This window comes from Triturus cristatus, chromosome 5_1 (assembly GCF_964204655.1).
Source record: "Triturus cristatus chromosome 5_1, aTriCri1.1, whole genome shotgun sequence".
In the NCBI taxonomy this organism is placed as follows: domain Eukaryota; kingdom Metazoa; phylum Chordata; class Amphibia; order Caudata; family Salamandridae; genus Triturus; species Triturus cristatus.
Window position 1 is genome coordinate 977,860,115 of NC_140587.1, and position 72,089 is coordinate 977,932,203.

The window sequence follows — 72,089 nt, forward strand, 5'->3', positions numbered from 1 at the left end:
AACCACTGGGCGGGCAGCAGGCGCAACAGAAGCCAAGGCCGCAGCCCAGCACACGCAAGCAAGAAGCCGCCAGGCAGCAAGCACCAAGGGGATAGGCCAATGGGAGACTCACAGGGACCAACCCCCAGCCCAGGCGCCGAGCAAGCGAAAAACCAAAAGGCTAGGGAACACGCAACCCACAGAGGAAGCCCCGAAGGACCCCGCCCCCTCAGGCAGAACCCCCCAAAAAAGGAAGCAACCCAGTGGAAACCATGGCCCAAGACAGGACAGCGAAGGCACGGAAGCCAACGCCGCAGGCAGCAGAAGAAGCCGAAGGACCGCCAGGACCCCGGGAGCAGGGGGCACAGGAGGCAGAGAACCAGACTGGATACACCAAGGGCCCCGGACTGAGACAGCAAGCAGACCCACACCACACGCAACCAGCAAAGCACAGAGGGCCAGCACGCAGGAACAGGTGCCAGCAAAGACAGGAATCCACCAGCACTGGAAGAGACCCGAGGACGACTGGATCCAACAGCACCCGAAAGACAGCAAGAAATCCAGACGGAAAGGCCCAGGGAGACCAGCGGAGGCTAGTGCAAAGAAAGAGGGGGCAAGAAACGCAAGCAGGAGGCCCCGGGTTCAAACCCCGGCACCACCCAGAGGCCCAGGCGTACAGTGCGGCAGCGACCAGAAGGCCAAGCAGGCAGCAACCCAAACACCCTAAGAGGGCATGGGGAAGAGACACCACCCAGGGCTGCAAGTGAATCCAACGGAAAGCAGAAGCCAACCGAACCCAGAAAACCCAAGCGAAAATGAACAGAGATGCAGCAGCAGGTAGCGAAACCACAAGCACGTGCAACAAAGTCACAGGAACATAGGCTACAGTGCAGTCCCTGTCAAACAGCGCAGGCCCCGAACCTGCCAAACCACAAACAGTAGCACTCATCACCGCAATTGAAGCCACTGCAAAGGGACACGCATCTCAGCTTAATATGACATATATTCAAACAACACAAACATGAGGTACAGTACACATGGGATCATGTTCGGAAGCACAGGATGTGGAGTGGATGCCAAGCGCAAACCTGCAGGCACAGGCACGGAAGTCGGTAGCCCCAGCCTCACGCCACAACCTTGCCCACTGACAAGAACAGGGGCACATGGGAAGGACGGCCAGAGGAGACGCAGGAGAGTGCAGAAGCGAGGAAGCAGCCCAGCGTAAGAGCACCTGCACCGCATGCATGGGGCCCCGGGCACAAACCCCCGCATCTCCAGGAGTCCCAACCCCCAATCCAAGCAGCACCCAGAAGGAGAGCCAGCCAACAGATCCCCAAAACAACAAGGAGAAAAAAAGGGGCGCACCACAAGCCCAAGGGGGCAAAAAGGGCGCACCACAAGCCCAATGCCCCCTAATAGCCAACCCAGGTGTGCACCAGGAAACCAGCGCCGGGCGGAGAAGTCTGCCGAAAACGGCCTCCGAGGCCACAGCAAGGCCCGCCCCTGCACCGACCCAACCGAGCAGCAGGGGCAACAGGAAGAAGAGGAGGCCGGCAGGATAACAAACGCCAGGCAGGGGACCCAGGAGCATCGCCCAGCAGAGCCCCAGGACCCACCTAACAGCCGCAGCACCGGCCAAGCCACAGGGAGACGCGCACTGCAACTCGGAAGAGACCGGGAGGAACAGCACCCCAGCCGCAAAGGGCCGGTCAGCAGACAACGCGGCTCCTGGCAAGCCCGGCAGGCCAGGAGAACACGGAAGAGGACGGCGAGGACAGCCCAGAAGCCCCGACGAGACGTCCAGTGAAGAATCCATCAGGTAAGTCCAAACACGTCCCAATCTGTCGGAAGACAGAAAAAAAGAACAGTCTGGGATGGTACCGCTTATGTACTCCCAGTGGGAGGGAGTGGGTTGGGTATCCCAGCATGCTCCATTTCTTTTTTTCTGTGGTGGAGATGGTCATCTCCCCTTTGTAGGAATGGGACGAGGACAGGAGGGACCTGGGGGTAATGACACATATATCAAGTGTGCAACTGAATTCTACACCAGAAGAATGGGGCACTGCCAGGAAATATGTGAAGGGATAGGAATTAGAAAATACTAAGAGTATGGCCTGGATTAGTGTACTGTAGCAATGGAACAATGGCACAATATGCAAGGAGTGTGAATGTTACACACAGAGAGTGTGCACAAAGGAAGTGCACTAGAGGACTGGGATACCCTAATGTTAAGAGGGAATGGCCTGACATGGCACATCCTTCAAACTTGCAATTCAATGTTGCTTAATAAATAGCAACAACTCTCTATTACTGAAGTGCAAGAGCTAATAAAAAGAACAAGGCGTTAGGTTGCTAATTGGACAAATGCTCAAGAACATAACTTAAACCCATTAAGGAAACCTTAGCAACAATTAATGTTAAATAAGTTTAATGAGAAGGTTTATTAGATTATGAAACAATTATAGCAGTGTCCAATGTGATGTATCAAACAGTATAATAAGTACAGTAAGATAAGCAATAATAGTACAATAATTTACGTTTATAAACAAAGTATGAGAGTAAAGAGAGAAAGAGAAGCAGAGACAATATTGCATACAAAATATTATATACAACAAATGAGAGGAATTATTTAATCATGAAAAGTAACATTGTAGAGTAAATTAATGATGTACTGATTTAGGGCCATATGTAGGAAGACTAATACCGGTCGGTAACGGCCGATTTTCGGGAAATATCCCGTTACCGACCGGTATTTAGGCTTTTGCTATGTAGGGGGCACATTTCAGGATTCGGTAATTTACCGAATCGGTAAAATTACCGAATCGTAATTTTACCGATTCGGTAAATACCGAATCCTGAAATGATATGTAGGTGACACTCAAATGAGTGATGTGTAGGGAAAATAATTCGGTATTTAGCACCAAATATATGTTGGTGCTAAATACCGATTACATTGCAAAAAGCAATATTTTGCTGGACTAACAGTGCCATGTGGCAGACATACATGCTCTTAGGGCATGTATGTGCGCCACATGTGCACACATGCAGGAATCAGGGGTGCAACAGGGTGTCACTGTGACACCCTGCCACCCTTGATTGTGCTCCCCCCATTACCGAATCGGTATTTACCGATTCGGTAATGGTAACTGGCTTCCCATTGATTCCTATGGGCCTCCTGGCCCATAGGAATCAATGGGAAGGTATGCATCATTACCGAATCGGTAAATACCGATTCTAAATTACCGACCCATTCCGAATCGGTAAATATTACCGATAGATTACCTACATATCATTTACCGATTCATAAATACCGAATCGGTAAAATTCGGTATTTATGAATCGGTAAATGTTAGGCTACCTACATATGGCCCTAAGTAAGATAAGCAAATGATGGATACAATATGTAAGCATTAAACAAGTGATTCAAGGAGATGTAGCAACCTCTTCCTTTGAGGATTGATGTAGGCTAGCTTTAAAAGCACAGGAATCAAGAAAATTGTCCCCAGGGAACAGAGATTGTTTCGGTTGATATGTAAAGACAGTGGGTTGGTATGTGATCTATCTAGTCTAAGATTACAGCATACACCATTCCACCATGCTTGAAAAGAGTTTTCCAATTTTTTGTTATTTGCTAGATGCCAATTGCAATAAATAAATCAAGAATGTGTGTATGAAAACAATAATCTGACCAATCATCAGAGAGACTACCTTAAAACAAATCTGCAAAATAGAAAGAGGTATGCATATCAAAAATAGAATTAATTTGTGACCAAACTTTTAATAAAAATTGATATATGGTGCGACAATGAAAGAACATATGTTTTAGATCTGAGGGGGGCAGCACATTTCCTGCAGGATGAAGGAATGTTAGGGTTGTATGTGTGTAATGTAGGTGGAGTACCCATAGAGTTTTGGTTGTGTTGGTGACACGTGCAGTTTTACGTATTTTGAGCAAATTTTGTTCCATAGGGAAGGGGAGAAAGAGGTCTGTAAGTCAGATTCCCGTTGTATCTCCAATTCTGTTTTCTGTCTAATAGTTGGGGATGCAGTGATAATATTATAAATGTGGGAGGCTGTGGAAAAGGTGGGTAGTAAAGGTTGCAGGGGGGAAGTAGCAAAAGAGGTAGTAGAAGGAGGAGTGTAGAGTGAACAAAGAGTGAACAAAGAGATGCATAAGACTCAGAAATGGTTGAGATCAAGGAAATACATTTGTTTTCATATGAGGAAGAATACTTAAAAAGGGTTTGAGCCTGTGAGAAGGAAATACAGTATTGATCTCAAATTTGATGGGTCCATAATAAACCTTTATCTATCCAAGATTTCCAATGGATAGTTCTGTTATTAGTTTTATTAAGTTTATTGTACCAAATTGAATAATGAAGAAATTGATCTATACTGGGGGGAAAGAAATATAGATTGGGAGTAACAATGTGCAAGCATTTTTAACAATGGGAAGGGACATTGAAAAAGGACATTGATCAAAGAATTAGAATTCTGAAAAGTAGAAAGGGTGAATAAAAAACAGCTCTAAAGCTGTCCATAAGGGGGGATACTATATATGTTGATCTTTTTGATAATATGCTGAATGGAGCTTCTGCAGGCTGCACATGAAATCCTGTGCAATCCGCTCGCATCTGGAGTCTGAATCCACCTAAACCTGCAATGTGGAATAGGCTGGTGTGGAATAGCCTGAAGCGGGGGTGCCCCTGCTTGGTGTATGTTGAGGCAAAAACACTGCTGCTGTCACCATAGAGTGCTGGGGCCTGCACCGTGTGACCTGAGGCCTGCTGAGTGAGAGTGGAGAGTGGAGTGATATTGCCGAGAATGGATGGCTTGCAAGATCAAATCCAGTGCGTGGACCCTGTCGGTCCATCGAAAGTGGCAGGTGAGGAGGCCCCTGTAGCACCGGGACAGTGAGGACCGTGCACTAGCCTACCCCTGATAAGCAGAAGGGGTGCGGAGGTTGGGCTGGTGCCTGCATATTCCCAAACAGGCTACGGGTACTGGAGCGTGTCCTGACAATAACAAGGGGGCTTGCGCTGAAGTGCTGAAGTGACGCCCCGCTCAGTGACTCGAAGTGGCAAAACTGTACTATCCCAGGCTACGGATGGCCAAGAGAGCTTGAGGTGGGTGCAGAGGCCTGAGGTGTGCTGGAGTGGGGCTAAATTTGACCCTGCAATTACGATTGGATGTCTTGCCTGATTGTCAGCCCGAGGCCTGTGAGGGCCTAAAGGATAGTGCGCAATGGGCCCTGGGGCTAAACAGCTGATGAAGAGGCAGCTTGAGAGGAGGCTGTGGAATGCACCCTTCTCCAACAGAACCTGGGCCTGGCTGTGGTGTCTGCTGGGAGTGCCTGACCCTCGCAGATGCAGGTGGGCACTCTGATTGTGGTGATTGGGGCTCCAAGAGATCTGCCCTGTGGGTAGCTGGCGTTGATCACAGCTGTGTGCAGCATCACGCAAGCGAGGAGGATACCGGGAGAGGCCTTACGGGTAGTGCGGAAGGGCATTCAGAGGCCGAGCAGCTGTGAGGAGGGGCCCAGCATATATGGGAAAATACGCCGGTGGGAAAATACGCCGCCCCACATCCCAACTAGAGGCACCGGGGGTAGGTCAAGGTGAGGAGGTGTCCAGTCCATGTGCAAGTGTCTCGTCTGTGCACAGGGGTTGAACACAGAGATTTGAACAGAGTGGCTGGCGCCACAGTACTAGGACAGTGCTAGGGACCTGAGCTGACCCATCATGGGGAAGAACAAGGTGACGCGACCGGGCCAGGATAATAAAATAGTTAATTTTACATTTTCTGTCCCGCTGGAAGAGAAAACTGGAGAGAGACCAATGAAAGACTCAGGAGATCAGACTGGGGAGCAGCATGCCCTCAACCCATTGCTGTCAGACTTACTGGATGTCATTAAGGGTTCCTGGATGGAGTTGGCCATCAAGATAGATTGGGTGGCCATTAAGGTTAACCTCTTCAGAGTGGTTCTCCGGAATGTCACGGAAAGTGTAGCGACCACAGAAGGAAATGTAGGAAAATTATAGCGGGAGGCTGCCACCCTCCAGGAAACAGTGTCCTCCTTGCAGACGTGGATGGTGAGACTTGAGGAGTGGATCAAAGATTCCAAAGAGAGTTCTAGAAGGATTAACCTGTGTTTTGTAGGATTTCCAGCGAAGGCAGAAGGCCAGTCTGCCGAACTCTTCCTAGAGGAGTGGATCACCAAAATTATGCACCTACGGAAGTTGTTAAAATTCTTTACTATTGAAAAGGCCCATTGGGCGCTGGTCCCTCAACTACAACCTGGTCCCCTCATCATCCGTCTCTTCAATTTTAGAGACCACAACACAATTCTGCAGCATGTGTGCATAAAGGGTCCTCCGGACTTTGAGGGGCTGCAAATATCGATCTTCCTTGACTATACCCAAAAGGTCCCGAACCAGCACAAAGCATATCTGGATGTGAAGAAAATATTGAGAGACCTTAATCTATAATACAGGCTCATGTTTCCATGAAGCTTCAAGTTGTTGTTCTTTTTTACAGCTGACGAGGCAAGTGACTGGGCGGATGCGCTTGCTGGAGGCCCTCATCCAAGACCGTCACAAACTGGAACGACTTCCCCGCCCGTCTACAGACAGTCAGCCCGCTTGCAGAAGCGGAATAGGGGGGGAAGACCCTTGGGTGCCCCGGGCCTATCAGGACGCATAGTGGTGTGCTCAGATGGCACCCTCAGGGACTCAGAGGTAGTTCCAGACTCACAAGAATCCTTTCAAGGCCAGTGGCGCAATCCTTTGGGCAGCAGGGAGAGCAGAGATGGGGCACAAGCCTGATGCCTGGTCAGTGCACCGTGAGTAAGGCTATTTTGATGTGAGTGTGCAAAAGATTACTGGAAAATGGGGCGCCTGCTGGGTTTCAGATGCTCTTGAACACTCCATGACTGATAACCTGGGGACTTTACCTGGGGAGGTGGACATCGGGCCTTGTTTATTTGACTGTCCGCTATTTCTATTTCTGCCACAGGTCCATAAATTTAACGAAAAATGGGGAGGGGGGGACAGATGGGATGCTTGATTGCTTGTACATGCTGTTTTACACATTGGACTGGCAGGAGCAGGAGGGATGAAGGGAAACAGGCACTGGGAGAGCTTATTGGGAGCTATGACCTAGCCACTCTTGCAGCGTACTGACCTCTAGCAAAGCATATAGTTGTTTATTTGAAATCTTGATTTAATAGTTTTCAAAACCACTGGAAATGGGTTGGGAAATGCTATTTCATGCACAGCCTAGTATTAGACAGGAAGAGTTTGCTTTACTGACCATTGGGTGGGGGCTGTTGGAAAGGGGTGATGTTTTGATCGTTTCACAGTTTAAGAGGAACACGAGGCGCTCATGTGGATGTAAGCTCTGGTGCTTGGTGCCAATGGGCCCTGAGGATCTGTTATGTGATAATGTAGCTTTGTGGACTGGTCTCAGTATGGTTCTGATGTGGGAAAATGATGGCAGATGAGGTTTTTAAAGTCATGACATGGAATGTCAGAGGTTTGGCCCAGTTGGAGAAACTATCTAAAGTGATATATTGTGTCTGTGTTGCATACCTACAGGAATCTCATGTGTGTATGGACTCTATCCCTAATCTCCATAAGAGGTGGAGGGGGCAGTTGTATGTGACATCATACTGTGGGTATGCCCGTGGTGCTATGATATGGGTGGCTCCTGGTATACCCTTCCATCACAGGGAGCATGCTCTAGATCAAAAAGGGCACTTAGATGGGCATGAGGTATGCCTGCTAAATGTATACACCTCTAATAATGACTGTGAGAACTTCAAAAGAAGAGTGGCACCAGCGGCCGCGCCATACCTGATCGCAGATATAGTGCTAGTGGGAGACTGCAATTGTGTCTGTGATGGGGTGCTTAATCGTGAACTACGGCATACAAACAAAAACCATACATAAGGAGGCAATTGAGGGATCTGATGCAGGGCTTGAATTTGCTATGTCTGTGGAGAGAGGGACGCCCAGACTCTGAAGTGTACTCTTGCTACACACCAGCCACGGGGTTGTATAGCCAACTAGATTATTGTTTTGTTTCACTTGGTTGGAAGCAGGGGGTGAAGGAAGTACATATTTGGTGCACCATTTATCAGATCATCCTCTGCTGCTGATGTGCCTGAGAAAGGGGTGTACATGCCCATGGTTACACTGTGGCGCCTGCATGCAGAGGCACTCGCGGACCCACCGTTTGCTGCTATGGTGCGGGAGGAATTCTCTCACTATTTTCATGAAAACTGGGGCAGCTCAGGCAGTAAGTCTCATCACTGGGACATGATGAAAGTAATGAAAAGAGGGTTCTGCTTCAAAACCTCATACAATGTCAGACAACAGCTGGAACGAGACCTAGCCTGACAAGAGTCTAGGTTGCTTAAAATGAAAATGGAGCTCCCTGCTCAGTCACAGAATCTCGGGGAATGGCAACAAACTTGTAAAGACCTATTAGATGACTGGCACAGGCTTGAGAAACATACTTACATGGCCTACCACCAGATGTTGCATACAGAGGGAGACAAAAAAGGGGCACTGATGGCACTTTGGCGAGACAGCAGGAGTACCGGGATCTGGTGTTGGTGCTGCAGGACATGAATGGGACACTAGTCAACACCCAGCTTGCGATTAATGAGGTATTTTAAGCTTACCTCTGCAAGACATATACAGAGTGTAATGAAGGACCTGGCAATCAGTGGGCAGCCTTTCTTGATGATATAGCTCTCTCTAGGCTTGGGGTGATGGTAGGGCAGCCTACATGAGGCGATTATGAGGGAGGAACTCCTGGCGGCACTGCGGGACAGGAAACTGCACTTGCTTCTATACGTGGATGTCAAAAAAGTTATACACCTAAGCCAGGCAGAACCCACCACTCTGGTCAGGGAAAGGGAGTTACACACCCAAGATAACCCCTGCTCACCCCCTTGGTAGCCTGGCAGAGCAGTGAGGCTTCTCCCAGAGGCAATGTGTAAAGCGTTTGGGTCCCCCACCTAAACTTTGTGAAGTGCAGCTGCCCGTAATGCATGGGGCAGCTGCTACCTGCCAGAGAATGCGGGACTCACGAGAAAATATGCCACTCCAGTCAAGGGGCCATTTGTGCCCCCCTAGTAGGTCCCAACTCTCCGGAACTGCCAGGGAGATGCCCCAAAAAGCTACATTGCCGTGCCGATATTCCTCTGTGGCCTGGGCAGTAAAGCGGGGCTGGCTGTACTGGAATCACCACGTTACTTCTTTTCTACCGGCACCATTCCTCGGAAGCTGTGCCCCACCCACTGTGAGGTCCATGCTGCGAGGGAGGAGGGGAACCCTCTAACCTGGATTCCTTCCTGCTTTCTGCCACTGCCACAACCGCTCACAGCCCGGGGCCAAGTAACCAGACCCCGGCCAGAGAGCAGTGTGGGACAAGTCGCCCGGGGAATGGAGAGTGCTCCTCACGCCTCAGCTCCCCTCTCCCTTTACTATGCAGCAGGTGCAGCGCAGCACGCGCTGCGACCGACAAGAGAAAAACGCTCCTTCATGGCAGGAGAAGCTCTCCGCATTGGCTTCACATATATACTAAGCCCACACCTCGGGCTCAGACAGAGAAATTTACAACACGCTCTCTGCGTGCTTTAACAGTGGGTACACAGGCGCACCAGCTGTCAGGGGCAAGAGCACTTCCTCAATCACAAGCTCTCGCCTCCTGCTCCTCCACACGCAAGGCCCCACCACAGTGCTCTCAAGTTGATAATAGCAGAATAAAGTGCTCATCACGCGCTAGGTAATTACTTAAGCACTCTTTCAGCTGTGAATCAAAAATCCAGGATTTGCCCAGGCTTCATTGGAAGGAAAAGAAGAGGGTGAAGTACAGTCCAGTCCTTCTGCAAATCTTTTGTATCCGTGAGACTAGTAAAAGGAGGTCAGCACACACAGGCCCTTGGAGATTCTTCACAAGCAGGATACTACAGCAGGGCAAAAGAGTCAGTCAATTTCCTCCACCACAGACAGATGCAGCAACTGCAGGCCAACCCACTCTTCACTCAGAAAAGGCACACAGTCCTTCGCTCTTCTTCTTGGCAGGGTCCTCTTGTTTCTTGAAGTAATCTAAGGTCCTGAGGTTTTAGGTCTAATACTTATACCCCAAAATATCTTTGTTCTCTTTGTGGCAAGGGTCTCTGAACCAAGTCCAAAACAGTTCTGCCTTCACTGGTTCAGTATGACCACAGGGGGCAGAGACAGCATTCAGGTGTAAGTAACACTCCTCCTACCACTCTAAATGCAGACTAGGCATATTCAGCCCTGCGCTTACTCACCCAGGCAAGGCAGAGCACACCTAAATCCCCCTCGGTGGCTGCCTAGAGTGAATGGACATCTCAGCTCCTGTCACCCACACACCAGATGCTGAATCCACAAACAGCCAGAGGCACACAGAATGGTGAAGTAAGACAATGCTCACTTTCTACAAGTGGCATTTTCAAACTCAGGATACCAAAAGGTGTGCTAATAAATTCTGAGTTCAGAGAGTCCAAACATCATTTTCCTACCTTGTCCCTATGGAAAGTTATGCATGTAAACATGGCACAGTGCAGCCCAAGTTATAATGCTATGGGACAGATAGCCTTTCAACAGTGAAAAATTAAACATAGTGTATTTCACTAACAGGACATTTCACACACATTAGCACATGTCCGACCTTTGACATACACTGCACCCTAACCATGAGGGTACCTTGAGCCTACCTAAGGGGTGCTTACATGTACGGAAAGGGAAGGTTTGGCCCTGGCAAGTGGGTGCACTTGCCAGGACAACGTGGCAGTTACAAACTGCATGTGCATAAACCACAGTGGTAGGTCTGAGATACATTTGCAGGGCTACTTACTTGGGTGGCACAACCAGTGCTATAAGCTCACTAGTAGCATTTGATTTACAGGCCCTGCCGCCCACAGTGCACTTTACTAGGGACTTACCAGTAAATCAAATATGCCATTCATGGATAATCAATCATTGTTACAATTTATACAGAGAGCATATGCATTTTAGCGCTGATCAGCAGTGGTAAAGTGCCCAGAATCGTATAGCCAACAAAAACAGGGTCAGAAAAATAGGAGGCAAAAAGCTAAAGGTTTTGGGGTAAAACCTGTTAAAAGGGCCAGGTCTAACAGACCCAGTGCTCTGACATTCCTGGATATCGATCACCCAATACCCAATCACTCAGTACCCAGGTGCCAGGGTGCGACAGCCAGTATGGTGTCTGCACTCTTCCAGTTATATTTGGGCACACAACAGGGTTGTCCCTTATTACCCTTACTGTTTGCCTTGGCCATGGATTCCATGGCAGTACTGCTGAATCGCACGCAGAGGTCCTGGGGGATCCTGGTGGGGGAACCCATGCATCTGGTGTCCTTGTATGCAGATGACACCTTGATATACATGCATAGCCCAGAGGACTCAGTCTCTGTGCTCCTGTGCATTTTGTAGGCCTTTGGGGAAGTGTCAGCTCTCTTTGTCAACATTCACACAAATCGCAGCTGTTGGAGATAGGTGGCCTGGCCGGAGTACAGCTTGAGGTCCTCCCAGTGGCTGGGCTCCTGTGGGGGGTGGAGGGGATTCGCTATTTGTGGGTCAAGATCACCCATTCGAAACAACGATTTCTAGACCTCTTCATAAGCAGCGTTCTGGAGGACTTGAGAGCATCGACTTGATTCTGGAGGGATCTCCCTTTGTCACTGATGGGTAGGGCATCAATCGTGAAAATGGTAGTGCTCCCCAGGTGTTTATACACCCTGCAAAGTATGTTATATGAGATCCCTCAGAAGTATTTTACTGAGTTAGCTAGCCTGATCGTAGACCTGCTATTAGCCAATAAAAGGAATTGTATAGGGTTACCCATGCTTATGCAGCCTTGGGAGCGGGGAGGGATTGAGCTCCCCAATATAGTACTCTACTATCTTGCAGCTCACCTGCAGCATGCGATCTACTGGCTAGATGCAGGGGACAATTAGGAAAAGAGTCTCCAGAAGTGATTCCATGGAAACCTAGCACTCCCTGAGCTGCATATGTGTAGCACACAGGTACTCCTGATACATCATGTTTGCTGAGTATGGGAGCGAGCGGTCATGAGAGTAATACATTGCGTGCCATATGCACCGGATATGCTCCCATGGGCACTGAAGCTGTGAGAATAGCGAAAGTGATGTCCGTACAGAAGTGGAAGGACGCAGGCTGTGAGTTCCTGGGAGATCTATATCTATGAGGGCAATTTATTACGCATGAAGGCGCAATAGAATCATTACCAATGTGTACTGGGCATTATCTGCAGTATGCTATGGTATCGCAAATGGCACAAGAAATATGGTCTTGTTTTCTTGAGGAGCCAGTACCCTCACAGACACTAACAATACTACCCATGATGACAGGAGGTCGCTGACTGATATCACGCTTATACCGTGCACTGAGGGTAGATTTGCCAAGGATAGTGCCCAAGGTGCATGAGAAATGGTTGGAGCTCTAGGTTAGACCCCGCCCACCCGGGATTGGTAGAAGGTTCATGTGGGAGTGTGCGCTGTGAGCTCTAACACAGGCTATAAGTGAATACAATACAAGTACCAGGTGTATCTCTCACCCAAGACTTAACACAGCATATATACCATATACTGCAGACTTTCTGGATGTGTTGTGGTAGTGCTTCTTGATATCACCATTTTGAAGTGAAGTGTTGGAAAATCTAAGGAAGGCAACCATACAGGCAGTGTTGTTGGGGCTGATCCCAGCTCCGGTGAAAAAGAAACTTAGCCTTAGGTTCATGTTGCTGGATTTGCTGCTTGCAAAGCGGCGTATTGCTATTAGATGGATGGGTGCGCAGGCTTGCTGACTGGCTCCGAGATATGTATGAAAAGGCAGTGGTGGAAGAAGTCAGGATGAAAAATGTGAGGAGGGTCGAGCATCTGTGGGTGGCATGGCTACATGGACATTGATGCTGACTGAATTGTGCTATACAGCGGGCACAGATGTGGAAGTGGGGGAATAGGGGAAGATGAAATGTTTGATAACAGGATGTTTCTGGAAATTTTGGTGCAGATTATTCTGGAAGCCAGGCTAACCACCAGAATAGGCCAGTGACTGGCTATATGGACCGCTGGCACTGCAACTGGTAACTGTACCAATTGCTTCCATGAAGGACAAATGCACGCAGTAGTGATGTATTTGCTGTAAAGTATGAGCAGCATTGGGAGTTGGGGGTGGAGTTGAGGAAAATGTTCATATGCCATGTACTATTGTAATTATAGTGCTGCATAAGTGTTACCACACTGGAGTTCTGATGCTGATCCTATGAAAATCAATAAAGAATATTTTTTTTTTAAAGGGAGTAGGATTTAAGGGAGACTGTGTCCTTCACTGAATTTGTAAACCAAATACCCAAATATGTAATTTTAACTGGATTACAGAGATAATTTGATGGTAAAAAAATCATGTTTAAAACAACATTTATTTAAGGGAAAAATCTTGCATTTATTAATTATTTACATTCTTTAATATTCCTTAACCCCAAAGATAACAAAGATCACAGATTATTCACAAATGTAACACCTATATCTCTTGCTAATTCAGACTGTAAGGTCTTTGGTAAAATTCTTGCCTTACGTTTAGACCCTTGTCTACCAAATTTAATTGGCAGAGAACAGACTGGTTTCGTAAAAGTCAGACACCTTTCCAACAACACTAGACTTTTTTGAGACATCCTCAGTAAATCCAACATGTATAAAAACTCATTAGCAGCTATTAGTGTAGATGAAGATAAAGCATTTGATCTCATGCAGTGAATTTTATCTTTTGAACCCTTCTTTGGTTTGGATTTGGACAAAAACTCATTATTCTAGTATCCCTTCTATACTCAATCCTAAACCTTCTTTCTTTGTCAATGGCTTAATCTCTCCTACGTTTTCTCTTTATAGAGGGATTCGGGAACAATGTACCTTAATCTCCTTTACTTTTTATTCTTGCTCTTGAACCCTTTTTATCCTCCACCCGACAACATGATAGCATAAAAGGCCACAAATATGATCCCAGCCAAATTAAATTCTCAGTACCTACCGATGATATTCTTTTATATATTTCCTCTTCCAATTCTTCTCTACATTCATTTCTAGACACAGCCTCTGCTTTCGCCTACCTCTCTGGTTATAAGAAACCCACTTTAGATACTACAGAACCCATCCATTTTATACCAAGCTCCCTAATCCCGTATCCATCAAAACCTTTTAATAAAGCAGTTACAACACACCTATTACAGTTATGAAAAGGCCAAATCTGTTAGACACTTCAAATTGAGAATACGCAGAATTATATGTTATGGGCCAGTTTCTTGCAGTTCTACCATATGCCAGTTCAAAAGGTTTAAAATCTAGGTGTATTGCTTGATCCAGAACTCTCTTTAGATACCAATATATAGCCTAGATCAGCAAACCCTGTTCTTACCTTGTGAAAATTATCTGCTGCATCCTCCCTTTTTAAACTTTTTCACAAATGATCCTTGAAATCAATGTACATCTCCACTCTAAATGTATCTTTGGAAACACCATTTTTCATGCATTTTAACCCAAAAACTTGATTGTCTTCAACACATAAAAGAAACAGCAGCCTCCTGAGGCTGAAGAAATTGCTTGCTATGGTACAGATCCAAAGTTTATTTAACAAGAACTCACCAAATATTAAGCAAGGGAAACCCTTAGCTCCTAAAAGATAATGCAAATCTCAACCTCAAATTTTAAGATATTGAAATGGGCCAGCAAAACTTTCAATGTGGTCACAGTCCAGACTTGGAAAATCCCTCTGAGAATTCAGGCTCCCGTCTCCCTTCTGATCTTAGGAAAAAAGTCAAGACTTGACTTTTCAATATTCAATAATTAACCACTCAGCATATATTAGGATAGAGAAGTATTAAAGAGTTCCAAGATTCTCTTTGAGAGTAAATCCTGTGCTGTGTAATTAACCTAAATAAAATAAAAAAGAGCTCCTCAGAGTATGGAGAAGTCCATTTAACTGTTCTGTTGAAGATTTAATTTCAGGCGTACGCCTCTGGACATCTGCAAAGACTATTGTTCCATTGCTTGCCCTTTGCTTTAAATGTAGGCTGGCATGCAGTGACAGAGGAAGTTTAATTTCTATGACACTGTAGCATTTCATTAATAGAGTTTCACACACCAACCTTGGACTTGATGATCTTGGCTTTATCCTCGCAAAGAATGTATGCACTTAGCACACCATTGATGACACAGTGGAACACCTAATCACTCTAATATTCCCTTTCAAATAGGAATACTACAACACAAACAGCATATTTGTGCAGGCACTGCAGTCCAACATATCACATTCTAAACAAATCCCAGAATGTGCTGGATGGTGTGGGTCTGCATATGTGCCTTTGACATATTTCATAGCAGCTCTGTGCTGGCTGGATAAACCAGCAAACTTTATCTGAAAACTGACCACAGTCAAGTATATGAAGTGGCTACAAAAGGGCTAATACAAATGCATACGTTATGTGCTAGCATGCAGAACATCATAAGTTGACAAGAACCAGTGGATTGGTTGCTCCTCAACTGACTTGAGTCAATCCTCCTTTGCTTATGTTTCACTCAAAGCATGTGATGCACTGCAGAACTTTACAGTCACTGGTGGATCATCTGGACTATATTTTAAGCACCACAGGCCTGACTCTATCGTCCATATTAGAATGACTCGTTTAGGGTCTTGAGTTTATTTATTTTTATTTTTTTAAATGGTGCATTGTGTTTTTTGTAGGGTTGGGACACAAACTTTAACCAGCAGAATATATCACTTGATATTAATGACATGTTTGTAATTGGGGTGTTTTCAAGAATTTCATGGTGCATACTGCTCCATATGTCCAACATAGCTTGGTGAGTCAGTCAATGTGAATGGCTATAAATCTCTTGTGACCTTCTTTATATACTAAACTTGAAGCATTTCTGAAAATGCCAAAAACCGTCTTGCAACCAATCAAATGAGCTGAATGTCATTGCTGCCCTTCTAGACTTCAGGTTTAAGGGGAATCCCATGTTTATCTAAGGTACCCTTCTTCCATGCCCTCCTGGGAACTCCGACTTCAGCAGAAATCCATTAGGGTATGAGAGAATTTAGTCTGCTTTCAACTGCTCTCCGAGAGGAGCATCTCATATCTGTTTCACTCAAGCTGGTATGATTATACAGGCCAGTCTGAGATTTACAGCTGAAAGCAGAATGAAACCAATATCATTTCACCACAAATGTTTCTGCGAAATGATCCTAGTAGCTAAAGGCTCAGCATTACGGAACACATCGTCTCAAAACTGATTCTACAACAAAGCCAATCAATCAAGTTGTAATTGTATAGCGTGGCTTATCACCTGAGAGGGTATCCAGGTGCTATGCTGCAGGTATCAGTCAAAAAGTCAGGAATTGAGTTCCTTTCTGAAGTGGGTCCGCAAGGGTGCAGTCTGTAGGTGTAGGGGAAGTGCGTTCCTCCAGACTTTGGCAGCAAGGTGGGAAAAGGAGCGGCAGCTGCAGATAGATGGTGTCTCTGTCAGGGCTAAGTGTACGGAGTAGAGTTTACTGTTAGGTCGGTGGAAATGCAGGCATTGGTTCATATAGGTGGGCCCTTGGTCATGGAGGGCTTTGTAGGCGTGGGCCAGAAGCATGAAATGGCATCTCTTTTGGACGGAGAGCCAGCAGAAGTCATTCAGGTGTTGGGTGATGTGGGTTTTCTTGGTCAAGTTGAGGGTCAGTCTGGCAGCTGCGTTCTTGATCGTCTGGAGTCATTGCATGAGTTTGGCGGTGGCGCTGCAATAGTCTAGTCTGCTGGTGATGAGAGCCTGCGTCACCGTTTTCCTGGTGTTGATGGAAAGCTACTTGAAGACTTTGCGGTGGGTGTGGAAGCACGTTGAGGAAATGGCATTGACCTGATGTTTCATTGAGAGTTTGCTGTTCAGAATGATGCAGCGGTTGTGGCATGGTCTTTCGGCATGGGGGTGGGTGTGAGCTCCACTGGCCACCAGGAGTCATTTCAGAGGCGGTGTGTCTTCTGAAGATCAGGGCTTCAGTTTTGTCTGTGGTGAGGTTCAGGCAGTTGTCCTTCTTCCAGGCTGAGACGTTGTTAAAACAGTAGTGGAAATTGGCCTTCATCCTCGACCCTTCTCAATCCAGATTCCCCAGCAACCACAGCATCGAGACCACCCTACTCGCCGCCACAGACTACATCTGCACCCTCCTTGACCAAGGCCACACTGCAGCCCTGATTCTACTAGACCTGTCAGTGGCATTCGACATCCGTCTCCCATCACACACTCGCCGCCAGACTACACGACGCTGGCAATCAAGGATTCAATCGTTTCTCACCAGCAGAAGCCAAAGGATCAGACTGTCACCCTTCCTCTCTGCACCCACAGAAATCAACTGCGGAGTCCCACAGGGTTCATCGCTCAGTCCAACTCTCTTCAACATCTACATGGCTCCCCTCGCCGCCATCGTTTGACAGCACGGCCTCAGCATAGTATCCTATGCTGACGACACCCAGCTCACCAGCTCATCCTCTCCCTCAACGAGCACCCCACCACCACCAGACGCAACTTCCAGGAAGGAATGCAGGGCGTCGCAGCCTGGATGTGCAACAGCTGCCTTGAGCTCAACTCGGAGAAGACTGAAGTCCTCGTCTTCAGAACCACCCCATCGGCATGGAACAACACCTGGTGGCACACTGCTCTTGGCAGCCCCCGTCCCCCACTGACCATGCAAGAAACCTCGGCATCGTACTCAACTCTGCCCTCTCCATGAACTAACAGGTCAACACCGTCGCTTCCAGCTGCTTCAACACCCTCCGCATCCTCCGTAAGACTTTCAAATGGATCCCCCTGAATAAAGGAAAACAGTCACCCACGCACTCATTACCAGCAGTTTGGACTACGGAAACACCCTCTACGCCGGCATAAACAACTCTCTTACTCTGCAAGCTCCAGACAATACAGAACACCGCGGCCAGACTCGTCCTTGGTATCCCTTGACACGAGCACATCAGCCAACACCTACGGAAGCTCCACTGGCTCCCCTTCGAGAAGAGAATAATTTTCAAGATACTCACCCATGCCTACAAATGCCTACACAACACCGGACCGCAATACCTCAACGATAGAATCACCCTCCACATACCCAAAAGAAACCTCCAATCTGCCAACCTCATCCTTACCAAAACCCCATGCATCCGCAGAGCCAAAGCAGGGGGAAGATATTTCTCCTACATCACGGCCAAGACCTGGAACAAGCTTCCGATCAAAATCAGACGTGCCCCCTCCCTGAACACCTTCAGGAAGGCTCTCAAGACCTGACTCTTCGGCTGAACGAAACTGCTGACCCATACCCCCCCAACCCCAGCGCCTTGGGACCCTCACAGGTGAGCAGCGTGCTTAAAATTCCCTGATTGATTGATTCATCAAGGTGGGGTCTACTGAGACCGAGAGGACGAGCTGGGTATCTTCAGCGTAGGAGATGATGTTGATGTTGTGCAATATCACAATGTCTGCGAGTGGTGTCATGTAGATGTTGAAGAGGGTTGGACTGAGGGATGAGCCTTGGGGTACGCCGCAGGTGGTGTACTTGGGTTGTGAGGTGAAGGGAGGGAGGTGGACTCTCTGGGTACACCCCATGACAAAAGATGCAATCCAGCTGGGTGCATCACCTGTGATCCCGATCTGGTATAGTTGATCCATGAGTGAGTCATGGGAGATGGTGTTGAATGCTGCGGAGAGGTCCAGCAGGATCAGGGTGACTGATTCTCCTAAATCGAGTAGGGTGTGAATGTCATCTGTTGCAGCAATCAGGGCTGTCTCTGTGCTGTGGCTGGCTCTGAAACCTCATTGGAAACGGTCCAGTAGGCTGTTTCTCTCCAGGTAATCAGTGAGTTGGAGGTTGATGGCCTTCTACAGGACTTTGGCAGGGAATGGGAGCAGGGAGATGGGACGGTAGTTCTGGAGCTCGCTGGGGTCTGTCAAAGGTTTTATGGGGAGGGGTCTAAACTCCAAGGTATCGGGGAAGGTAGCTGTGGTTATGAGGTGTTGAGGATGGTGGTGATCTGGTGGTTGACCTTGTCTCTTCCGAGTTTGAAGAATCGTTGGGGCATGGGTTGGTGGCTGCTCATGAGTGGATCGAGTTCATAAGAGTGGTTGTGTTCAGTGTGTTGAGCTGTTCCCATGCTGTGAGCAGGTGGGTGGCAGTGGTGGTCGATGGAGTGCTGAGAACGTTGGAGGTTTGGGGATTGAAGATTCTGTAGATGGTCTTTATCTTGTTGTGGAATTAGTCGGTGAGGGTGTCGCAGAGTTTCCTGTGAGGAGTGAGTTTAGGTAGTTGACGGGCAGGTGAACTCTCTGATGGTGGTACAGAGTTCCTTGTTTTGGCTGGCACTGGTCTCAATCCGTGGAGTCAGGGCCTTCTTTTTTGTGACTGAGCTGGCGGTGGTAGTCGTTGAGGGCTGATTTGAAGGTGGCTCGGTGAGTGTGGTTCCTGGTGGTGCACCATCATTTTTCCAATTGTTTGAACCTGTGCTTCAGAGTGGTGAGTCCCGAAGTGTACCAGCTGGCTCATTTGGTAGGTCTGTGCATTTTGGCTGGCTTTGTGGGAGCGACTCAGTTGGGTGCACTGGTGATCCAGGTATCGAAGTCCTCCTCTGTCTGGTCCAAGTTGGTGGTGACGTTGGGCTGTGTGATGCTGAGGGTGTCAATCCATTGTTGCTGATTGACATTGACCCAGCGGTGGTAAGGGGCACTGTAGCATTCGGGGGTGGGGCAGAGAGGTCCAGCGAGAGTAAAGTGTACGATGGTGTGGTCTGATCAGATGATTTCTGAGGTGTGGCTGTATCTGATTCTGTTGCTGGATGTTAAAATTGGGTCCAGCGTGTGTCCTGCTTTGTGCATGGGGTCGGTGAATACATGCTTGAGGCCGATGTTGTCCAATCTTTCCAAGAGGTCAGTGGAGTTTATGTCAGTGGAGTCATCCAGGTGGATGTTGAGGTCTCCGAGGAAGAGGCAGTGTTCGGATCCATCGGCGAGCTGGGTGATGAATTCAGCTATGGCATCGCTGAGGCTGGTTTGTGGTCCTGGCGGTCTGTATGCGCAGGAGCCTTTGATGGAGGTTTTACCTTCGGTGGGGAGCTGGCAGTTCATGCGCTCCATGATTGCCGTGGTTTCGTCATCGGTGATGGTGCAGGTGATCGATTCCTTGTGTACGAGGGAGATGCCACCTCCGTCTGTTTGTGTGGTCGAGGTATTTCATCTTGTAGCCACTGGGTGTTGCCGTGGCGATGTCTGGGGCTGATGTGGAGGTGAGCCAGGTCTCAGTAATGAAGGTCAGATGGGGGTGAAGTAGTTCTGGGAGGTCTGAGGGGCTGTCTGGGAGGTGTGTAGGCAGCAAAAACAGAAAAGCACAATATCAATAAATCAGTAGGGGGTAACGAAATACTGTAGAGCAGTTATGTGGGTACAACAAATGCCGGCACAACAATTAAATTAGAATGCAATTACAAAACTGAATAGACAATACCAATCCTACAGGAGAGCCCATACCTTGAACAGCAGTTTGTGGAGCACATGAGAACCAAGACAGTGCCTCTGGTATACGAGGAGCGGCAGGTGGGGGCCACGTGCAGGACCTAGAAGGTCGAGGGCTACAAAGTCACCAGTAAATTAAAGGAGCTGAAAACCACAGCCATCCAAATATCATTTGTGAACTTGAAAGGGGTGGGGGTAACTGTGATTGTAAACTAGCATATTTACTGTCTGTGATGATGAGGAAAAAAAGCACTGTCAGTGCGCCCAGGTGTAAGCGGATGTATCGGTACTTTTTGAGGTTATGCTCCTTTCTGTTCCATAAACCTATTTTTCACATCTTCGTTTTCTGATAGAAGCATGAGTACCGCACATGGGGGCATATGTATCAAAGGATTTTGTATTCGCAAACGCTGCGAATCGCAAAAAAACAGCGTTTGCAAATACAAAATCGCAAAAGGAGATGTATGAGGCATTTCAGCCTCGCAATCTTAAGGAATCGCTAAATTTGCGATTTCTTAAGTTTGCAAAAGCATTTAAGAAATCATAAATTGCGATTTCTTAAATGCAGTGTAACACGCACCCAAGCTGTGCGATTTCTCCTTAAGAAATCGCAAATTACCTCCAATTTCAAGTTGGTGGTAAGTTGCGATTTCTTTGAAATATGCACTTTTTTGCATATTTCAAAGTGCCATGTGGTGCACATACATGCCCTTAGGGCATGTATGTGCGCCATATGTGCACACATGCTGATTTCAGGGGTGCATCAGGGTGTCATCATGACACCCTTGCACCTTTGAAAATATTCTCAATTTGCGATTAGCAAATAGCGATTCGCAAATTGAGAAGGACTTCCCATTCATTGCTATGGGCCTCCTGGCCCATAGGAATGAATGGGAAGGTATTCCTTAATTGCGATTTCGCAATTTGCTAATCGCAATTAAGGAATTTTAAGAAATCGCAAACTTTGTGCGATTTTTTAAATACATCCCGTTTTGCAATTCTCAAATAGCGATTCTCAAAAAATCGTTATTTGAGAATCGCAAATGGAGATGATGATACATATGCCCCATGGAACCTACAAAATTCGCAATACCTAAATAAATATATATTTTTTATTTATTTCAATATGATACTAAGTCAGACCTGCACACTTTTATATCTGAACACATAAATGATGAAATATAGTTTTTCATTTCTCTAGTTTCTTCAATACTTTCATGGCATGAGTCTTGAGAACATGTAATCTGTGCTTTCCTTTGCATAGAAAACCTATTAATATTGCACTGGGAAACTCGGACGAGCATGGTTTAAAATTATATCACATCTTTTTACACAATGCTATTACAGAAAGTCTGAAGATACACACATGCAAATAGGAAACTGGCTTTCAGGAAACAAGTAATTTATCATGACACTATCACCTTGACAGAAGACATTGAAAATTAATAACGCTAGAAGGACGGGAACCAGAAAATGGTTTCTCTTTATTCACTAGGCTGCAATTATTGTTTCAAACGGAAATCGTTCACGTTGTGTGCTGGACCATGTCTGGCGCATCATTTCATAGCTAAACAATAATCCCAGATGATCAAGTCGGTAAAATGCAGCTGCTCCCCAACAGAGCAACAGAGTGCAGGACAGGAGCACAAACAAAAACATGATACAAAACAAATCTTATTTTATTGGAAACAGGAAACTTAAAATCACTATCAGCAGTGAAAGGTTAATTTTTTATTTTTTATTTTTTACAATGTTGAAGCAACATTTTTACAAATGTTTTATCTATCCATGTGCCTATGTCAGGGGAATTAAATGGGAACTCATGCTTTCCCAATACCTCCAAAATAATCGAGGCAACCTAGAATTTCCGAAATGCATGTGGATAAACATTTTAAAACGGTTAGAAAGGTTGACACTTTATGAATTCATACACCCTTGGCAGGAGAAGGTGCGGGAACGGAAAGACAGAGGTTCCCACCCCTTCATGTTTTTGACTTAATCTAGTAAACAACAAACACTGATCTCTTTGTAATTGTACTGTAGACCTAGTTGTGGTTCAGAATTTGGCTGTGAAGTTCCATTTGTCATGACAGGTTGGAATAAGTGACAATGTGTAACTGCACAAGACGCTTCACCCAATTACCGCACATTTTAGTGTTTATGCAGTTACATTTTTGATGCAAAGCAAATATGTTTTGGTGCAGTTTTATCACGCGAGTTAAGAGATGAAAGGGTCACAACACTGAAAAAAAAACCTTTCTCATTAAACTAGCAAAAAGAGGGCACTAATTGTTTAGGAAGTGGTGCACGAAAATACGTTATTCCGTTTTCCTCAGTAAAACGCTCCTGCTATGGGACATTTCCTTCTGATTTAATGTGCCGCAGACTGCCACTTTATGCTGTCTTCTGGCAACAGTCCAGTAAGCAGCCCAAATAACAGCTTAGCATCACTGAGGTCAAGCATGTGACTTTTAATATGGATTTTAGAATTAAATGGTAATCTTTGAAGCAAAACTGGTAGTGCTTACCCAATCCGAAAAATGATATTTTTTCGAATTGAAAATATTTTTCAATAAATGCGTAACCTATATTAAGAGTGCAGTCAGGTTATAACTCATACAGCGAAACACTGACTACTGCATATCATAATTTACCAAATGTCAAATGGCCTGATATATAATTTGCCAAAAATCTTTAAAAACATTTTCAGAAGGTTGACACTTTTGAATGTATTACCACGTATATCCGAGTAAATAGAGAAATTCACTAAAAGGATACCTAATATGAGTGGAAGCCTTTGAAAATTACAATCATGTGATGCTCTTGAATATATATAATTTCAGCTTTTGTGACCTATGCAATTTCAAGGAAAGTGTGTGACTCCCACAGAACTTTTTTGGTGGAAACACAGGCACATCACAGTTCATCGTTTTGCTAAATTAAAGCTTATGACAACATAAAGTTTTAATGACAACAATAAAGCTTATAACCAACAAGTCACCCAATGCAAAGAAACGCAGGAAGACAACTTGCTGTGCTGAGTTGCATGACAGGGAGAGGGCAGGAATGCCCCATATCTTCTAAGATATGGTGTGTTCCTGCTCAATACCGTGTGCTGGTGCAGCCTCGTGTCAACACAGGCACCCTTGCACCTTGAGGTGCAGGGTGCCTGCATTACAGCCAGGATTGCTTTTGTGGAGAAATGGACACCTTCCTGCACAAAACAACCCTCCAATGCTTTTTCCTCTTTCTATGTATGCTGAAGAGTGCAGCGCACATAGAAAGAGGAAAGAACTACAAGCACATTTCTCCTCGTTATGCCTCATCTGGGAAATACATACCATTTTGACACATTCCCATGTTCACTAGTCTTAGTAAATCTTGAACTGTGCTAAAATCCATAGGTGGATGCATGGTAACACTCACACTCCACTCATGGAGCGCCTTTCCTGGGCAGAGCAAGACAATTTACTCCAGATTTACTTAGCCATGCAGAGCCCAGCACTGTGGCTTTGCATGGCTTAGTAAATCTCACTGAAGAACTTACAATGCCTTGACCCAATGGCAATGCAAGGGCTTCATGAATCTGGTACCTGATTTTTCGAAAATTTATAAGCCAGGATACTAGCTCAAGAGAAGAATGCAATGACACAGTGCCAAAAGCTGAAAGGTGACCTATTCTTGTTCTGTTCTAGTAAAGTGGAAGCGATCAAGCAGAATTGTAAGTTAACAAGTGTCAACTGTGGTTAAAGAGACACTGTTTCCACCTTCTATACTAGCATTCACAATATCCATACTAAGGTCAATTGGAGAAATTACCAAACCTGTAGGGTATATCAAAGGCCCATTACCTCCTTCAGACTTCCAACTAACACACTGGAACTGTGGGTCACATGATATCATCTCCCTTCACATTGTCACCCAGTGAGGAGCCAGTTTCATATGGTGGGCACACAATTAGCTGGAAAGCCCTACACACAACAAGATTCTAGTTAATTCAGTCAGTCAGTCATATTAGCTTTATTCGACAATATTAGTCATCAAAGCAGATGTACATAAGTAAAAGAACACATGATCGGAAATGCTTTAAAATTGGTTTACACTAAGAGATAAAAACTGTTAAAAACTTTTTTGAGAATAAAAACTGAATTATTAAAAGTTCAATACATTATATATTTTTGCTACATATTGTACGAGACACAGTTCATTAGTATCAACCATTATACCATGCCACGCTATTCATATAAACCACTGTTATCTAAGCAAATGGACTACGGAAGTCAAAGAAAGTCAATCAAAGATTTAGAGGCGTTTGGGAAACAGTACACAAGCACAAAATATACCCGCTACCCAACTGAAGTTATATGGGATCTAATAGACCATGCCCAGCCTAGGAACTTTGCCAAAGCGATGACAATAGGTGTCGTTGTATCTGAGTGAAGTAGCCTAAGCGCCACTTCATTGCTTCCAGTTCCCAGTGAACTACAGATCAGGGTCAACCACTTGCAGCGCGGGCCGTGCACGCTAGGCAGGCAAAGAGTAAGTGGGCCAAAGATTCTGGGTGGGCGGGGCATACTGGACAGAAGACTCTGAGTTGCATGTTCCATTTTGCAAAAATGATATTACTGGCAAAGCGCCAACTCTGAATTGAAAGTAAAGCTTCCTGTCATGTGGTTTTGTGATTATATCCCAGTAAGGTTCCAGCCACACTCCCTGTTGCCTCCCACATTTATGACTATGGGCCCGATTCCGATGTCATTTAGAAGGCCTCCGAATTGGATTTGGCTTTCCCGGATCCGATTCGTAGCCTTTGTTTCCTACAGAATCGTACACAGGTCTGAATGACCAAGTACAATGCGGAGATCATGTATGCGTGGACCGAACCTTTTCGGGGCCCGAATCTGTCCGTATGACTTGTTCGTAGCCGAATCGTGCCGCGCAATGGAGCCAAATTCCGACCGAGTGAGTACGATGCACGAATCGAACAGCCATTTCGCCTAGGTCTCGGCGAGACGAAACATCTGTCGGAATCATATGTTGGGCGGCTGTAGCAGGCCCCATTTCCCCCAGGGCCCTCCGAATCTGTCACAGGATGGGCTTATGGGTCCCCCCGATCCAGGCATGCACAGTGTGGTGGGCACCAGGGGGTGCCGGCCACAGGGTGTACGCTTTTCCCCACCCACCCCTTTTTGCTATGGGAGCCAGTGTATGCGTCTGTACACAGGCTCCTATAGAGTTCAGTAGGAGTCCGAGCGAACCGAATCCCTAAGCATACGGCTGCATCGTACTCGCTTGTTCGCACTCCAGGAGTACGTTTCGCTCAGAAAGGCCTCCGATCCGAGTCGTATGGAGGGCTTTCCTAGCGAGATCGGAATAGGGCCCTAAGTAGTATAATTACATGTTGAGGAGCTCCCCACCGAAAAGATAGGAGAGTGCTCTGAATTGCTGCCAGCAACATGGGAAAAATGTTGCTGGCAGTCATTGCAGGACAGGGGACTTAGGGCCACATGTACAAAAGGATTCAGTGGTCACAAATGGAGAATCGGGCCGTTTGCAACCGCTAAATAGCCTTTTGACATGTACTAACCCTATTAGTTGAGTCGGTGTCATATTACTGACTCGCAAAATAGGGTTTGCGAGTCGGTAATAGGAGGGGGCTTGTTAAGGGCGTCTTTTCCTAATAGTGACTTGCAAGGTAGATGTATGAATGTTATGCAACTTGAATGCGGTCGCAAAACATATGCAGTTTACCACCTAATTCAAGTAGGTGGTAAGCTCATCGTAAACTGCAAACTGTGAATGGTTTTGAAAATGTTTTTAAGGGCAGGCAGTGTTCCTATGGACCACTGCCTACTCTTAAAAAATGAAAATGAAACATTTAATTTTTCTTTTTGAAATGCATCTCATTTTCCTTTAAGTAAAACGGTCTACATTAAAATAAAGTTGCTTTATTTGCTTTATTTAATAGCAAATGCAGCAATGGTGTTCTGCTGCTCTCAGCAGGCCACCATCCCTGTGTTTTTAGCGATTCCCAATGGGTCGCACATTGCGACCTACCTCATGAATATTGATGAGGTAGGTCAATTGCAACCCCATTGGGAATCCCTAGATGTGTTTGAGACACATTAGTACATCGCATTTTGTGACTTCCTAATTGAGAGGCACAAAAGTTGCAATTAGGAAGTCACAAAATGAAGCTGTCGTACATGTGACCCCAAGTCCCTGTCCTGAAGTTGTAGAAAACACAGATATATGGGGCAGGATAGGGATACCCTGATCCCCTAGGCCCCATGGGGGAAACCCAGAGTGACCACCTCAGGGTCAAAATAAAAAAAATGGCAAGAAATGCAACAGCTACGCGAGATTGAAAAAAATGGTGGACGGGCTGCATTTCTACATTATAAGCAACTAGGAGTCTGCCCCCAAGGCAACAAATGATTCATTTTGAGAGGGGGTTGTGCAGCCCCCTCCCAAAGTCATTAGAGGCTCCAGGAAGCCCATCCTTGGGACCAATGTTTTTAATTGGGCGGGGCCGTGTGCCCCCACTGACGAGCCTCTATGGGCCACAGGAAGCCCACCCACAGAGCCGACATGTACTATTTGAGGGAGGGGGCCATGCAGCTCCTCGCACCCTGAGCCTAAAAAGGCCGTGGGGAGCCCATCATAGGGAAATTCTTTTAGGGAGGGGGAGTGCGCCCCCCCCCCCTGCTTGAGCCACTAATGGCCAAGGGAAGCCCACTCTCGAGGTCGGCTCATAGGCCATGACCTGGGGTGCCCACCCCTGGGACATAGCAGTTTCCCTGCTCACACTGGTGGGGGCAGGGTAAATTGTGTTTGCTCTTGCTTGGTGGGAGCGATTTCAAATCTGCCACTAAGCGAGGAGAGCAAACACAAAGTCCGCTCCCAGCTGGCGGGAGCTTTAAAAATGCTCGCTCCAACAGGAATTGGATTTCAGATCTGTTTCCCTACCTGCAGTCATGCTCCAGCGATCGTGCCCTGGGGGATAGGGTCCCTGAGCCTGTAAATGGACCAGGGGTTGTGCCATGTGCCCCCTCCCCAATTAAATAGGTACCGACCCTTGTTGATAGAGGCCTCAGGACAAAAAGGGACCAGAGGGGGGCTGCATGCCCTTATCACTCTTCTGTACTTTACCAGGCCCTGGGGTTAGGGATCCCCGGGACCGAATCAACCCAGGGAGGGGGCCACATGTCCCTTCACCCATTAGAATTGGGTTGGGCGCTGAGGGATGGGGTACTCTGGGCTGAAATTGGCCTGGGGAAGGGGTAGCAGCATGCCCCACTCCCCTTTCAATACAGTGCGGGGCTCCAGGGGATTAGGTCACTGAGACCTAAATTGCCCAAACCCGGTGGACCACGTGCCCCAATTCGCATTTAATATAGTGCTGGGCACATGGAGATGGGGTCCCCAGGGTCAAAATTTGCCCAGGGAGGGGGGCTGCATGCCCCCATCCCTTAATTTTAATGAGTGGCCCTGGGTGATGGGGTACCTAAAGCTGTGAGCAGTGGTGGGATGGCTATATGGTGAATGTAGCCTGCAGGGACTGGTCAAAGGCTGTGCACCGCAGGAGGTTGCTTTTACGTGTGGCAATTAGTTATTACTTTACATTTAAAAAACAAAGGCTAGGTGGTCATGATGGCGGCGAGATAGGACACGAGTCTCTATCCCTCCGGCACCTCGGTTTCTTAGCCTTGCATAATCCCCCCTTCTAGCGCCCATCTGTGCTCACCGGAGGGTGCTTGGCTGGCTGTGACTTCTTCATGGCTGGTGGCGGCTCCCGTTCCAGTCCTTGGTGCCGAGGTTACTCCTGTGCGGTGCATCCCTCCTGCCCCGGTATTGCTGCGGCCCGGAGGGGAGTGAGCGGTGCACCCGATGTCGGGGGCACGTGGTGGCGGAGAGCCCATACCACTGATTGGAGCCCTCCTGGGGTGAAAGTGGAGCCGAAGTGAGGTTGGCGCGGCGGCGCCTGGGAGTGCTTTGTGGCGGGCGCCATCTCTCCTGCTGCAGTGACGGCCTGGCTGGGGCTGCGAAAATGGCGGCCGATGCTCGGGCCTCTGACGGAGCTTGAGGAAGCCCGAGGCTGTGCACCCTGCTTGGGCCTTGAAGCTGGTGTGGGGTCTTCTGGTGATGGCGGTGGTCCCGGGAAGCAGGAGGTGAGGAGGATCGGCTAGGTGCGGGGCGCGCTGCCGGCGCGTGACGGCATCGGTCCGCAGATCGGCGGACGGAGCTTTGCTCAGCGGGGACGACCGCGGATGAGGGAGTGACGCGAGGACCAGATGGAGTGCTGGTGGGGCAAGTCTGGTGAGTGGCAGCTGTGGAGTGACTGACCTCAGCGCTGGGTCCAATGAGAGGGAGGAGACAAGTGGAGGCCTGTGCTGTGAGCTGAAGGTGGGGCCTACCTCGCAGTGACTGCAGGGCCTTGCTTGCTGAGGCCTGTCAGCTTGAGCCATCGTGCAGTGGTGGTTGGGTCTGAGGATGCCTGCATGTCTGGTACTGCCCTGACAGACAGCGTGTTGATGTCTGGCAGGGTCTGTGGGCAGAGTCTCTTCCCCGAGCAAACGGAGGTGAGGCAGGCTGCGGAGAAGTGTTGTTGGGCCTGCTGTGTTCTGGAGTCCTACTGGTGCTGGTCTTGTCGGTCGGCTGGAGGGAGGTGGCTGTGCCTGGCTTTTCCAAGGCCTATTCATCTGCGTGTGCCCTAGACTTGGCTGCCCTGTTGGTGGAGGTTGAAGTCGGCGGTGAGCCTCACTTGATCTGTAGGTGGAGTTACGGCTGCTGGGGTGTGACGGCGGGAGCGGCTGGCGCGGTTCTCCCTTTGTCCCAGCGGAGTATTGGCCTGCACGCTCTGTCCCGGCTGTCCGGCCCCAGTGTTGTTGGTGAGCAGGCGCTTGGCTCCAGTTGGGTACCAGCTGTGGGGGCTGCAGAGCATATCGGAGCTAAGATGTCGACGTCCAGAGGGCGGAGGGAGAAGTCTCTGAAAGACCTTTGCAGAAACCAACGGGCTCGTCGGCCTTGCAGCCTGCGGTCGGGGCTCCAGTGGTGGATGAGGAGGATGTGCCAGCGACTAAGGCCTTTATGCTCGAACTCTTCTCGGCTATTAAGGAGGACATCTAGGATCATCGGTCACAGCTCTCTGCTGACCTGCGTGAGGTGCGGCAGGACGTCGATGGCATTGGGGAGCAGGTGGCGGCGCTGGAGGAGCATGATCTCAGCAGGGAGGACGATCTCCATCAGCTCCACCAGGAAATGTTGCGTCTGAGGGGATAGAATGTGGAGCTCCAGGCGCACGTGGAAGATTTGGAGAACCGCTCCAGACGTAACAACATTCGGATTCGTGCGGTCCCTTTGAAGGGTGAGGGCGACGACCTGCGGGCCTACGTCAGTGTTTTGTTTCTACAGATTCTCGGGGATGAGGAGTTAACGGAGATTCGGATGGACCGGGTTCATCGGGTGGGTCTGCCGCGTGGTGCCAAAGCTCCCTTCCTGATATACTTGTTTGCGTCCACGACTTTCAATTGAAGGAGCGTATCCTGCGTAGAGTGCGGGATCTGAATCCGGTGCAGTTCCGTGGTCACCAACCCATGCTTTTCCAAGATCTGGCCGCCTCCACTCTGAGCAAGCGCAGAGACTTTAAGCCAATTACTAACCACCTTCGCGCTCAACAAATACCTTACTCCTGGGGTCACCCGTTTCGTCTCATCTTCAAGTACAACTGCGCTTTGCACCAGCTCTGCTCTTTGGATGAAGCGTATGACTTATTGTGCATTGAGAAGCCCGCCGATGGGGCGGGAGCTAAGGGGTCGCCCCCTCGCAGGCGCTGTCGCTCCTCGGGGTGATGGCGAGTGGGGGCAGAGCGAGTGAGCCCCGCCCCTGACATGGCGGCTAGCAGACTGGAGCGGGAGGCAGCGCTCTCTTCCGTATCGCAAGCCACGGATAGCCCAGCGACACCTTGAGTCATTCATCATGGCGACCACTTGGGTGTTTTATCTGGCGCCGGAGGGAGGAAAAGTTTTTGTCTGTGGGTGGTTGTCATGTTTTTTGGCTTGCTCATTGTTTTGTATTTTTCAGGGGTTTTCTTTGGCAGTTGTACAGGGTATTTTTGGGTTTTAATTTCGGACTCCGCATCAGCTCACGGGTTTCCAAGGCAGAACACTGGTTTGAGTCAGCTGGTCCTCACTACCTATGGGGTGGGTGGTCTAGAGCGGATAACTAGCCCTGCGTCCCTGTTACTGTGATGGGTAGGGACCTGAAAATCGTTAGTTTAAATGTACGGGGGCTGAATAATCCTGTAAAGCGAGCCGCAATCATCTCCCTCTTAGAAAATGCTGGGGGCGATGTCTGTTTACTTCAGGAAACCCACCTGCTAGCTATAGACACTAAACGCATGTGGGAGAGGCCGTTCCCGCAGCAGTTCTGGTCCTCGGGACCGTCTAAGAAAAGCGGGGTGGTGATCCTTCTTAGTGCAAAGTCACAATGTGAAGTGGTTTCCACGGTGGCTGACATACGAGGGCGGCTGCTGGCTGTCCGGATGCATTGGGGGGGATGCATGTTTGACAGTGGGGTCGTTATATGCCCCGAAAGAGCGTCAGGAGCCATTTTTGCGCCGGGCCTTGTCCGAGGTGCTTGCCTCACCTGATTCAGCGCTCTTGATTGGAGGGGATCTTACTGTGGTAATGGACCCTATATTAGATAGGCCAGAACAGAGGTCTACTCAGGCTGGAGCGCTGTCGCAGTCTGGGAAGCAGTGGTTTACAGACTGCGGGTTGTGTGATGTGTGGCGAGTGCAGCATCCTACTGTGCGTGATTACACTTACTTCTCAGCGGCACAAAAAACATATGCGCGCCTTGACCACTTTTTAGCCTCTTCGTCTCTTCTCCCTATTTTGCAAGCGGTGGATATTACCCCCCGCTCCCTCTCGGATCATGCTCTTATTTCGGTCCTCCTTCCTGCGCGCTGCGTGCGGTCAACACCTCCAGGCTGGCGTCTTCGCGATTCCCTTCTTCACTCGGAGGATGTCGCTAAGCGCATCCGGGATACTATTGTGCATTACCTCTCTGAGAATGAGCAGGAAGGTACGCCCTTAGCATCGGTGTGGGAAGCTTTGAAGCTAGTAGCGCGAGGTGAATTCATTGCGATTGCTGCGTCGTATGTAACACTGCGCAAAGAGAAGCGCGCAGAGTTGGAGCGGGAAGAGGGGGAGCTGGAGGCAATCCATAGGCGGACCGGTGTGCCGAGAGTGTGGAGAGAGTTAGAGAAGCAGCGGCATATGCTAAAGCATTTGAATTTGGATAGGGCTGAGCATGCTCTCCTGCATCTGCGTCACAAATTCTATCTCAGTGGAGATCGATGTGGACGGATGCTTGCTCATAGGCTGCGGGCGCAAACGCAGAAGTCGGCAATCCACTCCATTTGCGACCAGAACGCGGTTGAGCATTCCACAGATGCCCTTATTGTTGAGATCTTTATTCGGTTTTATCAGCGCCTTTATGCGAAAGATGATGCTCCCATGATGCGGGATCCAAGGGCCTACCTGCGGTCTTGTGATATCACTCCTTTAATTGCATCGTCAGTAGCCAAGCTTGACTCCACCATCCGTGTCGAAGAGGTAGTCTCGGCGATCTCGCGCTTAAAAACTGCTAAGTCCCCGGGCCCGGATGGCTTCATGGCTTTGTTTTATAAAACGTTTTGTGTGGAGCTGGCTCCCCTTTTAATGAGGCATTTTAACTCCTTCCTAGACTCCGGGACGGTGACACCCTCCATGTCTGAGGTGGCGGTTTCGGTAATTCTCAAACCTGGAAAGGATCCTGTGGAGTGTGGGTCGTACAGACCAATTTCGCTCCTTAATATTGATGCGAAGCTTTTCGCAGGAGTTTTGGCCACTCGACTTAGCCCGCTTATGGATGATATTATCGAGCCGGATCAGTCCGGTTTTATTCCGACGCGACAGGGGGGGATAACACGAAACGCATTCTGCACCTCCTCGATCTTGTCCACCGATCGCGCATGCAGGCCTTCCTTCTCTCGATTGATGTGGAGAAGGCATTTGACCGCGTTGACTGGGAGTATCTATTTGAGGTGTTGCGCATCTTCGGGTTTGGGGATCACTTTATTCGATGAGTCAGTTGCTTATATACCTCCCCCACGGCGGCGGTGAGGGTGAATGGCTGTAAGTCGGCGCTTTTCCCCATTGCTCGGGGCACGAGGCAACGCTGTCCCCTATCCCCACTCCTGTTTGCGCTATATATGGAGCCTTTTGCCCAGTGTATTCGGTCTAATCATGACATTGTGGGCCTTAAATTTGGGGCTGATATGCACAAAATCACCATGTATGCCGATGATGTCATTCTTTCGCTCACACAGCCCCAGTCAACGCTCCGGTATCTGACCAAGGAGTTGACTGCCTTTGGGGAGGTGGCGGGGTTTAAAATCAATTTTACAAAGTCACAAATCCTGAATATTTCCGTACCGGCAGCTGAGGTGTCGGATCTGCAGCAGGACTTTGCTTTCCAGTGGGTGCATTCGGATATCCTGTACCTTGGCGTTCACCTGACGGTGTCCATAAATATAACAGCTGCTCTTAATTACGCCTCGTTAATGGAGCAGACAGCCAAGGTGCTGGAAGCCTGGTCCCGGCTCAAGTTGTCGTGGTACGGACAGATGGCGGCGGTCAAGATGACGGTGCTTCCTCGCATCTTGTATATCTTCCAAATGCTCCCCTTGAGTCCTCCGCCAGGCGTGCTTCGGAAACTGCAGGGACTTCTGAATAGGTTTTTGTGGGATAATAAGAAGCCACGTCTCGCGCTGGCGCTTGTATCCTCCCCAAAAGTGCAGGGAGGGTTGGGCTTTCCATTGGTGGGCGCTTACTACCAGGTGACGTGCCTCCGCTACATCGTAAAATGGAACCGACCTGTCTCCAGCAAGCATTGAAATTTCATGGATCAAACAGTGGCCGGTCGAAATATATGACGAGAACTGTGGCTTCAGCGCAGACATAGAGCGTGGGGGCTGTATTCCTCGCCGATCACCTCCCCGACCCTCAGAGTGTGGGATCGACTATTGGGTCCGAGGGGTTGGACCACGTTTCCTTCCCCTATGACGCCCATTGTGGATAATCCTGATTTCCAATCGGGCTGTGCATCCCCAATTTTTCAGCGTTGGAGGGAGGAGGGTTGTGAACGTGTCGGCTCTCTTTTTGATCTTGAGGGTGTCATTCCCTTTACCCAGCTGCGCAAATATTTTGACATACCGGCTTCGGATGCCTTCCACTACTCGCAGGTTGCACATTGGGTTATGCATGCGGAGAATTTTGCTCTTATGTCCCGGCCCCTCACGACCTTTGAGAAGTGGCTGGTGTGCAAAAAAGGGTACCGTAAGCTCATCTCTGAACTTTATTCCATGATTACCTTGCACTCGCCGACACATCGCACGAGAGCGCAACGTAAGAGATGGGAAACGGAGCTGGGGCAGCCCTTGACGCATAAAGAGTGGGAACACATTTTTTATCGGGCGCATCACACTGCTTCTAACACCACAGGGGCAGAATCTGCCTACAAAGTGGTTATTTATTGGAATCATACCCCTGTGCGCATTAAGAGTTGGGATAGATCCAGATCAGACCTCTGCTGGCGGGGGTGTGGTCTGCCTGGTACCCTGGTTCACTTGCTATGGCGCTGCCCGAAGCTGGTGCATTATTGGACAGCAATTCTTGATGATATAGATGAGGTTTTTCAGATCAAATTGCCACGCACTCCTGAATACACGCTGTTGGGCCTTCCCCATCCTAAGTTTTTCCCTCTGAAATCATTGCAGGGTAAACAGATAGCCATGGCATTGTTGGCGGCTAGACAGGTGCTTTTAGCGCATTGGGGGTCCCTGGTATCCCCGGATCCCCGTGATTGGATCCTCAGACTGTGGCAGCAGTTGGCTATGGAGCGTCTGTCGCTTAGTGCAGATGGGAAAGGCAGGGAATTTGCTAAACTGTGGGCTCCGTTCTTGCAGATTCTCACTAGAGACATGAGGGAGGTAACCTGTCCGAAATTTTTGCAAATCTTGCATCTCATTCCCTTAGAGCCACCTGGAGTATCCAGTGCTGGAGTAGCTAGATGATGGTCCATTGCTTGGAGGCTGTGGAGTAGGTGATCATGCCCGAGCTGATGCGGAGAGAGGGTGGGTGAGGGGTGGTTTCTGTTGTTTAAGTGCTTCTCAAAGTGGTTTCTTCGCTAGATGCCTCCACGTTTTACTTTGCTTGAATTGAACGCCGGGTCGTCCTTCGGGATGTAGACCTACACGGTGTGTCATTTTCAGTTCTTTTCGCTCTGCCGGCAACCTGATGTAGGCAGCTAAGTTGTGTACAGTCGATTTCGCAACCAGGCAATAAAAAAGTTGGATTCTAAAAAACAAAGGCTAAAGTAACATTATAGTTGGGTGTAATAAAAATATGTTTTCAATTAAAGAAACCTTAGAAATACACTGAAAAATGCAAAGGTTAAAGTAACGTTGTAGTTAAATGAATTTATCATTGACAAGGTTAATTTCACTAGTTATATTTAGCAGCACTAACTATAACTTGCGCCCTTGCTATGCACTGCTTATGACCTCACATATGAAATCACTCATGACATATTCTGTGACTTTGGTGATATAGGATACCATCAAACAGAAAAGTGTTGTTAGTCTTACAGAGTTCAAGCATTTCAATTAATGTCATTGTGAGCAAAGTAATGCATGGGTCAGGCCATCAGAAAATGTTTACAAGCTTCAACTCCATCATGGAGGAAGGGTGCTAACAAAATCCCGGTAAAATGATTGACGTATTTCGAGGTGTGTTCAAGAACACTTCCTCTCAAGGATACTATCGGTCCTTGGGGAGGGTGGGATTCAGGCTCTTTGTGGGCCTTAGGTAGGGGTCGTAGGACATATAGGGTGGTAAAATTGGGTGGTTAGTTTTTAGATAATCAAACTCATCGTGTTGTAGTAATCCCTTCTCCCTCCACAACTCCAACTTACCACAAAGGTTGACTATGGATTTGTTCTTACTTTCCCTATATGTATAGATATATACATTAAACACAGATTCTAATTACATTTTCCATATAGTAATTAAAACTAAATATGACAGTGAGGGTGTTTTTTATTTTTTTAATAATGATTATATTTATAAAAAATATTTACATTATTTAAACATTTATTGTGAAAAGTTAATATGCTTTATACATTTATTTTATTTCTTCTGGGGCAAAACATTTTTTTTTATGCTTATATGTGACATTTTTCAGTTGTTTATTTTGAAATTAATATACTTTATTCATTTTCCCAATCATTTCTAATAGAGAGATCTCCACCTACGAGGGAGAAATTACTAGTAACTTTACACTTGTAAATTTAGTCTTAGATGTTTCCACTCCCCTGAACGGAGGGTGGGGAGACATGTAAGTCTGCTCTTGTAAATGGCGATTAATGAAAAAGTGTACACTTACACCTAGGTGCAGGAGTAGATTTGAACAAGAGTACATATACACATGTACATTTGCCTATGCGAATAGGGCACTTGTAATCTGTACAGGTTCAGACATGTAATGCTCCAAAGATGCCAGGAATTCCCACAGCAGAATCCTAATTCTTCAAAAATCTGTCTAGTATCATGCAATTAGAACCATAAATTGTATTTACAACGACCAACTAAATTAGAGATACCTTTGTCATTTTCAAAAAAACATAAATATGTGCATGAGCCGAACCCGGATGGCAGCCTGTGCACGCATCTAGGTGCACTAGAGGAAGCATTTTAAGACTGGACAAAATGTGATGCTTTTGTGTGGAGTAAGCACCTGAGTGCACGTAGACAAGAATGAAAGAACCTGCCCGCTGTTTCCACTAATGAAAAAGATCAGGTCGCATCTGTCCCACTGTATCTCAGAACAAGGTGTGCTTGTTTTACTGAGGATATTCCAATAATTCAAGGTAATCAACCCAGTGCATTACGCAGGAAGTTTCGAACCAACACAAGCTGCAAACTGAATAGCAATCAGAAGATGTAATGCATTTCTGATGTACATTTAAAGCACTGACACTGGGCCACAGATGTACATGTGTTGTGTTTTATATTGCAGAGATATGGGCTTGTGAGAACCCATTATAGCATATCATCACCTGTAACAACTGGGCCGAGGAGAGGAAAAATTCCATCACACATTACTCCAGCAGATGCATTAGAGAAACAAATTGTACTCGGAATTGAAAAGTCACAGGCTTATTCTGTCTTAATAAATTCCTGCCAGGAGGCTAAGTGCGAGAGCAGAGATACTCCCCAAATGTTGTTACTGCATTATCAGCTCTGACATCTCAAGGGCTCATCCAGATACCGCTTCAGAGTTCCTGCAAAACATCCGCTCTTTTTTAACCTGCGCGTGCCCTCGTGTCGACATTTCCATATCCGGCGTTAAAGGCCTGGTAGCCCCTGTCACAGCAAAGGTGTTTCAGAGGAACCTCGCACTGGAACAATTTGAGGAAACTGCAGATACTGCGCCATTGTCAGACTTTAAAGTAAAAATATAACAAGCGCGCGCAGCCATATATTTGTACTGGCATGTTTAAGAACATTTGAGGAATTTAATAAAAAGAGAGTTCGCTTTTATTGAACATTTGTGAAATGTAAGTGTCTTTCTTGTGTGGAAGTACTTCTATGTGTCCACCTACCTTACCTTTTTTGTTTTGCATGCTCACTGCGGGGTCTATGTAAAAATATATTTTGGTGTTGGGAGTACATATACCTGCTTCTGTAGTACGCTTTTATGTACCCTTTATATCATTTATGAGTTAGCCCCAAAACATTTAAAATGAGAGTAAAATGGAAATATACAAGGAATATTCATACACAATCAATACAAACAGAAAGGACTGTGCCCTCTCTGCACTTTTACTAATAAGAAGGCCAAAGTTTGGGGGCCTATTCACAAATGCATGTATGAGAACGTAAATGAGCACTACAGGAGTAGGTTTTGTGCATGGACGTCGATTCAGCATAATGCCAGGAGTAGCAGAAGTGACATCACATGCCATGTGACTCCCCAACTGATATCACATGAACGTTCACCTGATGACATCACAGGAAGTGACATCACATGCCCATTGACCCACCGAGATGATGTCACAGGAAGTTACATCACACTGACTTTGACCTGGTGACTTCACAGTAAGTCGATTCAGCAGAATGCCAGGGGTAGCGGAAGTGACATCACATGCCATGTGACCCCCGCCTGATGTTACAGAAAGTGATATCACATGAACGTTGACCCCGCACTCCTGTATGCGGATGATGCAGTGCTAAATGGCCCGTACGCCGCTTGGTCTCCAAAGGGTTGTTAATTCTTTTTCTATTTTTATGTCAAATTTGAGCCTTGCCATTAACTGTTCTAAAACATTTGCAATGAATTGCGGGGTAGGACCAGCCAAGAAGATTAATACCCTTTTTATTAACTCGAGGGCAATAGAGTGTACTAAAACTTTTTCCTATCTAGGGATTTTATTTGATCAGTGAGGAACATGGACCCAGGCAGTTAAAGCCAGAAGGCTGTTGTTTATTAAGTCTCTGACGGCATTATCAAATTTTAGCTGAAAATTAGGCGCCCACCAGCAGAATTGCTACTTATCTATAGGGCAAAATGCGTGGCAATAGCCGCCTATGGAGCTGGAATTTGGGGCTTTGCTGACGTAAAGTCATTACAGATAGCGGAAAATACATTCTCAAATTCCTATTGGCAGTGCCAGATAGTACTTCAACTTATATATGTCACTCGGAAATGGGTATGCCATATTTAGAGGATACAATTAAGATCCAGTCCGTCCTTCTGTGGCATAGAATTTGGACAGCAGATGAGACTGCTTTTAATTGCCATTTACTGACAGATGCCCTGGGGATCGACGGGGTCAAACAAATAAGATGGCTAGAATATGTCAAAATGTTTTTATCCAAATTGGGCCACTTAGAATACTTCAATGACCCATATACTATGTGTAATGTGTCCAGGAAAGACCTTAAAGCTAGCTGCATGTGCCTTTTGGGTGGAAAGAACCACAACTGAAATGAAAAAATCAACGGTCCAAGCTCATCATCTTACCATGTTGACCCCAACTATACAACCATATATTTTGTTAATTGTTGGCGATTATGAGCGATTTCTGCTAACACGCTTTAGATTGAATATTTTATATAGATCCCTAATCTTCCCTGTACAAAACGATTGGTCAAGAGTTTCATGTAAATGCCATTTCTGTACAGTCAACTATACATATAATATTCTTCTGTAAATTATATTCTATGCCGAGAAGGAGTTGGATTAACCCTGTACTAAAAAAATTTGGACTGCGACAATGTCGCCCTGCATTTTTGGCACTGCAATTCCTAGAAAAAGAAATTGTTATTGCCTCTGTTATTGCTTTTTAAAAAAAAATGTTTTTAACTATCGTAAATCTATTACAATGTGACCTTATTTATGTACTTAATCTGTGTTAAAAGTAGTCATGACACGATCATGTTTTTTATAAGGGAGTTTTAATTATTTGACATATGTACTGTGCTTTTATTGTTATTCTTGACAGTAACCGAATAAAGAGCTTTTTTTGACCTGATGACCTGATGACATCACAGGAAGTGAAATCACATGACCATTGACCCACCCACATGATTTCACAGGAAGGTACATCACACTGACTTTGACCTGGTGACATCACAGTAAGTGACATCCACTGCCCTTTGGACCCCCATGAAATCAGAGGACGCAACATTGCATGACCTTGGACTTGGTGCTATTACAGGAAGTGATGCATCTAACCTTTGGCTACTTACATCACACACTGAGGCTGGAAAATATCCACAGATATAAACAGAAATACTTCAAATCATATTAAAAATGCAGCTGCATACATTGTTTGAGGTAGTATCTTGAGATATACAATTAAGATAATGTAGCATTGATTAAGAACCTATCAAATAGTGTACAGCAATGGAGAATACACTAGTCAAGTTGAAATCAGCCATTTTCAATATCAAATAACTTATAAAATGGGAAGGTTGTTGGGCCTGTCATGTGCAAAACAAGTTCACTTCATCATTTGTTTTAGAAACTAAGATTACCATGTAATTAAATCTAAGCCTTGAAACATAGATAACAGTGCAATTTAATGCAGGTCAAGTTCGCTTTCCTTTCCATGAAATGTTATACATACTTTTAAATCTGGGGTGCCATTGAACCGTGGCAGTTTTACTAGCATTCATTTCTTCTACAGAAAACATGCACATCACTGGTACAGTACATTTGTTGATCAATATCTGCATTACCAATTTAAAAGTATTAAGAGCATTTGGGCAGATTTTACTCACATGGACGAAGATACTGTCTGTCATGTTGATACTGAATTACTGATAAGAAGAGATACTGCTGCTCAGCTTCCTGGGAAAGAAGAAGGTGCTGACTGGGCAGATAGGAAGAGGTCAACAGTTCACATGTCACCATCTAGAATTGTATCTGCTGGTATGAGCTGCAGCTGGTTCTAGTGATGTTTGGGGCATCCTGCTATGTAGAGACTGGCTTGAGGGTAAGTTGATGCTCAGCTAATATGAAATCAGGAATAGGTGCCACAGATAGGAAATACAGATCTCTGAATAGGAACTGGCTGGTTCCAAAATAGTTGCTGTACTGACAATTGCCAGTCTTGATGAAAGAACAAATAGGTGGACAGCAAGTGTTTAGCTACAGGAAATCAAGGTGGCTAACAGTGCTTTGTGATATTGTTTCCATATTTCTACCCACGACAAGCTGATGTGCTGAGGCTGCATGTCCACTGTGACAGAAACAAACGAAATAGACAGCAAGTTGGTACTTTGCCAATAGTGCTTAGAAGCCTGGTGGCTGCTTTCTTCTTGCCCATACATTGGTTCCTGACTTCTGTGATCACTGGCAGATATCTTCAGGTGGCACAGGCCTAAAGGGGAATAGAGACTGATTGAGGAGTAACTGTTGTTTACCTGGCCATCAAGGGAAGACCATTACTGCATGGCAGCATGGTAGATGCTGTGTTCTTGCCCAGGGCCAGACTGGCCATAGCGGGCACTTGGCGTTTCCCCGGTGGGCTGCCAGGATGGGAGCCTGTTTTAGACCCCTGGAGGGCGCTTTTGTTCCGGGGACCGGTTTTGCAGCATAACTGCAATATCGGCCCCCAGCAACAAAAGCAGCACAACGCATTAAGCTTTTCGCTAACACACCATCCCCTCCCCCCCAGGCCGGCTGAGCTCTTTGCCAGGGCCAGTTTTGGTTCCATGTCCAGCCCTGTTCTTGTCCCTGCAGAGGATACTTTCTTCTGGGATCACTGGCTGATGTTTTCGGACAGAAAATGGTTCAAGGTGAAAACAGATTGCCTTAAGTGCAGCAGTTGCTTCCCGGACCATATTGAGGAGATGGATATGCTTGGCAGCATAGTAACTGATGTCTGTGTACCCCTGCATAGGTTACTGTCTTCTACAATCACTGGCTAATATCTTCAGGCAGCATACGCCTCAAGAAAAGAAGAAGAGACTGACTGGGAAATAGCTGTTGCTTGCCTAGCCAACAGGAAAAGGCAGATACTGTTTGGCAGCATGATAGCTTCTGTCTTCTTGACCCTGCATAGGGTACTGGCTTCTGAGATTTTACTGGCAGATTCCTTCAGGTGAGCAAAGATGCAGTGTTCACAAGGAACTCATTTATCAAAACAATATGTTATATGCAAGCTAATATATCTTGCTCAGATTCATCTAGGACAAAAGAATTCAAATGGCAACCTTCCTAAATAGGTCACGGTCAAAATATCCAAAATTCTTTTATATATTACACAATTTCTTAGAAGAAAATCCTTTAAAAAACCCAAAACAGCAATTATTTAAGGTAGTGCTCACTTCAGCCGAAGTGAGTAGGATTTATTCTGTAGTGACAATTATTACCACAGGAGTACTTCCTTATACGTTTCAGAACTTGTAAAGTTTACACTTTAAGCACATCCGAGTGATTTGTGAGCCCCAGTGAAGTGACCATAACCTAACATGGTGAGTACTAAGTGAAAAAGGTGAGAAGCGGGGGAACAGGTAATTGGTAAAAAATCAAAAGGACGAGCTGTAAACAATGGAAAATGTATCAATCAGGCTCTCTCTTTTGTTAGTGTCAACGACGTTTCGACCCTCTCTTGAAACGGGGTTTCTTCAGGACAGCGTTTCTGGGGACTAATGAGAGGAAGTGATATTAGGGCGAAGCAAATTTCTAGTAGTGCTGCAAGGGCTAAGGATATTTGGCGCACTGTGGGTTACCGGTATCAGCGCAAAGCATCTATTTCTTTGTGTATCTTGGCGATAGGAGAAGTACCTATTGCGGACTAAATCAGCTTGAAGGTGACTGGAGTGGATAAGTGTCACCTACATGGCGTGGTAAGTGATAGTGCTTACTGGGTGATAGAATGTCTGTGGGTGTATGAGGACCAGACAAAAAGGAACAGCAAGATCACTGATCCTACAATGAAGGGAAGGTAAGGGTGAGTTATGTAAAATCAAAACTAGCACCGTGCACCATAGGATTAAAGTGATGCGGGCGGACTCACCACAATTTCAATAAATTCCAACTTGGTTGTATTAAAGGGCAACTGGAGTTCATCGAGGGTTAATGGTAGAACCCATGTAATACCGATGCTCAAGACTCAGACGAACTGGAAGAAATAAGGTATTATGGCATCAGAGGAGAAATTGTTACTGACAGCGTACTTGCCTACTTGTAGGTAGTGTCAAAGCTACTTACTGTTAATAGATTCCTTCAGGTGGCATAGGCCTCAAGGGCAAGAGAGACTGCTTGAGGAGTAACTGTTGTTTGCCTGGCCATCAGGAGAAGGCCGATACTGCATACCGTCATGGTTGCTTCTTTTTCGTGCTCCTGCATAGGTTATTGTCTTCTGTGATCACTGGCAAATTTCATACGGTGGGATAAGCCTCAAGGGGAATAGAGGTTACCTGGCAATGTGTGAGGCTGCTTCTCTGCTTCTTGCTCGAGGCTGCTTCCTTGAATGAGGGAAAGGACCAGCTCATTTTTTAAGAGGATACCTCTGGTGGCTCACGTCAGCAAATCTGTCCATGGCTTCATTCAAATTAAGCTGCTCAACCTCATTAGGTTCACAAGCCATTATCATTAATTCACTGAGTTTCTTGTCTCCACATTTATTGCAAAGATAACTTGTTACCCTTTTCATTCAGGAGAAGAATCTCTCAAGTGTTGTAGTAGTAATAGGTAATGTAAGAACAAGAATTAAAAGGTCCAGAACCTGAAGAAATGCTCCTGATATATACATGAGATACTGCCTGACAGAGTAAATACACGGTACATTCTTGTCTGAAAGATACAATTTTTCAGTTTCGTTTACATTGTAGAACACTTTGATCTACTACAGTCTCTGGATATTTGTTAACAGTAACTAGTGCAGAGGAAAACCCCAAAAAATGTTCAGCTTTTGAATTGAACATTCTGACAGTAGACAAGAGACCTATGTTGTCTGTAAATCGAGCATCAAGCTCATTTACAAATCTATACAAAGTAGTGAAATAAACGTACTGCTTTAAGCACTCAGGCAGTAGAGTTTGACTTTTTGAGATATCAAAATGGCTGGATCTTTTTCCTTCAGAGGTACTGACAAAATAATCTGTCAATCTGTTACTCAATTTATAGTGTCTCAAAATCAGAGCCCTTGGATTGAATTTTTCTTGAATCTCAATTCCACATAGCTCTGCTAAGTCCTTAGCCTGATTTAACAATTAGGTCCACTGACTGTCTTGACGGAGATTCACTAAATATCTTCTCGTTAACTTAATTAGGTCACATGCTCTCGGCAAGTCAAGGTCTTTTCTCTGTAGTAATTCGGATTGTCTTTGAATCAGAGAATGAGTTCCATACACTGCAATGTATGTGAGAAACCAAAATTATATAAATCAAAGAGAGAGAGAGGAAAAAAGGAAGCTGGTTCAATTCCCCTGAGTACAAATGTAGAACATCAAAAGGAACTAGCTCCACGGTTATATAAACAAAGTTGTCAGTGTTCTGAAGAATTCCTTTGGCTTCTGCACTAGCCTCCTTGTCACGTTGTTGTTATTCTACTATGCAGTGAACATTGATAAAAGACTCAAATGCATCTGTACCTTTCTAACACAGAAGTACCAGTAAAACCACCTTGTTGCCTTGTTGAACTTTATGAAAGAAAACATAAACTGCTTGCAATGTTTAAAATAAATGTTTTATTGCTTGTATGTTAGTTACAGATTGCACTAACACAAGGTTTAGGTGCTGAGCATGGCAGTGAACATAAACTGCTTGTGATGCAATCTCTCTTATTTTTGCTTGGACACCATTTATACAGCTGTTCATAAAGGATACTCCATCATACCACTGAGCAACACATTTCTCCCAGTCAAGTCCTGCTTTCTGTATTGCTTCAACAATGGCTGCAGCAAGGCTGGAGGCAACTAGCTTCTCCCCTAGTAACACCCTAGTGCATTCTCCTAAACATTTCCATCACCATAAACAAAAAAGATAATAAAATTCATCTGCTCTTTATGTGAGACACCTTTGGTTTCATCAACGAGCACAGCAAAATATTTTGTCACTTTTCAGACAATACGCTCATGGACAAGGGTTGCCACCACAGATATGATGTTATTTTGGTAATCAAGAGAGCTATAGTGCCTATACCTCCTAGACATTTTTTCTTTTAACCTTTTCATCTTTATCAGAAATCATATCTAAGAATTCAAAAAAACTTCCCCTATTGTTAGAATGCTCAGTTTCATCCATGGCATTGACTGACGACCTTGACGGCCTAAGAAACATAGTACCTCAAGCAGCTGCTCCACATATTAATATGGAAGAAATTGACTGCTGACGGTTTGTAGGCTGCTGCCAACTTTTGAAGTTGGTCCAAGCAATAACGGACAATTTATGCTTCTCTGACTGTAAATGTTTGGACAAAGAACGAGTAAGCTTTTCCCACGTAATGAGCCAATATCAGCTAATGCAATATTGCCAGGTTCACAACCTCCACCTCCCACAGAAACAGCACTAAAATACCTACATGCAAAACAATAAACAGCATTTTTAAGGACTGAATACCCTTTCTAAGGATGAGTTTTGTAATCTCCATTAAACCTACAGCATGCAGTTAAGGGGATTTGTTTTTCTTCAAATATTTTATTGCATTTCGAGAAAAAAGGGTATACAGTCAAATGTGACTGTGATACAAACATGCATGAAGTGGTACATAGTGCACATGACAGCAGAATGAAAACCATATAGCAGTAGTCACAATTGGGTGTCAGAAGAGAGTTTTAGCTGAAACAGTGTGAAAGAAGTGGATCGAATCTATCATATGATTGCTATAGGGTAGATTGCTGCAGAGTGCAAATTTCCTCTGGAACATTCAGGTGATTGTTAGAGAATAAATTGTGAATGTCTAAAAGGCATCATGACATTTGCAGTCCGAAGTCAACTGTGAGATACAAAATTGTAATGTGCGGCAAAATATGTATTGCCTGCTAGTTAAGACATATCAGTATCAAACAAGAATGAAAGAAGGAAAGGGGGAGGAGGAGTTTGGGAGGGGAGGAAGTGGTGTGATGGGATATCTGCTTTATTTGCATATCCAGCAGCGCAGGTTAATGGGTATCTTAAAGATTATTGACAAAGGCTTCTGTATAGACACCCAATATGAGTCTAATAATGTGCATTTAAAGAACATATGTTCAGGCTCAAAATTGTAATTCCAACAGGTGTCAAGTATCTTGGGGGTTTAATTTGTGTAGGGGAATGTGGGTCCAATGTAATAGATTCACTGTGAATAATTTCGATTCAGTTAGCGGTGGGGCAATTTATGTTACATAAATAGGATTTACCGATCAAATGCCAAGTATCAGGAGAGATGTGTTGATAGACCTCCTTGTCGGAATGTTTGACCATTTGGCACAGGTAAATATGTGCTGTGGGGAATGAGGAAGAGAGTAACTTGTAAATGTTGGATGTTAAGTGCCCCGAACGATGCAAGAGGGCAAGATGTGTGACTAGTACAGAGCAGCCACGGCCGCTCCAGTAGAGCGGAGAAGCGTCACCCCCACCACAGCAAATAAAATGTTAATAACACAGGTTTTAATCCTGTTTTATTTTCATTTTATTTTAATCCCCTGGACTTTCCCCCTTGACTCTGATATGTCTTGGGGGCGGGTCCAGGGGATGACACTCCTGATGGGGGAATGGTGGCCACTTCCTTCACTGCATATGAGGTGTTCGCCTGGCCGTATCAGGCCAGCCAAACACGTCACACGTAGTGAAGCTCTCTCCAGCCCCAGCTGCATTGCTGGGACTGGAGAGAGAAGGCACAGGCTCACTATCTGCTTGGGAGCGCAAGTTGCTGGCGCTCAGGCCAATCCGGACAATGCTTTCCTGCCGTGTCAGGATAGGCCACAGTGCATTTTAGGAGCCTGTGCCCAGAACCAGGCGAGAGATGGGGGCATAGAGGTACGTTTTTTTTCTTTTTCTGTTGTTTTATTTTTGTCCCCCGAAACCCCCCCCCACCTCCCTCATCCCTCCTCCGGCACGGCCCGTCTTGCCACTTTGGCATGAGATGGGCTGCTACTGGTACAGAGTTCATAGAGAGAAGTAGTTTAAATAGTTTAACTTTGAGATTTAAAGATATAGTTAAGGAGAATTTGTGAAGTTTTAGTTGCCCTGGATCACTATAATGATTCAGTGACAAGTCATCTGCCAAGAATTCACTTGCCTTGTGGGATTTTGATCATGGTGTCTGACTGGTTTCTTTGATTCAAGGTGCCTCTATTATGTCACTCCCCCAAAAAGATCTGACTGTGTTGTCACAACAAGATGAAGAAAAGTCATTAAAGTCAGCCAGGAAACTACTGTCATCTAAGCTGCCAACATAAGAAGATGAATCTTTAACCTCACTGTGAAATGAACCCTCAGCTCTGTCAGCTTGGAAAGAAAGATCAGTAATGTCAACAATGGCAGAGCTATCATCTGCACAGCGAGAAGTAGCTGCAATGGCAGCAGAAGATGCTTCATGGATGGCATAAGAATGTGAAAATATGCATTCACTGCTAGACAGAGCAGCAGAAGACAACCCTTTTGTTCTCTTGCCTCCATTAGGACCTGTAGGAGGGTCTTTCGGTACTCCTTTGTTTAGTGAACAAACCCAATATTGACCTTTGTTTTGGATCTTTTGGTTGGAGTGGAGAAATACATTTTTCTTTGTTCATTTGTTTGCAGATGAACTAAGCAATTCCACTGCTAAAATGTCAATCATACAGAAAAAAGGGTTAGGGCATGGCGTGGTACACTGCACATACCGGTGAGGAAACACAGAAAGCATTTCTCACACATGCATTAGATTTGTTTTATGACCATTTAGTTAAGAAGCACTATACAAGAGATGTCTTATTGCAGATATTATTTTCTGTATGGTAACTTTGTATAATATTGTATACAAAACCATGAGAATCAACCTTTATTCCAACAAATCTAATCACTATTCACCCACCTTGAGAGGGATTAACAAAAGAAATGAGCTCTGCTATAGAAAATGCCTATGAAGAGCTACATACGTTTCCATAACACTAATATTTCACTCTACATAGTGTCTATACTCCATTGTATAATAACATACCATTATAAGCTGCAGCTCAGTTGTAGCCTCTGGGTACATCAAGGACAACCTACAAACCTTATATATCCCCACAAACAGAGGATACCACTTTAAATCACCAGGTTCTGGATGTGTCTTTTACTTACATTGGTTAGTCAATCATTAGCTGTGGCTATCTTGCATGTCCAATAAGAAAGGAGGGAGTGGTGTGTGACTGTGAATGAGTGAACGTATCGGGAAGGAGGATATGAGCTAAACGTGCCAACTCACATGGTGCCACAGTGTGTCACACGATTTTGGCTCCCTTCACATGGTCACCTGATGAGTCGGCGAAATCTCATACCTTTTTGGCAATCTTAACATCCACATGTTTCCTTTAACTTTCAGTGCCATCGATAAGTATTTACCATACTGCAGCCTCCAAAAGGTAGTATTCTCAGCTTCTGATTTTGCAAAGAAAATGTGTTGATTTCTCATAGTTTCCCCCATACAAAGCTGGTGATTTCCTTCAATATTCCTATTGTTAACATGCACTCACCCATACAAACAGGATCAGGGCAGTTGAAGATGAAACAATGGATGCCAGGTGCACAAGATCATCTGGGTTAGTTTCAGAGACAGTCATAGCCCTTTGGTGCTAAAGCACACAGAAGTCTCTGCTTGTTTTCCCCAAATCTCATTTAACTGTGAAAGTCTGGAGATGCGCCTCTGTACTTGGGTTCCTGCCTCCAATGGCAAGGCAAAGCAGCCATCAAAAATCTAGGAACTACTTAAAGTTCTACTTCACTAGTCCAAAGTTGTATAGCTTAAAGCAGTGTTTTAAGTGGGCTGGGTCCCTTTCGTTCTCTGACCTGGTAGTAAATTTAAAAAAAACATTGAAACAGGTCCCTCTTGGGCTCTTTATTTATGCTCTTAACTGTGATGTCAAACATACTGATAGATTTCTGAACAATGCATGTAAAAAACATTAAGGCAATCCATGACAGCAATTTAGTTCATGTTTATAGTTCACATGCTTTCTCAATCTTGAATTCCCCAAGTGTGTCACTGTTTTCAGGAAGTTGTTGTTTATGTATTTAGTTTTTGTGTAGAATATTACTCTTGTATAATGCACACTTTGAATTGTGTAGCCTCTGGGTGTTTTTAATGGGCCACGATTGAGAACTCTGGAATTGAAGCTGAAGGCAGTGCAAGTGTCTCACAATGCCTGTCAGTGGGTTAGAAAAGTGTTCAGAATAAATTCTCATCTAATCCTTGGCCTCTCCACAGAGCAATGGTTATGTATTCCACTTGCAATGTGGCTCTGTGCAAATGTGTTTGCTTGTGTGAAGGAGGTAAACATATGTCACAATATTGACACAGTAAAAGTAACAGAAAATGCAGTGCTTGAGTTGGTGTGTTGTGTGCTTGGGGATAGTAAAGTGAAGGAGATGTGAGGAAGTGCATTCAGGAGAGAGTGAAAAGAAAATAATAATGAGGAAAGAGATAAGGTGTAAAATATGCAAATGAACCACATGTGGCGAGAAAAAGGGTGTACATGTCTCACATAGAGTGAACATACCAGAGTGATTGAGACACTTTGAAGACCACTGCTCCTGCCATAAGTCTCAGTATTGTTTAATTCACAGTCTCACAGGTTCAGAATTGAAACATTTTCAATATGAACTGTCGATCACAAAATCATTGTAGTTACTCATTTATCTTAAATAGCAAACCACAATTGACAAAGCCAATAGTTCTGGCCGGTTCTAGGTATGTGTCAGTTATTATGTTGTATATCTGGGTGTAATAATAATGATAGAAATCTCAGAGAGGAACCAACTCACAGTTGGCACACTATCGGAATCGCAGAAATGTTGTTTACGCGTTTAATCCCACGTAATTAATTGCATCAGCCACTCCCATTTTAGAGACACTCCCCCTCTTTTTTCATCCCACTTAAAGCCCTGGGTTGGAAGTACTTGTCTGTGTCATCGACAGTGATTAGTGTGCCTTTAGGAAGCATAGCTAAACATGCTTGGTAAACTCCTCTAACCGTAAATTCTTTGTAAAGATTATGCATTTTAGAAACATGAAATTGAATCAAGTACACAGCATTAGTCATACCTTTAAGTTACTTACCCAACTTCAGTCACACCCCAGTAGAACTGGGCACATCACTGACCTTATTGTCCGATGATTTTACTGGAGTACTTACAAGCAGGATAACTCAAACTTTTTAAACCCTGCCCCGAATTCAGGTGTTTACAGGGCAAGGCAGGTGAACTTGGACTTGATGTCTGAAAGAAGAAAGACTTGTATGTTGTTCTTCTCCTAGTGCCTGAAGCTCATTCATTTTGGCAAGCCGGTGCATGAGAAACAGAGCTCTGTCTTTAATTTTCCTATACTCTTTTCACATTGGCCGTCAGTGAAGGTAATAACTGCATGCCTTATGAAAGCACATAACACAAGCACACTTTTTTTTTCCAGCAAAACCACACATGATTGATAAACCGAACTTTCAGGTTGAAAAAGCACATCTGAAGTTGACCTCTAGGAGCCAAGGAGTGTTAGAAATCGAGGCCTGCAAGGGACCATCCCATTAGCTATGTGAATGTTTGCACAGTCTTGGGCTCCCGCACAAGGCATAGAGTTTTGGGGGACCAATCACAAGGGACAGAGTCTTGGGTGACCAGTCACAAGGGGCAGCTTTTTGGGGGATCAGTCATGAGGGCAGAGTCTTGGGGGGCAGTCATGAGGGGCAGCGTCTTGAGGGACCAGAGCCACACTACAGGGTGGTCTTGTGAATTGAGCTGAGTCAATGAAAGCTAGCCTATGGCCAGTACATGTGAGCGATGTTTTACAAACTCTGTCCACAAACAAAGTAGCAATATGGAAAGAGTTAGTGAAGCTCTTCTGGCTTCATGTGTTGTCAGAACAAGGCTACATTTTAAGATATCTTAAGGGCTTAATTATCTGGTGCCACGTTCTTGTGCATCCACAAGTCTCAGGGTATAATACTGCTAAGCCAGCTGAGTTGGTTAATGTACACTCTGGAGAGATGTGTCTAGTCAATCTCCGGGCAAAGCTTATAATTATCGTGACTTAGCTTTGAGGGTTAGCATGCCAGCTGCAGAGCATTGCATGGAAAAAGTAGGGCACAAATTAGCATCCTAAGTACGATATGTCAGTTTGTTATGTGTATCTTGCAGCAATCCTTTGTAACCTGTAGACCACAAGTTACAATCATGATAACATAGTTCACTGTGTTGTTCGCCAGCAGCAAACGCTGTGTGCAACCAGTAAGTCGTAAGTTTGAAGCGCTGCAGGCTTAAGCTCAATGCTTTGTTATTCTTATGCTGCTAAAATGTATTCTGATGCATAATAATAAAGAAAAAATATTAAACGCAATAAAAAATTCCAATTTTATTGTTTGCTGTATAATTGTTATGGTTGGTGTATTTACACACATAGACTCAAGTTTCTTACATAGATAGAGAGCTCAAGAAAGAACAAAAAACCTTTATTTGACAATTTATCTCATATTAACTTGTGATTTAACATGCTAAATGTCTTTTCTGTGATGAGATCTGGTTCCTAGATTGAAGTGTGCTGGTGTGTTCCGTTGGACCAACAACACCCATTCCAGTGCAGGACACAATTCAGACAAAAGAAAATTCTGAATTGTTCGTAAAGTATTTATTTGGAATCCGGTGCACTGAAGTTAATAACAATTCTATCATAACCCTCTTCACTGCTGGCTAAGGATCTGATGCACCTAGGGAATGTGTGCTGGTGCAACCACATATGTGTTGTTATACGCATACTACACAAGTCATGTATGATTCAATTAGACTAGTCAAGAACCCGATTCAAAAATAGCTGCAGGAGGTGGAATTCGGGTGGATTCCACTTTATTCCAGCACTAAAGGAGAGTGACGCCACATGAGATTTGACCCTGTATTGAAACAGTGGTGCATCTCAGAAGAATGGGAGGTTTCTTCCACAGAGGACCTTTCTGAAGTCATTTTTGATGCACGCGTGGGAGATAATTTAGCAGGGGGCACAGAGGCAGCAAGAGGGGGTGTTGGGATGGCATTGGGTGGAGAAAGTGGTGGGCTTGGTCACCCGTGACAAACCACTTACCTTGACGGCTGATATTTTCCAAGGTTGTTTCATGCAGTGCTGGAGCAGGGTTTCCTATTGAAAATTTATTGAGATTTAAGCTCCAGTTTTGTTTATATGTTATGATTAAAATTACTGATTAATAATCATTAATTACTAGCTTTGTTAAAAGTCTTGATTAATCAACATTACTAATGAAAGAATTACACGTGGGAATGCTTTTATGTTGCCAAATTAATACGTGAACTAAGTTGGTGTGCAAATTAATTAAGTATGTGTGGCTAAAGTGCTATTTGTTTCGTGTTTGCGCTTTAAAAATAACGTGCTTTAATGCTTCTTTGTGTCGCAGATGGCTAGGTAATTACATACACATAGGGGTATTAGTGGGACTTGACACTGTATAATCATTACGATGTGGTAACGTTGTTTGTGTTTCTTTTAATTAAGATGGTCCATTTTGGCCTAATCCAAGATGGCCGATATTTACAGCCTGCACTCGAGTGATTGAAATGTGACGAGAGGTCTTGCTGAACATGGTTAAAAACCACCTGACCATGGCCTCTGGCTGAATTAAAAGTTTCCGTGAGGACAGCAGCTCCAGGCTTGCTGCCAATTGTCCTTGGAGAAGAATAAAGCCACAGTGAACTCTGATAAACTTGCGGTGGCTTCGCTATGGTTCCGAGGAAAAGCATTCATGAATGTATCATTTTCCAGCTTGAGTTTCCTTCTTCCGTGTTTTTATTTTTGTGATTTTTGTGAGCGGAGGTTTTCCAAATGTTGCGAGTATACATCCTTTCCTGCTCGCTCTGCTTAGCGGCTCAACGGACGTTTATAATATGTTTGTTACTTTTATTTTGTTAGTTTCACTATAAATAATGTTAGACTAGAGAGGATCTAAGGCCACTTCTTCCTGAACCTATGCTCGTGAGGATCGATGCTGATCGAGAGGACGGCGACTCGGGAGACTTTACTGAGAAACCTGTCCTGACCCATTTAGCTAGAATAGGTAACTATGAGAATAATGATCTTGCTAATGATTGACTTCCATTTGAACTAATTTAGATAAAAGATACCCTTTGTTTGAATATCAGTGTCGGGTGGTCATTTCTTTGTCATTTATTGAGTTCTGAATGTATTTCCTGTGTTTAAAATCATGACTCGAGACATATCTTTAGGGTCACATTGACCTCGCACTGGATGCAGATTGGTATAGGTTTACCCATATATACAGTGTAGATAGAGTAATAGTTATGAATGTTAGTGTGATGGGCCCTAGCGTATGATGAGTGTATGTGCGTACGACTGTGGAATTACTCTGTCTGTGGAAGTAGGGAGAATTTATATGCGCCGATCTGCAGCAGTTTCCAGCTCCTCGGCCAACTCTCTTGACTTGGATACAAGTGACCCCTGCACTTCCTGAGAAAAGCAGATGAGAGGATTTAACCCCAACGCCTAAATGCACTGAATCACAGCCACTAAATGCCAAAATCCTTTCAATGCAAATCCGTGCTTTCAAAAATAAGCATTCACATGTCTCAAATTTACCTGGGCCCAGACTTGGCTGCTGGCCTAGGACATATGCACATCCACAGCCTCCGAGAGAGAACACCACCACTAAGTCTTCTGATGATGGAAGGGAGGAGAGGAGAGGCTGTGGTGTGACGAGGTTGGGGAGGGTGGGTGGAGAGCGCGAGGGCAGGCCAAAGTGATTGACTGTGATATTATACAAGGGCCGCCATTGGTAGCGCTTTCACATGCTCCTACAGATAAACAGCCCTCTGAGCAAACACACCACTGGGGCGGTCACATGGTGTGCAAACACACCACTAGGGGGTAGTCAAGTGGTGTTAATTTTTACAACAACAGAAAAAAACCACTGAGTCCATGTAAGCTGCAAACACTGGCTGGCTGGTTCTGAGAGACTGGAAACGAGTGATAAGTGAGGGAATATGCTGGGCAAGCCCGCTCAATTTGTTACTCAGCCCGATATTGCAGCACTGCTGTAAAACCGGACCCCAGTGACAAAACGGTTCCCCACCCTTCCAGACTCCCTGGGAAATGCCCGATGTGCCCAGGTCTGGCCTTGATGATGCTGACGCTGCTGAGGCATGGCGCCGTCGTCCCAGGGGTCAGAAGCAAGGTGGCAGGGCTCACAACGGGTGGCTTTTGGGTAGCAGTTGCAACCCCAGGTGCCCTTTAATTGACGTCCATGGTTTTACGTACTCCAAAATGCCTTTATAAATATGCTCTATAATTTTGGGGAAATTTGTGAAGGAATACCATTTCACTACCAATTACATTTAATATAGTCAACCATGAATATGCACTCGGTTCAAATAAACAGGTTTAAATTATGCCCCACTTATTTATGTTATGATCAGATCATTTTAATAAAAATCTATCCGATTTTCTGCATCGAATTAGCATCATATTTCTGTATTTCAGATGGGCAGCGGGAAATCACTATTTAGGGTTTTAAATATTCATGTGATAAGAAACTTTCTATTAAAATACAGGTTCTATTTCCAATTGTGGGTTGAAAAATAAATATAAAACATCTTTTTTCACAAGCATACTCACTCCTAAATCCAGCTGAATGTTGTAAAAGATGCAAAGCGCATCACAAACATATTTTTTGAACGATCAGTCCCTATAAAAGAATATTTTCACTATGAGATCTGCCAAACATACAATGAAAATGACACATCCTTGTGAAATAGCCAGATTCAAAGAGGCCCATTAGGATGGCGGGCGGACTTTAGTCCGCCCACCACCCTAGTGGTGCTGGGACCGGCCGCCAGTGGTGCGGCGGTCCCGCACCTGCAATTAGGATGCCACTGCCACCGTGCTGGGAATGCAAGTTGTGCAATGTCTTGCACAAGATGCCTGCCACCATGTCCATGACAATGCACTCCTACTTTGCACTCCCCACCCTCCCCAAACAACCTGGGGGCCTGCAACGGGCCCCCAAAGCGAAAACCGCCTGCCTTTTGATAGTGGAGTCTCTGCCATGGAAAGGCAATTCCCCGCCATCATCCGAATATGGATGGAGGTGCCTGCAAGGCACCGCCACCATATTCCTTGCCTTTTCCGCCCGGTAGGCAATCATGCGGGCGGTGGCGATCCGCCCTACATCTAAATGGACCCCTAACTGTTTCTGAAAACTTTATTTACCCTTATTGTTAAGGAGTCTTAAAGTTGTAAATTAATACGTTGCTGTACTATGGTGGCAGAGGCTCTCCATTCCCAGCACATGATTGTCATACCCTTTACGCTTCCCAAAGAATGGCAACGTATGATGATGATCTGGTGGATCTTATACATAAGCTCAAACTTAGTGGCCCTACTTATAAGTCTCATTTATTTGTGGACGAATTGGAAGTTCAGAAGTAAAAACATTCTTGCAGGATTTTGGCTTGCACAATGTTCTCAGGAAAACCCCCAAAGCCCATGGTATGAAATTTCCTTGAGTGGTATCACTGGAGCTGTTTACCAGATTGAAGATATAATGAGGACCATTATATTAGTTTACAGAAACTAATAAACTTAATAAAGCACATAGCAAACTCACAAAGTCATATTCCATTGCATTCTGCACTTATTGCAAGTGAGAAATACGACATGGGTGCTGTCCAAAACACATTTGAGTGATGCATAGCTGTCAGTATTGCTGTTGTACTCATTGACAGGGTCCAACTAAAAAACTGTATGTAATTCAACCTAGAACCTGACGTGGAAAACTCCTGAATCCCATCTCCATACACAGCTGGACAAATGTGGAGTGGTTTCACCCAGAAGCTGTGCACAACATAGTGTCCCCTCAATCAGCTCCTTTCCTCTAACTATACCTTACATTTATTATATATCGAGTGTCATGCCACCCACTGCCCATCTTTCGCTACCCTCTCTTTAACAAAGGAAACAATTACACAGCATCTTGCCATCTCCCCAATCACACTTAGGCGCATACTCCCTTCATCTAAATATTTAAAAAATCTACCTGCTGCTATACTACTCTATCCCATCACCCTGAGTATGAAACGTCTCCTCCCCTTCCCTGCACAAATATTAAAATACAAAGACTTGGCATCAGGTACTTTCCTTCACCATCCTGGTTCAATCCTTCTTGGCATAACTATTGAAAAATAAATAACTGGCATTCTACCAAACTGCCATACAGCACTCTGGGACTTTCCTATGGCCACCTAACTGATCACAGTGTTCGGGGACCTGGCGCCATGCTGACAGCATCTTAATCACTTATCCAGGCAACAGCTTAGCCACACCCACTGTAAGCATGAGAGTAACTGTCTGTCATAAGTTTGTGCAGACACTGGGCTGACAGGGATAACAGCACTGGCAGTGCCACAGCACCACCTATGATGCACCAAATCTCTTAAATATGCAGACGTTTAAGAGAGACGGTAAAAGGCGAGGAAGACGGCAGACCCACATCTACCATGCCATCACTCACCTCGGAGTTCCAAGGAGGGTGTGGAACATCAGAAAGCATCTGCTTCTCAGTGACAACTCATTAACTTTTTGTCACAAAAGGCGTGTAATTATGGAATGTTGTGTAATAGGGTAATTTTGCGAATTTCGCATAACAGTCATAAAGTGAAATTACCAAAATTACATAGGATGATTCCACCATAATGCAAATTTCACCCGGACCTGAAGATGCTGCTCTAAATGATAGAATCAAGCATTCACTCAAGGAATCTTGCCACAAAGGGTTCCTGAATTAATAATGTGGTTCTATAAATAAGAACATTCTTTCCTGGGTATCTCGACAAATGTCGAGTTTTTAATACCGGGATACAGAAATATCAGAAAAAAATATTGTGATACAAAAATATTGTAATGCAGAAATATCGCTGTCAGGTATATAAGTTTTTTAGTCACGCAATATTGTTATTAATAAAATCATTGTTGTTAATATAGTTTTCAGTAATATAGTTGTAAAGAATAATATTTTTAATTATTTTAATGTATTTTCATTCATATATTAATTTTATGTTTCGTTATTGTTTGTATAATTGTTATAAATATGTTTAAACATAGTTTGTAATTTAGTGATTTAGATTTTTATACGTAATTGCTAATAGTAATCTAGAGTGAGAAGTTAATTGAGTAATAATTAATGATTAATTAATTAATAATTTCTAAGAAAGTATGCGATTGACATTAATTGTGTATATTATGTAACACTCATTTAATTGATTATATTTTAGGTGTGGGTTCCTATGTCTGTAGGGGTATAGAGTGGGAAGTTCATTAGGTAATAATTAATTAACAATACATTTGTATCTATTATTAATTATTTAATTGAGTATTAATTATGTAAATGGACTAATAATCATATATTGTAGTTAAATTCAACGTGGGGACCACTGGGTTTGTAGGGGTACAGGATGGGAAGTTAATTAAAAAATAATTATTTAATAATCATTTATATTAAAGTGATTATTAATTTTGTGCATATGTCATACTGAATTATTTTATTTGTGGGTTGATAGGTTTGTAAGAGGTTTATGGTGGGCTGTTAACTAAGTAAAAAGCTAAAAATAATTCTTACTAATGTATAATTAAATATTTAGTTGATTAATTTGGTATGTCAATTGTGTAATAATTATATATATATATTAGTTATATTTTAGGTGTGGGCTGCTGGGTTTACAATGCTGTTGGGTAAAATGTTAATTAAGTATTTATTAATTAAAAATTAATGAATCATTGTTAATTAGTTATATATTTGAGTATCGATTATGCAATTTGTTATACTAATTTATTTTAATAATGTTTTAGGTGTGAGTTGCTAGGCTTGTAGGGGCATATGGTGGAAAGGTAATTTATTACTAATTAAATACCCATTATTTTGTAAATTGACAATTTAATTATTACAGTGCTTTTGAATTTTGAAAATGTGTTAATTGCTTTTTATTTTTTAATATATATATGTATATAGATATACATATAGATATATATATATACATATATTATGTTAAGTAGTAATGTTTATATTAAGAGTGATGTGTTTTTCTTAAAATTAATATGGTTATGCAAATATGTAATGTGTATGAAGTGAAGTAGTTTACCTACTTTTGCATAGATTGGAGTGGGAATAGTAAATCTTACCCCTCCGAAGTCCAATGCTTTCCCTACTGTTACACAGATGGGATTGAGAAAAGCAAATCTTACCCCTCCGAGTCCAGTGCTTTCCCTACTGCTGCACAACCTGGAGAGGGAATAACAAGTTTAACCCCTCTGAGGTCCAACGCTTTCCTTACTTTTGCACACACTGGAGTGAGAATAGTAAATTTAACTCCTATGAATTCCAATGCTTTACCTACTGTTGCACAGGCTGGAGTGGGAATAGTCAATTTTACCCCTTCAAAATGCAACGCTTCTCCTACTGTTGCAGAGACTGGAGTGGTAATTGTAAATGTAACCCTTCCAAAGTCCTATGCTTTCTCTACAGTTGCTCAAACTAGAGTAGGAATAGTAAATGTATCCCCTCTGAAGTCAATGCTTCCCTCCTTTTGTACCATGTATTTTTATTACATGATATTGTTGGTTTCGATATTATGTCAGTGATCCCCTTTTCTGAGGGTTCAAATAGGAACAATTGATTTGCATCACCTGCAAGCAAAAACAGCCTGTATACTATGCACCAAACACCTCACAACACAGGGCTCCATATATCATTATAAAGTAGAGAACTCCATGATGTTTCCAATATAGTTGAAACGCAATTAAAGATGAGTTTCATTTTGAGTGTTCACGGGCTACATTGGTGACATCTTAAAGATACTTTTTTTTACTTTGCATACTTTTTGCTTCTCTGTATGCTTGTGGGAAATTGGTTTACGTATATTGTCCTGTTGTCAGATCTCCCGAGGCTTCTACGGGAGCAACGTTACTTTTATTAAGTACTTTTGACTTTTAACCTACCGCCTACCTGCACTGCCTTAGAGCGCCTCGGATCCGGCGCCCTGATCCTCCCTGGCTGCCCTCTCTCCTGCACGCGACCAGACCGCCTCCGCTGATCGCCCCCTCCTCGCCTGACTCTCGGAGGGGGACGGGCGGCTCCTCCATCTTGGGCGGGTCTGGCCTCGGCGCTGCAGCTCTTTGGCTCCTCCCCCCCTGGCTATCACTTAAGGCGCACACCTGCCCACACTTCCTGACCTGTTGTCAGATCTCCCGAGGCTTCTCCGGGAGCAACGTTACTTTTATTAAGTACTTTTGACTTTTAACCTGCTGCCTACCTGCACTGCCTTAGAGCGCCTCGGATCCGGTGCCCTGATCCTCCCTGGCTGCCCTCTCTCCTGCACGCGACCAGACCGCCTCCGCTGATCGCCCCCTCCTCGCCTGACTCTCGGAGGGGGACGGGCGGCTCCTCCATCTTGGGCGGGTCTGGCCTCGGCGCTGCAGCTCTTTGGCTCCTCCCCCCCTGGCTATCACTTAAGGCGCACACCTGCCCACACTTCCTGACCTTTTGTCAGATCTCCCGAGGCTTCTCCGGGAGCAACGTTACTTTTATTAAGTACTTTTGACTTTTAACCTGCCGCCTACCTGCACTGCCTTAGAGCGCCTCGGATCCGGCGCCCTGATCCTCCCTGGCTGCCCTCTCTCCTGCACGCGACCAGACCGCCTCCGCTGATCGCCCCCTCCTCGCCTGACTCTCGGAGGGGGACGGGCGGCTCCTCCATCTTGGGCGGGTCTGGCCTCGGTGCTGCAGCTCTTTGGCTCCTCCACCCCCTGCCACGCCCCCTTGACCCTCTTTTCTCATGTGTCGTCCCTATATAACGGCTCCTGTCTTCCGGCAGCGCAGCGGGCGCGACGAAGGCGCGCCGAAGTTGCGCCTGAGTTAAGCCCGTCTGCGACGAACCGGGACCAGGGGCCATACACCCTGCTCCTCACTTGGTCTATTCCCCCGCACAACTGATAGCACTATCTGCCTTTCCTTCTTCCCCCCTTATTCCCTTACATCATTTACACTCACTTGGTATTCTTTCCTCTTCCTTGCCTTACCCGATACCAATCTCTGTCAATTCTTCCTTTTGTCCTACTATATCATCTCCGGTTTCTCGTCCCCCCCCTGTCCCTACTGTGGCTTCATTCTACTTACTTAATACCCGGTCTGCAGTCAAACACCAGACAGCACTCTTTAACCTTCTGATCACTGACTCTCCTGACTTTTTATTTCTGACTGAAACTTGGCTCTCTGCCGACTCCCTCCTTGATCTTTTAGCCATCCTCCCCGACACCTAATATGCCCTCCGAGCTGATCGCTCGGATGGTAGGGCCGATGGTGGGGTGGCGATGATCGTTCGGTCGGCACTCAAATTTCAACTCCTCCCTCACTCCCACATATCCAATGTGGACTACCTTGTGGCCCGTTCCCTTAATCTTCCCTCTCCTCTTACTGTTGTCCTTGTTTACCGTCCCCCCCAATCGATGCCTTCTTTCGTAGCCTCCATTCAGGATCTTCTAGCCACCTTGGTGGTTAATAACTCCTCCGTTCTATTTCTCGGAGATTTCAACTTCTGGCCAGGAGATCCAAAGGAGGATTTTCCTTCCAAAGATTTTTCTGCCACTCTCCACTGCTTGAATCTCACTTCCTATGTCACAGCCTCTACCCATGTTCAAGGTCACATCCTTGATCAAATCTGGTCTTCTCGCCCCCTTGCCTCACCTCCCTCTATCTCCCCCTGTGTTTGGTCGGATCACCATATTATTTCTTTTTCCATTCACTTGGGTGTGGTTGACAAGCCCTCTTTTCCCAAAAATCTTCTCGTCCGTAATTGGAATCAGACCGACCTTGATTCCCTTTCATGTTCCTTGGCTTCCTCCGCTCCTGATCTTACCAACCTTCCCCTTGAGTCCCAGGCCAATGCCATCAGTACATGGCTTTCCTCTTCGTGTGATCGAGTGGCCCCGCTAAAAAAGATCAAGGTGGTTCGCCCTTACGATGCGCACAAATGGTTCTCTCCAGAGCTTAACACCTTCGACGCGCATGACGGAACGATTCCATCATGCACGTCGGTTGCGCTGTGCGCATGACGGAACCGTTCCGTCATGGCCCCGCCCGCGCACGGAATCTTCAGCGTGGCGCGGAAATCCGCGCCGCGCTGAAGAGGTTAAAGCTTTAAAACTCGACCTCAGGCGGTCGGAACGTCTCTGGAGACGACAGTACTCTCCCTCCCTGCGCACTAAATATAAATCACTCCTCACCGATTATAAACAAGCTATCCTAGTGGCCAAAACCTCCTATTTCACCGAGAGAGTAGCTCTCTCTGCAAATAAATCCTGTGAAATTTTTTCCCTGGTTCACAATCTTGCCACCTCTGATCGCTCTTCCCTTGGTTTGGTTCCCTCTCAGTCCCTCTGTTTGTCACTCAATGACTTTTTTATAGACAAGATCGTGAGGATTAAAGCCAACATTCCGACTGTGCCCCAACCTACTTCTAGGTGCTTTGTCACTTCCCCGCTTTCTTCCCTTGTCACTTTCCCCCCTATTTCTCCTGATCTATTCTACAACTACCTGCTCAAAGTTAAATCGGGTTCCCCTGCAGACTGTGCCCCGGCGCGCATTCTAAAAACTCTTTTCACCGACTCTCCTGTTCCCCCGCTCACTTTACTTAATTCTTCTTTGGCCTCTGGTTCTGTTCCTTTATCATTTAAATCCGCCGTTGTTCTCCCCATTCTAAAAAAACCCAGCCTGGATCCTTCCCTCCCTGCCCATTTCCGACCCATCTCCCTTCTCCCCTATTTAGCCAAGATCCTCGAGACCCATGTCACCTCTTGCCTCTCCTTGTATATCGAGGACAATGGCCTTCTCGCCTCCCACCAGGCGGGCTTTCGCTCAGGTTACTCCACGGAGGCAGTGGTTCTCGCGGTTATGGATGAACTTAAGGGGAAGGCAGACTCCAACCTCCCCAAAGCCTTGGTCCTTCTCGATCTGTCCGCTGCGTTTGACACGGTTGACCATTCCATTCTTCTCGCCCGTGTCAGCGCAGCGGGCATTCGGGGTGCGCCTTTTCCTGGCTGGCATCCTTCCTTCGGGATAGGTCCCAGGCGGTTCATCTCTCCGGCTTTTCTGCCCCCCCCGTCCGGTCACCTGCGGTGTTCCTCAGGGTTCTTCTCTTTCCCCCCTTCTTTTCAATCTTTACATCTGTCCCCTTGTCACCTCTCTTCTTGAGCTGGGGGTCTCTGTGTATAATTACGCAGATGACCTCCAGCTCGTCTTTGATCTTTCCTCCTCTCCTGACTCTCTTCCTAAATTCAGTTCCACCTTAATCTTCATCTCCGAGTGGATGTGCGCTAACCATCTTAAGCTCAACCCTGATAAGACGGAACTTGTCCTCACGGGTGGTTTATCTAACCCTTGGTCCCCAGCACACTGGCCCCTCTCTTTTGGTCCCCCTCCTACGCCTTCCTCCTCTGTTCGCACCCTCGGCATCAAAGTTAGTTCTGACTTAACAATGCATAGTCAGATTAGCTCTGTTGTGTCTTCCTGCTTTCTTTCCCTCCATCTCATCCGGAAAATCTCACGCTTTTACACCACTGATGCACTCAAAACCATAGTCCTGGCTTTAGTCATCTCTCGCCTCGACTATGGGAATGGCCTGTACGTGGGCATTCCTGCCTACGAGTCTCGACGCTTACAGGCCATTCAAAATCAAGCTGCCCGCCTCATTTTCACCCTTCCCAAATCTTCTCACATTACTCCTGTTCTTAAATCTCTTCACTGACTTCCTATCCGCTTCAGATCTCTTTTCAAATTAGCCTGTTTTGCCTTTCGAGCTTATTCCCGCTCTGCCCCTGCCTACATCACCTCCCTTATTTCATCCCACGTCCCTAGTCGAACCCTCCGTTCCTCTTCTCTTTCTCTTTTGCGCGTCCCCCGTTTCCGCAAATCCAGAACTGGTGGCACTCGTCTCTCTGTTTTGGACCCCCAGTTCTGGAACAGCCTTCCACTCCATATCCGTTCCATCCCCATTTACACCCACTTTCGAAAAGCCCTCAAAACTTTTCTTTTCACCCAGGCCTTTTCTTCATAGGTCCCCCGGATCCCCTCTGTGAGCTCTGACCAGGTCCCCAGCGCCAGGAAGCCGCTTGGTAGCAGTGCGCTTTATTAAATATTTTTTTCATTTCATTTCATTCATTTCATTGTCTGTGTGGCTTATTCCTCTGTCAGTCTCTAATGCGGACCAAAAAACACATGATATACTCTATTTTGAGTAGGCATGGATTGAGTTCACCAGCCTACATCCTTCAAATGCACTTCTTGCAATGGTGTTTGCTTAAATTGTTTCTGCCTTGACATGAATAGTGTTTTTTAATCAACCTGTCAAAAATCCAGCTTTTAAAGTGACATGTGGACGAGGTTACTCACTTTCTATGGGATTGTTTTAGGCTGTGATGTATTCATGTCAGAAGGAGAGAAGCACATGAGCCGTAGAGCAGAGCAATACAGGGTCAGGTACACTCAGCGCCATGGAGCTCCGAGTCGGTCCTGTGAGCCCAGGAGCAGGTCAGAGAATCCGGCAGGTAGCACATCGAACCAGATGCCATCACGCTGCTGCTACTCCTCTACTGCCACTACCACTCGCTACAGACCTGCACTGCCAAGGTAGCCCTGTGGCCCTCGTGGAAAGATAGGTGGAGGTGTGACTCTTGAGACCAGAAGGACGCTGAAGACACTCAGGAAGTTGAGGCTCCAAAGTTCAAGTGAGTGCATAAGTGAGCGGGGACAGTGTTAGAATGTGACCAGAGCTGAGTGCAAAGTCAGATCATGGAAAAGGCCTGTTTAGAAATAGGTGCAGATAGCATCTGCCTTACTCCCCTGTTTCGTCCCTCTCTCTCCCACTGTTCTTGCTCTGCAATCTTCAAATATTTACTCAGATAAACACCTTCAAGCGTTCCTTCACTAAACGTATTGTACCCACATTGTAACCACACTGCAAGTCCGCTGCTAGTGAGGTTACTTAAGGACATTTAAGGACACTGATTCCACTGCCCAAAAAAGATTAAGGGCAAATGGCCAAGCATTGAGCAACGTCTAAAGAAACCAAAAGAAAATGCATTGAATTCAGCTACTCACATTTATGCATGTCAAAGCAAGAAGCTGCAAGCAGCAAGAGAGACCAGGAAGAATCATGAAGGAGCCAAGCCACTGTGGCAGACTGCTGCACCCTCTACATCCCCCATGCTGGTTATCTGTCTGTGCCTGGTGGCCTGGGAGGTCCTGGCTGTCTCGGCGGTCTGGTGGCCAGAGTACCTTAAAACAGGGAGCAGTGCAGTAAGCAGTGCAGCCAGAGAGTTGTGGTGTTAGAGGCCCAGTTTATGGAGGAGCGCGGTACTGCAAAAATGGCCCGCTAAAACAGGGTGCAGCTTGTGGCGCAAGCGAATCCTCTCACTCTCCGTTCTGCCTATGTTCTACCCAAGTGCTCTGTCTGCCCACCAATCAGCTGCAGCAGAGTGACTCAGTCCCTTGCACTAATCAGAATGCCCTGGTGGAAGCTACCAAGCAGCTGTAAAGCTGCAGCAGAGGTGTTAACAGTGGAACAAGTCACCCCTACAATCCTTTCAAACAGAGAAGAGTCCCTGGGAAAAACAAAGAGCTGCACAAAGTCATATTTAGCCCTGCAAGACCTCCTGGACCCTCTAGCCTCAATGCAACCCTTCACTCAGTATTTTCAAGCCTCACCCGACACATTTACAGTATGAAATAAAAGCGCTGAAAACCCCAATAACAGTCTGACTAATGCCCCAGTATCGGGCCTTTTTGTACCTGAGAGACGCAGGACTATCTACTGCCCAAGTGGGGACTTGACGGTTCCAGAAGCACTAACCAGCTGCCCTAACTAGCACTTCTCATAAACCTGTGGAGGAATTTATGAAACAGAAGGTATAGGCACAGGATGCATTTAAGCAGCATAAAGCTGACTGAAATAACATTACTACAGAAATCAGCACAAGTCAATCATCTACAGTTAAGCGCGACATAGTAACAGTCGCTCAAATCCAAACTAATTGCTTTGCTCTCCCTCTGAATATATATCCTGGGCCAGCAACCTTAAGCATAAACTGTAATGTGGGCCTTAATCTCATGAACTAGGCAACCTTTCAACAACTTTCCTCCATAACACTGAATTACAAATAAATAAAAACACTGGAACTAGCTCCAAAACCAAACAGAGTGCTTGATGCAATAAAGCATGAGATGTCTAAGCCTTTTCAACCTGCCGACCCATTTGTGGCCTCTATCAGTGCCTCTAAAGATGAGAAGGCCAGAGCACTGCTATGGCAGTCATCAAAAATGGAACTTCAAATTGATTTACTACAATCATTGGCCCTCTGCTTAGCAGACATGGGTTCCAAACTGAATTTCATTGAAGAAAAAATCCAGGGCAAGGTGGAAGGAGGCTTTGTCCGTGAGCCTCAATCATTGATAAATTGGGTTCACTCCTGGAAGTACTATCAGATTTGGTTGCTATTGTCCAAAGCACGGCGAGAACATCTAACAGAGATTCCCTAGCAACAAACATCGCCTTCATGGAAGAGAGAGAAAAACTCAAAACAAGCCTAATTTCATCAAAGGAGGCAAGGGAAGGCACCCTAGAGCAATGGTGGGAAGAAAGTTGTCATCGCCCGTAAACTCACAGCTCTCCAACCCTGACACCATTACACACAATATCAACCAGTCTGTTGAGGGCGGCAACAAGGAGGCAAAACTTACTCCAAATCAAAATACTTAACTTCTTTCACAAAGAGCAAAGAAAAAGATAAGGAAACCACTTTCAAAAAGCTCAACAGTGATGAGGGTAGCATTAGCGCTTATTGCACGTAAGCCGCCTAAACCTCCAACCATGTGTGAAGCCATAACTCTGTACCCAATATTTTGCCCCAGGTAGGATTCAGAGGTCAAACAAGGACCTTTAAGGCATAAGCACGAGACCGGCAATTCTCTCACCTCTGACAGGGAATCAGTGGCTGCAAGCTCTCAAAATGAAGTCAGTAAAGAGTCAAGTATCTTTTTGGAATCCTTTAGACTGAGAACAGTAATATGTCTCCACCTTCAAATATAACTAATGCACCAGTGCGCCCCCGTGAAGGGCCATCAAAAACAAACTCTAAAGAACAAATATCTCCGAGCTTATGTTAACCCCATGTTATTGTAGAAGTGGCCACAAAGATATACTTAACAGGGGAACATTCTGCACCTGTTTAAGCATGTCCCAATTCTAATCCATTTGTGCACAAAAGACATTACTGGGTTAGAATTCAACGAGTCACAGAAGACACTCATAGTGAGTCAACTACTGTAGTAATGCGTCAACTTCACCGGGTCATAATGCTAGAGGAAGCAGCCTTATTTGCTGAATGGGGGATAGAATTGAAGAAAAATCAACTTAAGAAATACCCTCATGTGCTTTGGACCCAGCACACAAAGAATGGAGCCAACATCATAGTAAGAGGAACAAACAGTACCCAATCAATCTTTGAACGTCAGCCAGGCTGTAGCAAAGAAAAACCTCTGATTATAGCATGTGTCGATGAGCAGAGGGTGGTGCATTCTCAGTAAGCAACACATGTCTGGGGGAGGTTGACACAAGCTTTAATAAGCCAACAACATTCATTGTGTGCGAAATGAACTCAAGCTAGACTATCCCAGTTCTAGCACTCATGATAATTTCATTGAACATAGCTGGTCTCAAGAAAATCATGGAAGGAGATTCAGTTTTAGCATACCTGAACACAGGCGATATCCTATGCCTGCAGGAGACGTGGGCCACAGGGATAATGACTCTGTCAGGATTCTATGAGTTTTTGACTCCAGCTATCAAACATTACATCTTTGGCCGCCCATCAGATGGTTTCTAGGACTATGTGAAGCATGATCGCAAACCTGAAGCAATCCCAATCAGTATTACCTCGCGCTTATAGCAAGCCTTACTCATCAAATGCCTAAACCCAGTCAAAAACTACTCTCATTGCTGCTCCTAAAATGCTATGTTAATGTTGGACTGTGGGACAGAAACAAATGGATTGTCTTGGAGGAATTGTGGGAAATAATTGAAAATCTACCTAACCATTACCCAACCCACAAGACCATTGTACGATCCTGGGCCTTGGTCACCCGATCTCACCCAGCCGAATGTTAATAGATGGAGGACTATACCAGAGTTTTATTAATACCTACAAGTTAGTTTCCGTGCAAAATCATAAGGAAACAAGTGAGCCACACCCTACTTTCCTCCCATAATTTCGGGACATGTCGTTTATTGATTGAATCTTCATCAACGACATGCTAACTTCCAGCCTTAATTCCTTTAAAGTCAGGGACCAGATGGAAAGTGACCATAGACCCCTGCATAGGTCCCTGGAGCTTGTATCACACAAATCTGCCCAATTAATAACCCCTATTAGGAGTAGCGTCAGGCAAAGAACTTCATAACGCTCTGAAAAGAATCAAGTGGAAAGGAAATTCCCGCACAACGATGAGGGAATGGATCTCGACAAAATAGGTAGACCTCTTCACACTCGAAGCTCACACTTTATTACAAAAACGGTACCAAATTACCGCAGACGTCGGCAATACACTTAGTGAAGAGCCAGAGGTGGACACAAGTACAAGGAAGAATAATCAGCCATCCATTCCCAAACAAACTCCAAAGAATAGTTTGCAGCAAATGCCAATTCTGAAGAGTCCTGGGAGCTCAAAAATGAGTGAAAACACAAAGATCTTCACTAGCGGTTAGTGTAAACAGAGAACTTCAGAGAAAGAAACTATAGCAAATGAAACAAAAGAAAGGCAAGAAAGAATAGATTAAGATCTGTGCATTGCTGCAAGAGAGAATCCAATCACATTTCTGGGTGTACGTAAATAAACTAAACAACTTTTCTCAGACCAGGGAAAATGGAGTGACAGAGAGGGACTGGATAATCTATTCAAAGAAACTATATACCGATGAACAAGCAGGTGACCAAAACATTAATCTGATTATGATTGCCTCAGGCCCACCAGATAAGCTAGCAGACTTCATCATTAACCCTGACATTAAAAAAGCATTCAGGAAAATGAAAAATGATGGTGTGCCTGGCCCTAATGGCCCTAATGGCCTACCTGCTGAAACATTCAAGTCCGCGCAAGACTTTTGGGCACGCCTATTGGTCTCTGCAACTACTCATTTACAACAGCGATGATCCACGAATCTTGGAAGGGTTCTATCCTTTTTCATATACATTAAAAGGAAGACCATTCAAAACCTACCAGTTATTGGCTGAGCGCTACAATAGACCGGGAAGCCAAGGTCTATGCTTGGATACGGCTTGAGGAATTAGAGTCCTGTGTGAAAGAGAATGCCAACCTCCCCTTCTTTCAATCATGGTTCTGGGAGGCTGCCTCAACTGTCTATAATATCATGGCTTGCCTATCTAATATATCATGCTACTGGAAATAACAACCACCTCTATTTTGATTTTTCATTGACTACAGTGCTGCAATTGATAGGGTGGAATGAGGGATGCTGTAAAGTAAATTACAGGCATGCGGGTCCCACCCCTTGCTTTTAAAGGCAACAATATCTTCACAGCCAGGGAACTTAGGTTCTCATAAAAACTGATCCCGCAACTGCAACCACCAAAATTAAAATCAATAGTAGTTTAAAGCAGGGGTACATGCTGGTCTTCCTTTTATTTTTTTAATACTTTTTTTATTGGAAAAGTTTATTCAGCTCTATCAACTGATCTTAAAATCATACAGATCCTATTCTAATTATGCAGCCATTATTTAGCAGATTATACCTTCAGAATGAAAACATCATATTCACACTAATTGTTGCTTGAGGTAGACTAATATTGCACAGTATTCCAGATGATAGTATCTATAAACACAACCAAAATGTAATATATGAGCCTGACCTCAGTGCATAACAGCATTCTAATACTTGTATTTTTATAATTTTGGACCTCCAGCGCTGAAATGAGGGAACAACTTCAGACTGTCAATTGTTTTCTTCTGCATCATCTCCATCCTGTCATCTGATGAATAGCCCAATAATATTTCCTGTAAATCATTTAAAAACATTATATTTACTCTACATAGTCAGAATTTCAGTATAGTGGCCCAATACTCTCTACTTTTTAATCACATCCTGTCATCATCAATAAGCTTTATTTCGATCATAAAACCATACATAAAACCATAAATGTTACAACATTAGCAGCTCATAATAGAGGAAAGATTTGATATAAGTTCAGTTCATAAACATTATTCGCTGGAAAGAAATACAGCCATAAAAGTGCATAGACAAAGACACATACATATATATGGATAAAACAATACAATATCCCCTAGCCACATCATCAAAATCTCCAATTTATATAGCACATAAAAACAGAATAATGTATACAATCCCTGCCCTTATGGCATATAAAGGTGCAATCGAAAACTCCTAAAAATTCCTACATACATTATTTACTCTAATATTCTATGCAAGAGTCATTAATTTAGGTAGATCCGCTACAAATCAGATAAAACAATAAAAAGTACACAGTACTCTTTTTAATTAGCTGTTGCGATATGCTTTCCTTTTTTTAATGGCATTCAATATAAAAAGGGTATCATTACAAAACACAAAGGGGTCACTTAGTATCACCCAGTATTTTATTGCAGGTTTATAAGATATAAAGTTCTGGGCGACAAACATGGGTTTCAAATAAAAGGACCTCAAATTCTGATACAATTTGCAGAAAAATAAAAAGCGCTGTGTGCTTTGTTTACTTTCGCCATCACTGGGGCAAGGGGTCATAACGGGGGGCAAGACCTCATGTTAGAGAAGGCAGCTAGATGATGCACAATGCCACATCTCAATCTTGCCAGCACAAAATAGTGCTGCATATTAGTTTTAAATAATAGGCAATTATTAGCCCCCTCTCCCTTGTCCAAGCACTCGTAGTATACTATTGATTATTTTTTCCAACATCTAGCTCACATTTATCCAATCTATATTGTAAAAAATATATTTAATCTTTTTCTTGGTTAGTGATGTGATCTGGGTAGGGTCAGACCAGAATGACAGATTAAACGACTTGCCAAGAAGAGAGTTATAGGATAACCAGGTTATACTTAGAGCCTTATCCAAGGTTAAACAGTCTAGGATAATAGTTCTAGTGACGCTAGTTTCTTCTCCTGCCCAAAGTGATACCCATAATAACAGGGGTCTCACCAAAAGGTGGTCTTCTAAAAAGTACAGGCCAGCCTCTTTATGGACAATAGTATTTGGGGCACAAGGTGATAAGCATAAAAGCTGTTTTAAGAATGTATTTTCCTCCATTTGCAGGGCAGAGCCATTGGCATGGCCCCAGAGGCCTGCCCCATATATTGCAGTGGTCCCTCCCTTAGCTTTATATATAGAAACCATTTTCTTAATGGGTTGGCTGACCAGTTTAGAGGAGAATTTGAAATCCCCTGAAAGACCCTACTCACTTTGGCTCTAGTATTCAATTCATGCTTTGTCCATGAGCCATTACCCCCAAATAGGATCCCCAAGAAGCAAAAAGTGTTTATGAAGCTATTGGGGTGTTATCAATAAAAAAGGTATTGCATGATTTCCGCGTTTGGCCACAGGCCATGGTAAATGTTTTAGTTTTATTAATGACCATTTTCTTGGATGCCATGAATTTGCCAAATACATTCCTCCGTCTCTGCAGGCCCACTGGTGTTCTAGCTAGAAGTACTGCATCATCAGCATAAAGCAGCACTCGGCATTTGATATTAATATTACTAAGGGCCTGATTGCAAGTTTTGGCAGTGGGCGAGCCCAAACTCACCGCAGCCTGTGGGCAAGATTATAGTGAGCCTTAAATTGCTGTGCCATGTCATGCATTCCTTCCCGTGCAGGAAATGGGGGTGAAAAATACAGGTGGGCACAACATGTGCCCTCCTGCATGCACCCCCGTGCACTGGGACAAAACGGGGCCCTGTAAGGTCCCCTTTCTTTCCTCTCCACCTGCAGTTTCATGGAGGAAGGACCTCCATGAGACAGCTGGCAGTGAGGAAAGGTGTAATATGCTTGGTAGTGCATCAGGGCACCACCAGGCATATTGCCGCCCTCAGACCACCTCACCACCACCAGGGATCGCGGATCCCTGGTGGTTGCGGAAGTGCAATGGCAGTCCGACTGCCCTAGTCGTAATAGGGTGGTCAGACCCTCAGTGTTGCTGTGGGCGGACCGCCACTGCAGCACCATCATGAGTCTGGCCATCCGTGGACGGCCAGTCTCATAATCAGGCCCTAAATCAATTTGGCATTATATCATAATAACATTTTTGACAAGTTTCCCAAAAGTAGCAATGAAAAAAAAAACATAGCATCATTTATAAATGTGTACAGCCAAAGATAGTAGTAAATTGCAAAGGATTGGGTATAAGTATCATCATGATGCACGGAAATGGTAGTTATTGAAAGAAGCAATTTTATCTTTCATAACGAGTCATAAAAGGCAAAAGATTTCATCTAGGACACAAAATAACCAATCATTGGACCACTAAAAATACATCAGCATGCACTCCATCAGATCCTGGTACATTTAACTCAATGTATTTTATATCATAGACCAGCTCCAATGTAAATAAAAAAGTAGCTACAGCACAAACAGTCAACTCATTGGTTTCATCACAGAGCCATCTAAATGCCACATGGCATTGTCTGGTGCCAAGATGCACTATCCAGTGATTCCTTGGACGCTCATAGCCTGGATAGAAAAAAGGATATGAAAAAATGTTCATCCGCCTGTAGGCAAACTGGGCATACATTGCTCTAATCAGTAATATCCATCCACTGGTTACGAAAACAATTGACAGGAAGAGCGCTATACCAAAACTTAACATACAATTGTCTGGCTGATGGAACTGAAATAAAATCATTTTAAGTGCTATAAAATTTGAAGTAAGGGTTCCAAAATGTTTGCTACTTATTTCTGAGAACCAGATGTAGGACCAGTATAATTCCTTTACATGGGCTCTAGTTACATATTTCTGTTGACTCTAGGTTCCCCAGTATTCATTTAGCTCAATTGTGACAAGGATGCCTTTACATTAGTTATCGATTTTATTCTCTTTCCCTTATCCAGGTCAAATATTTTCTGCTGAGGTAGTTTTCCAAAGCAAGGGTAGTCCTCGGTCTCCACAGTATAAAATAGATCTTAATTTGCCCTTATTAATGATTGATTTTATATCAGTATCCCACAACAAAGGGAGAATTGGGTGCCTTTGGGTAAATTCAATAATGATCTTGTAAAATGATTTTCAGCAGTTGCCAAAATTGATCGCCCAGTATGGTCTCACAGTTCAGCTCCATATAGTGCACTCCCTACTGCCTTTATCTGATAAATATTTAGCTAGTGATATCTGCCTTTTTTTCTAGGGCTGTACAGCCTCAAGATCACTGATGCCTGTTGGTACAAGTTTAGGCCGCTTTTCCTAATTTGGGGTAGCCAGGACATATTTGATGTTAACCTAATGCCCAAGTAATCAAAATCAAACACCCTCTCCACGCTATGACCGCCCAATTATATGGACCCTCTGAATGCCTTGCGTAGATTGGTGGACATAAATTTCGTTTTTCCAGGTTTAATTCCTGGCCCGATCTACACAGAAGGCTGCAAA